Source organism: Suricata suricatta, chromosome 11 (genome assembly GCF_006229205.1).
Source record: "Suricata suricatta isolate VVHF042 chromosome 11, meerkat_22Aug2017_6uvM2_HiC, whole genome shotgun sequence".
NCBI classification, from domain to species: Eukaryota; Metazoa; Chordata; class Mammalia; order Carnivora; family Herpestidae; genus Suricata; species Suricata suricatta.
In genome coordinates this window covers 99822920-99892466 of record NC_043710.1, presented here as the reverse complement: position 1 = coordinate 99892466, position 69547 = coordinate 99822920, and the positions used below count along the sequence as shown (strand labels likewise).

The 69547-nt window shown below is 40.2% G+C and overlaps 2 protein-coding genes across 4 annotated transcripts in view; one reads left to right on the top strand and one right to left on the bottom strand.

The window, feature by feature from the left end:
• The first annotated feature begins 14673 nt into the window (after positions 1-14673).
• On the top strand, positions 14674-51166 carry C11H11orf65 (chromosome 11 C11orf65 homolog). Of its 3 annotated transcripts, XM_029914785.1 has the most exons (9): positions 14674-14754; positions 24366-24458; positions 30512-30565; positions 30695-30895; positions 32568-32698; positions 40300-40470; positions 48349-48404; positions 49369-49437; positions 50764-51166. In XM_029914785.1, the coding sequence occupies exons 1-9, from the start codon at positions 14674-14676 to the stop codon at positions 50913-50915; spliced, it is 1008 nt and encodes a 335-aa protein (XP_029770645.1). In that variant the 3' UTR covers positions 50916-51166. The 3 variants fall into 3 exon arrangements, with proteins under 3 accessions (XP_029770645.1, XP_029770647.1, XP_029770646.1); XM_029914787.1 differs by lacking the exon at positions 24366-24458; XM_029914786.1 differs by lacking the exon at positions 49369-49437.
• Positions 51167-64892: 13726 nt separating this feature from the next.
• The window catches only part of ATM (ATM serine/threonine kinase), a 114457-nt gene continuing 109802 nt past the window's right edge, over positions 64893-69547 (bottom strand). The window contains 2 exon segments of the mRNA XM_029915683.1: positions 64893-65694; positions 65784-65920. Coding sequence (XP_029771543.1) covers positions 65511-65694; positions 65784-65920 — 321 coding nt within the window. The 3' untranslated portion in view covers positions 64893-65510.

The window sequence follows — 69547 nt, the reverse complement described above, 5'->3', positions numbered from 1 at the left end:
TATTACTTCCTACACTGCATGCAAATCCACAACGAACCTAACACTTCCAGGCTTCATTAGAAGTAGCAACAACCTCTGCAGTTGGCCCGTGGGGTCCTGGCCAGCTGGCTCTCAGTGGAGGATTGCAATACCGTGAGCTGTAACTGTGGCACTTAAACTCTCTGCGGCAGTAACTCAGCCTGAAGGATTGCGGGCGCGGAGCTTGCACGTTTGCTGAGCGGGCGCCGCCTCTGAGTGTGCGGTGGGGAGGCTTAGGGCAAAGGCGTCTCTCAGTGGAAGGGTGTGTCGTACTGGAAAGGGGGGCTGATAGGAAAACATCACAACTCTAGGGTTCTCTGACTTTGGGAGAGGGATTTTATTGCGCAGTTTTAAAGCAATTTGACAAGGCTACAGTCCCCACTGACTCAGTTAAACCCTAATAATCTAGGTGTTGCCCTGAAGGCATTTGTAGAAATGATTAACACTCATGATTGTAAACTCTAAGTAAGGAGATTATCCTAAATAATCTGGGTGGGCCTGACTCAAGCAGTTGAAAGGTCTCAAGGGGAGAACTCAGGCTTCCCTGAAGAAGAAGAAATTCTAGGGTTGGGGGATGAGCAAAATGGGTGAAGGGGAGAGGGAGATACGGGCTTCCAGTTAGGGAACGAGTCAGTCACAGGAATAACAGGCACAGCCAGGGGTTCTAGTCAGTGAGGCTGCACTAGCGTGTGGTGCCAGACGGCAGGCACGGTTGTGGTGAGCCTAGCTAATGTACAGGGAAGTGCGATCGCTCTGTGCGCACTGGAAACTTGGTGTTAACTGTACTCATGTAAAATATTTTTTAATGTTTTTAAATTTAATTTTGAGAGAGAGAGACAGAGCGTGAGCAGGGGAGGGTCCAGAGAGGGAGGGAGACACAGGATCTGAAGTAGGCTCCAGGCTCAGAGCTGTCAGCACAGAGCCCGATATGGGGCTCGAACTCAAACCGTGAGATCATGACCTAAGCTGAATTCGGAGACCTAAGTAACTGAGCCACCCAGGTGTCCTTCGTCACTGTTTAAAAACCAGCTCACAAAATTCTTGATAATTTAAATTTTGGTTCCACTCAGCCAGTATAAGCTGTGGCGCGCCATCCACACCAGTAGTTTCAGGTTCATTTCCCACCTGTGGCTCCTGGTACCTCTCTCACCTTCCGTCCCTTCCCCCACTTCTACCTCTTCTCAAAGCACCAACAGTACTGCTTAGTTGCTTTCAGCCACTTGAACGTACCAAGTTCCTTATCTCAGGGTGTTTTTTATCTTCTGTGCCTACAACAATCTCCTGCAACTGTCCTGTCTCTTTGCATCATGAAAATTAATGTCTTCTTAATAGAGGGGCCTTCCCTGACCACTTGTGCCCACAGAGCCCTGATCATTCTTTATCCCACTGCTCTGTCTTCACTGCACATGCATTTCCTTGAGTTTTTACCTCCATATTTTAAATAACATGTTATTCTACTTATTCTTGATTTCTTTTAAGATTTTATTTTTAAGTAATCTCTATACCCAACATGAGGTTCAGACTCCCAACCCTGAGATCTAGAATCTCATGCTCTACTGACTGAGCCAGCCAGGCACCCCTGTTCTTGGGGTTTTTTATTTATTTTTTTAGTTTCTTTATTTTTGAGAGAAGGCAGGAGGGGCAGTGATAGGGACAGAGGATCCAAAGTGGGCTCTGTGCTAACAGCAGAGGGCCTGATGCAGGGCTCGAACTCAGAAACCATGAGATTGTGACCTGAGCCAAAGTTGGATGCTTAACTGACTGAGCCACCCAGGCACCCCCTTGATGCCTTTTAGACTTGGTTATTATTTGGTAACTTCCTGTTACAAACCTCTTACACCAACACACATATTTACGCATACTTATCCTCTCTCTTCCATAATAATAAGTAGGATTTAGAAATTTTAATTGCATACAATATAATGTTGAGTTATTCCAAAGTAACTAAACATCCATGGCCAGCCTGCTTTGGATACAGGAGCCAGTCACCAATCACGTTATATCCAAATTCATATTATCATGGGTGGTATTATCATGGGGTATTACTGTTGTAATGCTAGTAGAGTTAATAACTAATATTTACATAGTTATGGTTATATAACGACTCACGACTGAACCAGAGTAACTTAGTTTTTAAACTTAGTTTCCTTTTGCCACCCTTTGGATTGATACTTGAGAAAACACAAGACAGATGATGTTCTCTGGTGTCACCCTCCAACAGCCACCTGTCACACTTAAAATTCTCACTTTCCAGAATGCAAGGCCTTGTAGGACCTGTGATCCCGCTCCTCTGCTTTTATCTCCTACCTCTTCTCTGTATGTGACTGTGGTCACACTGGCTTCCATCCTGTCCTACCTTCCTGTTTTCATTGCCTCCGCTCATGCTGTCCCGTCTGCCTACGGAGTTCGTGGGGTGTGTGAATGGCCCCCTCCGTTTCATTCAGCTTTGCTCTCAAAACCGTAACAAATTAACATGTAGAACTTTTAGCCTTCTTCGTCATTTGTTGTGTAATATACTTCAATAAATATTTATTCAAAAGTTTTTTTAATAGCTGCATGATATGAATGAAATGTTAAAATCTGCCTCGAATTCCCAACAGCCTCCCTCCTAAACCCCATCGAAACAAGGGGACTGAAGTAACAGGAAGAACTCAAGCAAGATTAAGATTCAATATGTAAAGAAATATATATTGATATGTATATTGATACATCACACACCACTTGTAAGGGTCATAGACATATAGATATGTATATAGATCAGGTACTGATGTAAAGATAACAGTTTCTAGAATGTTAGGCAGACACTATTTTAAAATTTTTTTGTAACATTTATTTATTTTTGAGAGCATGTGCTTGCTCATGAGTGGAAGAGGGACAGAAAAGAGAAAGAGAGAGAAAGAGAGAAAGAATCTGAAGTAAGCTTCAGGCTCCGAGCTGTCAGCACAGAGCCCAGTGCGGGGCTCGAACTCAGGAACCCGGAGATCATTACGAGCCATGAGATCATCACGGACTGTGAGATAATGACCTGAGCCGAAGTCAGACATTTAACACACTGAGCCACCCAGGCACCCCTGTGAGACCCCATATTTTACAGATAAGGAAACTGAAGCTCAAATAAACTCTGTGAGATTGGTGTTGTGAGACCCCTTGTTTTACAGACGAGGAAGCCGAAGCTGGAGCCAGTTAAATAACTTACACGAGATCACACAACTAAGTAGGAAGTGGAATTTTTTTCTTTAAAAAAAAAAACCCCAGTTTATCTTACTTTAGACCCACAGACTTCACCTATAGCCTCCTGCCTCCTATACTATTAAAACTATTTGAAGAGAAAGAAATTCAGACACTGTTTTCCACAGTGCACTTTGTCCCTACTTAAAAAAAAAGTCACTTTTTAAAACACAATATATACGTTTATGAAGAAAGAATCTCCACTTTTAAGCTTATAAAAAAAGAAAAAATAACAGAAAATATATGATTTTTCTTTAATTTTTCCTATAAATGGCATATCCTTTAGAGAATTTTTTGTTTGGTCTTTGTCTCTTTAAATACAGTGCACATATTAGTTGATGTCTGTTATGTATTTAAATACTTCAGAGGGTTGGGATTTATAAATTTTATAGATTTCACATTTCACAAGTAAGTAGCAGTTCAAAATTTTAAAATTTTGAGTAACATTTGTTCCCTTAGGTTAGACTATGATAAAGCACCTCAGAACCACATTGCTGTTATAAAGGTAGTGAATAACATTATTTATACTGTGAAGTAATAATACCAGAGATTAAGTAAAACCCAATGTTCTCCCTGTGTTCGGTGCCCTGCTTTTTTTTTCTTTATATTTGACGATTGCAGCATTGTGCCCTTTACAATGTAAGCTCACAGAATTGTGACACTTTTGAAAGTGCTATTGGAGTTAATTTACTGCAGCGCTTGAATTTCCCAGTTAATGAACCTGGAAGCCTAAAGATGTTGAGCTGTTTGTCTCCAGTTTTGTTAAGTAGGAGTGTGAACGGAAGCTAAATGACACCTGTCTTTCAGCTCAGTAGTCCTCCTTCTGTGGTTATGGGGATGAAAAGCGCCAGAACAGTGGCTTGCTTAGAAAGCTTATGCATGTATAGCTTGTATTTCCCTTCTCTATGTTTGCCAAAAACATAGAGAATTGTAAATAATTTATACAGCCTAGGCAAACAAAATTATTGCGCTACACTTTTCTGAGAACATTGGAGTACTATTGGAACAGTTTCATAGGGTTTTTTTGTTTTTATTTTTTTTCTTTTATAGTTTATTGTCAAGTTGGTTTCCATATAACACCCAGTGCTCATCCCGACAAGTGCCCTCCTCCATGCCCATCACCGCCCTTCCCCTCTCCTACTCCCCCATCAGCCCTCAGCTTGTTCTCAGTATTCAAGAGTCTCTCATGGTTTGCTTCCCTCCCTCTCTCCAACTATTTTTTCCCCCTTCCCTTCCCCCATGGTCCTCTGTTAAGTTTCCCCTATTTCACTTATGAGTGAAACATATAGTATCTGTCCTTCTCTGCCTGACTCATTTCACTAAGCATGACACCCTGGAGTTCCATCCACATTGCTTCGAATAGCCAGATTTCATTCTTTATCATGGCCATGTAATATTCCATTGTATATATAAACCACATCTTTTTGATCCATAAATCAGGTGATGGACATTTGGGTTCTTTCCATGATTTGGCTATTGTTGAAAGTGCTGCTATGAACATACGCATCAGCACTCCTGTATCCCTTGGGTAAATCCCTAGCAGTGCTATTGCTGGGTCATAGGGAAGTTCTATTGTTAATTTTTTGAGGAACCTCCACACTGTTTTCCAGAGTGGCTGCACCAGTTTACATTCCCACCACCAGTGTAAGAGAGTGCCCATTTCTCCATATCCTTGCCAGCATAGTCTCCTGATTTGTTCATTTTAGCCCCTCTGACTGGCGTGAGGTGGTATCTCAGTGTGGTTTTGATTTGTGTTTCCCTGATGATGAGTGATGTTGAGCATCATTTTATGTGTCTATTGGCCATCTGGATATCCTCTTTAGAGAAGTGTCTCTTCATGTCGTCTGCCCATTTCTTCACTGGATTATTGGTTTTTTGGGTGTGGACTTTGGTGAATTCATTATAGATTTTGGATACCAGCCCTTTATCCAATATGTCATTTGCAACTATCTTTTCCCATTCTATTGGTTGCTTGTTCATTTTCTTGATTGTTTCCTTTGCAATGCAGAAGCTTTTTATCTTGATGAGGTCACAATAGTTCATTTTTGCTCTATTCCTTGCCTTTGGGGATGTGTCGAGTAGGAAATTGCTGTGGTTGAGGTCAAGGAGGTTGTTTCCTGCTTTTTCCTCTAGGGTTTTTTTTTTTTATGTTTGTTTATTTTTGAGACAGAGAGAGACAGAGTGCGAACAAGGAAGGGGCAGAGAGAGAGACACACAGAATCTGAAACAGGCTCCAGGCTCTGAGCTGTCAAAACAGAACCTGATGCGGGGCTCAAACCCATGAACCATGAGATCATGACCTGAGCCGAATTCAGACGCTTAACCGACTGAGCCACCCAGGCGCCCCTCTCCTCTAGAGTTTTGATATTTTCCTGTCTCACATTTAGGTCCTGCATCCATTTTGAGTTTATTTTTGTGTATGGTGGAAAAAAGTGGTCTAGTTTCATTCTTTTGCATGTTGCTGTCCAATTTTCCCAGCACCACCTATTAAAGAGGCTGTCCTTTTTCCATTGGACACTCTTTCCTGCTTTGTCGAAGATTAGTTGGCCATACATTTCTGGGTCTAATTCTGGGTTCTCTAGTTATATTCCATTGGTTTATGTGTCTGTTTTTGTGCCATACCATACTGTCTTGATGATTACAGCTTTGTAGTAGAGGCAAAAGTCTGGGATTGCGATGCCTCCCGTTTCGGTTTTCTTCTTCAATATTTCTTTGGCTATTCTGGGTCTTTTCTGGTTCCATATGAACTTTAGGATTGTTTGTGCTAGCTTTGAAAAGAATGCTGGTGCGATTTTGATTGGGATTACATTGAATGTGTAGATTGCTTTGGGTAGTAATGACATTTTAGCAATATTTATTCTTCCAATCCATGAGCGTGGAATGTTTTTCCATTTCTTTGTGTCTTCTTCAGTGTCTTTCATAAGTTTTCTATAGTTTTCATCATACAGATCTTTTACATCTTTGGTTAGGTTTATTCCTAGGTATTTTATGGATTTTTTTTGTATAGCTGTGAATGATATCAGTTTCTTGATTTCTCTTTCTGTTGCTTCATTATTGGTGTATAAAAATGCAACCAATTTCTATAAGTTGATTTTGTAGCCTGCAACTTTGCTAAATTCATAGATCAGTTCTAGAAGGCTTCTGGTGGAGTCTGTCGGGTTGTCCATGTAGAGTATCATGTCATCTGCAAACAGTGAAAGTTTGACCTCTTCTTTGCCAATTCTGATGCTTTTTATTTCCTTTTGTTGTCTGATTGCTGATGCTAGGACTTCCAGCACTATGTTAAACAGCAGTGGTGAGAGTGGACACCCCTGTCGTGTTCCTGATCTCTGGGGAAAGCTCTCAGTTTTTCCCTATTGAGGATGATATTAGCTGTGCGCTTTCCATTAATGGCTTTTATGATGCTTAAGTAAGTTCCTTCTATCCCGACTTTCTCAAGGGTCTTTATTTAGAAAGAATGCTGTATTTTGTCAAATGCTTTTTCTGCATCTATTGACAGAATCATATGGTTTTAATCTTTTCTTTTGTTAATATGATGTATCACATTAATTGATTTGCAAATATCGAACCAGCCCTGTAACCCAGGAATGAGTCCCACTTAGTCATGTTGGATAATTTTTTTCATATACTGTTGAATTAGATTTGCTTGTTAAATATTTTTGCATCTGTATTTATCAAGGATATTGGCCTGTAGTTCTCTTTTTTTTGCTCGGTCTCTGTCTGGTTTGGGAATCAGATGATGCTGGCTTTGTAGAATGAGTCCAGATGTTTTCCTTCTATTTCTATTTTTTTAAATAGCTTGAGAAGAATGGGTATTAACTCTGCTTTAAATGTCTAGTGGAATTCCCCAGGGAAGCCATCTGGCCTAGGGCTCTTATCCGTTGGGAGATTTTTGATAACTGATTCAATTTCTTCACTGGTTATGGGTCAGAATAGTTTTATTATTTGACCTAATGACTCATTCAGTTTTGAATGACATCCTTTTTAAGGTAATAAATCCTTAAAAGGATTGAGCTTACTATGGCTTTATTTTAGGTATGGTAAAATATGCATCTTAATAAGTGCATGATCTAGTAATACTAAATACATTCATAATGTTGTGCAGCCATCACCACCATCAGTCTCCATAAGTATTTTCATGCTGTAAAACAAACACCATACTCATTAAACGATAAGTACCCTTTACCCTTTCTTTTTTTTTTAAATAATTTTTTAATGTTTTATTTATTCTTAATACAGAGAGAGACAGATCACGAGAGGAGGTGGGGCAGAGAGAGAAGGAGACACAGAACCAGAAGCAGGCTCCAGGCTCTGAGCTAGCTGTCAGCACAGAGCCTGACGCGGGGCTTGAACCCATGAACGTGAGATCTGACCTGAGCCGAAGTCAGAGGCTTAACCGCCTGAGCCACCCAGGCGCCCCACCCCTTTACCCTTTCTATGCAACTGGCAACCACCATTTAGTTACTGTCTCTATGATTTTGACCCTTGTAAATATCTCATAGGTAAAATCATACAGCATTTGTCTTTTTATGACTGGTTCCAATTAGCATAATATCCTCAAGGTTTACCTTGTGGTTGCATACGTCAGATTTCCATTCTTTTAATGGCCAAATAATATTCCATTGAATGTGAATACATTTTGTTTGTTCATCCATTAGGGGACCCTCAGGTTGCTCTGTGTTTAGGTGTTGTGAATAAAGCTGTTATGAACCTAGGTGGACAAGTAGCTCTTTGAGACCCCATTTTTAATTCTTATAGGTATATGCCCACAAATGAAATTGCTAGATCATATGGCAGATTTATTTTTAGTCTTTTGAAGAATTGCCATATCCTTTTCCATAGTGGCTGCACCATTTTATCTTCCTGTCAATAGTGTACAAAAGTGCCTATTTCTCCACACCTTTGCCAACATTTCTTATTTTCTGGTTTGTTTGGTTTTTCTTTTTGTTTTTTGATAAGCACTATCCTAATGGGTATCAGGCAGTATCTCATTATAGTTTTTCTGTCTATTTCCCTAATTATTAGTGATATTGAGCATGTTTTTGTGTGATTATTGGCTGTTTATTTATGATATTTGGAAAAATATGTATATTGTCCATTTATTAATCAGGTTGTTTGGTCTTTTGTTGTTGGGAGTTCTCTATTCTGGATATTAAACCCATATCAGGTACATGGTTTGGAAATATCTTCTCCTACTCTGAGTTGCCTTTCTATTCTGTTGATAGTGTCTTTGGCATAGAATTTTGATGCATAGAATTTTATTTTTTCATGGAGTCTCATTTGTCTATTTTTACTTTTGTTGCTTATTCCTTTACTGTCATATCTAGGAAGTCATCACCAAACTTGATGTTGTAGGGCTTTTGCCCTGTATTTTCCTAAGCATTTTATGGCTTGGGTCTTATACTTAAGACTTTGATCCATTTTGAGTTAATTTTTGTGTATGGTGCTAGAAAAGAGTGTAACTCTATTCTTGTGCACGTGAGTATCCAATTTTCTCAACACTATATGTTGAGATTGTTCTTCCCCCATTGAATGGTTTTGGCACCTGTCAAAAATCATTTGGCATGTATAAATAAGTGTTTGTTTCTGGGGTGTCTATTCAGTTGTGTGCTTGGCTTTAAGCCAGCACCACATTGTTTTGAGTACTGCAGTTGGGTAGTAAGTTTTGAAATTAGCAAGTGTGAGCCCTCCAGCTTCTTTCTTTTTCAAGCTTGTTTTGGCTGGTCTGGAACCTTTGAGACTCCATCTAAATTTTGAAATGGGCTTTTGTCTTCTGAAAAAAAAAAAAAGTCATTACGATTTTGTTAGCAATTGCATTCAATCTATAGATCGCTTTGCATAGTATTGACATCTTAATATTGTCTTCCAATACATGAACATGAGATGATATTTACATTTATTTTTGTCTCTTTAATTTCATTCAACAATGTTTTGTAGCTTTCATTGTACAAGTCTTTCACCTCCTTGATGAAATTAATTCCTAAATATTTTATTCTATTTGATGCCTATATATATATATGATTGTTTTTGTAATTTCTTTTTCAAATCATTCCTCATTATTGTAGAGAAATGCAACTGATTTATGTGGTGACTTCATATTCTGCTACTTTGCTGAATTCATTTCTTAGTTCTGAAGGTTTTTTGTGGAACAATTAGATTTTATACTTTTACGATCATATTGTCCAGAATGGATAGTTTTATTTCTTCCTTTCCCATTTGAGTGCCTTTTCTTTATTTTTCTTGCCTAATTGCTCAGGCTGAAACTTCCAGTACTATGTTGAAAAAAAGTGGTGAATGTAGACACCCTTGTTGTTTCTATAACCAGGTGTTACAGAAAAATTTTTCAGTCTTTTCACTACTGAGTATCAGGTTCATTGTGGGATTTCCATAAATGGTTTTTATTATGTTGAGTCAGTTTCCTTCTATTCCTAGTTAATTGAGGGGTTTCATGAATGGGGGTTGGATTTTGTCAAGTGCTTTTTTTTTTTTTTGCATCAATTGAGATGATTGTGATCTGTTAAAGTAGTGTATTACATTGGTATTTGTATATTCAATCACCCTTGCATTCCAGAAATACAATTTGTTTATGGTGTATAATCTGTTTAATATGCTGTTAAGTTTTGTTTGGTAGTATTTTGTTGAGGATTTTTATATCAGTGATCTTAGGAATATTGTTGTGTGGTTTTCTTGCAGTGTCTTTGTCTAGCTTTGGTATTAGGGTAATGCTGGCCTCATAGAACAAGTTAGAAAGTGTTCCCTTCTCTTCAGTTTTATGAAAAAGTTTGATAAGGAGTGGTAGTAGCTCCTTAAATGTTTGGTATAATTAACAGTGAAGCCATCAGGTCCAGGGCTTTTATTTGTTGGGAGATTTTTTATTACTGATTCAATCTCCTTATTCTAGTTATAGGTTTAGTCAGGTGTTCTATGTCTTTGGGATTTAGTCTTGGTAGGTTTTGTATTTTTAGCAACTTGTCAGTTTCATCAGGGTTATCAAACAGTACTACAAACTATGACTAGGTGTTCATAGTACTGTTCTGTTCCTTTTATTTCTGCAGAATCGATAATGATGTCCTCACTCTCATTTCTGAATTACTAGAAGTAATTTTCCTCTCTGTCCATTTAGCTAAAGGTTTGCTAATTTTGCTGATCTTTTCCAAGAATCAGTTTTGGTTTCATTGATTTACTCTATTGTTTTTCTGTTTTCTGTTTCTTTTTATCTCTTGTTCTAATCTTTCTTTAGCTAGTTTTGGATTTAGTTTATTCTTCTTTTACTAGTTGTGTAAGTTTTAGTTAGATCATTGATTTGAGATCTTTATTGTTTTTTAATGTGCATATAGCTCTAAGCTTCCCTCTTAACACTAATTTAACTGCTTTCTGTGAGTTTTGGTATGTTGTATTTTAGTTTTCATTTTCCCATTTAATTTCTTCTTTGATCCACTGGTTGTTAAGGCATATGTTGTTTAAATTCCACAAATGTGTAAAATTTCCATGTTTACCTGTTATTGATTTATAACTTCAAAAGAAATAGATTTCTTTTGACATACATTGAACATAATATGTTGAGGCCTAATACATGGTCTGTCTTGGAAAACATCCATTGTGCACTTGAGAAGAATGGGAATGCTGCTGTTATTCAGTTGAATGTTCTGTTTTTGTTAGATCACATTGATTTGTTGTGTTTTTTTCAAGTCCTCTGTTTCCTTATTATCTTCTGTCCAGTTGTTCTCTCATTATTGAGAGTGGGGTATTGAAGTCTCCAACAGTTATGGAAAAGCTATATGTATATACAAACATATATATAACAGTATACATTTATACAGATATGGCTATTACAGAAAAGCTATATATTTAGACATATATCTATGATATATAAATGTCTAGTTTTCCCTTCAATTCTGTTATTTTTGGTTCATATATTTTGCTGGTCTTTTACTAGATACACAAATGTTTATAATTGTTATATTTTCTTGTTGCATTGAACCTTTTGTTAATGTATAATATCCTTTGTCTATTATAAACATTTTTGATTTAAAGTCTATTTTGTCTGATTTTAAGATAGCCACCTCTCCTCTCTTTTTGGTTACTATGTGCATGGAATATCTTTTTCAGTCTTTTCACTTTCAATCTATTTGTGTCTTTGAATCCAAAGTGAGTCTATTTTAGATGAGCATATAGTTAGATTTTGTGTATTTATCTGTTCTGCAAATCTGTGTATTTGGAGTAGAGAGTTTAAACCATTTACATTTAAAGTAATTACTGGTAAGGAAGACCTCACTTTGTCATTTTTCTATTTGTTTTCTGTATAATTTATGATTTTTCTGTTTATCATTTTCTGCATTATTGTCTTCTTTTGTGTTCAATTGATTTGTTTATGGTGAAACATTTAAATTCATTTCTCATTTCCTTTTGTGTATAATCTATAGCTGTTTCCTTTGTGGTTACCATGGAGATTATATGTAACATCCTAAAATGAAAGCACTCCATTGTGAATTTATGCCAGTTTAACTTCAGTAACATTCAAAAACTCCTCTTTTACACCTCTATCGCAACTCCTTTCAATTGTTGATATCACAAAGTTACACCTTTATACATCATATACCCCAAAACATAACATAAACATTATTTTAAAAATATTTGTCCCTTAAATTACATAGAAAACAGCATGTGAAATTACAAACCAAACCCAGTTACAATAATACTCCTTTTTAGACTAATAATTTTTAAAATATATTGTTCTCTTAAATCATGTAGAAAACAAAATATTTAGTTACAAACCATTATTACAATAATACTGGCTTTTATAACTACCCATGTATGTACCTATATTGAAATTTCTGTTCTACATACAATTTTGAGTCACTGCCAAGTGTCCTTTCATTTTTCCCTGCAGGACTCTCTTGAGCATGTCTTGCAGGGCACATCTAGTGGCAGAGAACTATTGCAGCTTTTGTTCATCTTGGAATGTCTTAATTTCTCCCTTATTCTTGGAAGACAGTTTTGTTAGGCACAGGGTTCTTGGCTGATAGGTTTTTCTTCACTGAGAAGTTTGAATATATCGGCCCACTGCCTTCTGACTTCCAAAGTTTCTGATGAGAAATCTGTTAACATGTTAAAAAAAATACCTTATATGTGATGACTCACTTCTCTCTTGCTGTCTTTTAAGAGTTTTTCTTTGGCTTTTGAAAGTTTAATTATAATGTATCTTGGTGAGAATATATCTTTAGTTCCTCTTGATTGGAGTTTGTTGAGCTGCAATGTTTATGTTTTTCATGAAATTTGGCGTTTTTCAGCCATTATTTCTTGAGATATTCTCTCCTCCCTTTTCTCTTTCTCTTTTTCTTCTGGGACTCCCACGACATGCATGCTGGTCTGCTTGCTGGTGTACCAGAGGTCTCTTCGGCTCTACTCACTTTTCTTCAATCTTTTTTCTTTCTGTTTCTCAGACTTGACAATTTCCATTGTTAATCTTCAAGTTATCTTGAAGAATCAGGGCTGATTAGTTTCTTCCGCCTGCCCAATTCTACCTTTGAATCCCATTACTGAATTGTTCATTTCAGTTATTCTACTTTTCAGTTTCAGAGTTTGTTTGATATCTTTTTTGTTTTTGTCTCTTTATTGATATTTCCATATTGTGCATCATTTCATGAATTTCTCTACTTCTTCCTTTAGTTTTTTGAGCACATTGAGACATTTGTGTTCGGGTCTTTGTCCAGTAGAGCTGCCATAAGGTCTTTTTTAAGGTCACTTTTTGTTGATAGGTTTATTTCCTTTGAATGACACATAATTTTGTGTTTATTTGTATGCCTTACAATCTTTTATTGAAAACTGGACTTTTGAGTTTAATAATGCAAGAACTCTGGAAATCAGATTCTCTCCCTTCCCCAGAGTGGGGTGTGTGTGTGTGTGTGTGTGTGTGTGTGTGTGTGTTATAGACTACAAGGATTGGTCAAGGATAAATCTGAATTGTGAACTTAAGGTCTTCTCAGTTCTTTTGTGAGTCCATACCTTTCTGGGAATGACTGGCCACTCCTCATTATCTCATCATGTGTAATTGTTTTTGAAAGTCCTCGTTTTTAATATCTGGTTCCCAAAAGGGGAACGGAAACCAACGGAGAGGGAAGGAAAAACCCTTTAAATTCCCTGGAAGTTGCCAGATGGGAAGGGCTTGCAATGACGGTTTGGGGTGGAGGTGTGACACCACAGGCTGCCTGTGCCTGCCTGTTTGCACCTCTGTGATCAGAAGCAGCAACAGGGATCTCCTGGATCGGAGGACAGAGTCCTTTGTCTCCACCCTGGCTCCCACAAGCTGTGTGCAAGCTGCTCCAAGAACACGGACGCAGCTGCCTGCTGCTGGCACTGCTGTGAAGGGATGAGTGGCTGCTACTGGGCCAAGAGCAGGTGACCCGAGTGACCACAGTTTATCCCCCACGCCTTCCCCTGGAAGTTGCAAGCCTTCAGTAGACACAGGAGTTCGGAAATAGTTACGTTAGATTCTGCCAGTGCGCTTGTCTAGATGCGGAGACAAATTCCTGGTGTTTCCTAGTCCGCTTTCTTCCCAGGATCCTCTCTGTCTACTGCAGCTTTCTAAAGGACTCAGACTATAATGGCTTTCTGACTTCCCTATTACTTATTTCTTCACAGTATTAATAAAACTTGTGGGTAGAACTGGTGATTTTGTTTTGTCTTAATAGTCAGGCTTCATCTCTTCTTCTGACAATTTAATGCATGATTGACTAATGAGTCAGCATATTTACAAAGAAGGAAAAATTCTATAATCATCTCTAATTCTAGGTTAGGGGCCTGGGTAAATTTGTGGATGAAACTCTGTCACTGAATATGTTGAGTAAGAACAGTTTATTTGAAGTCATTGATTGGGGGCACTGAAAGGTCATAGGTTTTCAACACCAGCTGCCTTGGGCTTAATACTGGCTTCCTTCATCACTAATGGGCCATAGGCCTGAAGTGCAGTCTCTACGTCTAGCACAGCATACTGGTAAAATCTGCTACACCAGATTGTTAAATTAGAACTGGGAGGCTCTGTTGGTTAAGTGTCCAACTTCGGCTCAGGTCATGTTCTCACAGTTTGTGAGTTTGAGCCCCACATGACGGTCTATGCTGACAGTATGGAGCCTCCTTGAAATTATCTGTATCCCCCTCTCTCTCTGCCCTTCCCCTGCTCTCTCTCTCTCAAAAATAAATAAATGTTGTTTTAAATAATTAAATAAAAGAAAAAATAACATTGGAACATATAAGGCAATCACTAGGTCACAGTTTTTATTTTTTATTATAATTATTTTGATACCAAATCTCATCTTTATTTCCTTTATTCAGCTTTCTATTTAAGTTTCCTTGAGTTCTAATGAGCTTCAGAGTGGAGTTTATAAAGAAATTTTAGATATACCCTCTTTGCTAATTTTAGGACTTCAAATGCCTTGGATGCAGGAATCAGAATTTACAAAGAAGGACAAAGCTGCCAGAGTCATTCAGGAGGCCTGGAAATGTTTTCTTGTGAGTTTATTTCGTTGTTTTTGTAATCTTACTGTGATATAATTTATATGTCATAAGGTTCACCTGTTGAAAGTGTAAAATTCAATTGTTTTTAGTATATTTACAGATTGGTGTACCACCGTTTGCTTTAAAAGCACCCATTTTTTAGAATTTCAGAAAGTTAACATTAATTAATCATCTCATTAGCCTCACAAATCCTTACTGAGCTCTGATCAGGGCCAGGCATTCTGAAAATAATTGTGATCACTGAAAGTATCAATAGTAGGATCCTTTGGTTTTTACCTCTAAAACTATTTATTGACTCAGGAATCAGGTTTCTGAGCGAGTGTTAGGGATACATTCATTCACTCATTAAAAATGTATGGAGTACATGACTCTTCAAGACTTAAAGTTTGATAATAATCTGAATTAATGTACTTATTTATCCTGCTTTTGTCTGGCTAGAGCTGGTCTCATTGGTGAAGGGAATATTCCAAATTGACCTAACCTGGTTGGATGAGAGCCAGTAACTAAAATGACTTCACTCTTCTGTGTTTATAGTAATGCTGTCTGTGCCGGATAATTTTGTGTGAAATGCTATGGCTCTGTTTCTGACACACACGATTTGTTAATCAAGTCTTACAACATAGCTTCCATCATGTGTTGCTTTTGCCTCTTTCAAGCCATAAAATCCATAACTATTGATCTCCAATACTAAACTAAAATTTTTCTTTAAAAAATTTTTAATGCTTTTTTTGAGAGAGAGAGAGGGAGAGGGAGAGAGAGGGAGGGAGGGAGAGGGAGAAAGTGTGAGCAGGGGAAGGGCAAATTGAGAGGGAGACACAAAATTTGAAGCAGGCTCCAGGCTCTGAGCTGTCAGCACAGAGCCTGACACAGGGCTTGAACTCACAAACTATGACATCATGACCTGAACCAAAGTCAGACATTTAACCGATTGAGCCACTCAGGCGCCCCAGAAATTTTTCTTTAAAAATCTATTCCTGGGACGCCTGGTTGGCTCAGTCACTTGAGTGTCCGACCTCGGCTCAGGTCATGATCTCACAATTTGTGGGTTCGAGCCCCGCGTTGGGCTCTGTGCTGACCACTAGCTCAGAGCCTGGAACCTGCTTCAGATTCAGTGTCTTTTTCTCTCCCTACCCTTCCCCTCTTCATGCTCTGTCTCTCAAAAATAAATAAAACATTTAAAAAAAATTTTTTTAAGTTTGTTTAAATCTATTCATTTGATGATTTCTACCAGCGTACTTGTATCTAGGCTTAAGCTTTTTGCCGTTTGTAACTTCCTTTATCCCACATCCAAATCCAATCAGCCACTTACCTTACATTCCTAGCACCGTGTAAGGCATTTACAATACACCCTTGCCCTTACGGAGTTTCAGTAGAGAAGCCCCGTATATAGACAAGTGTGTGCGTGTATGTATGTGTATTATAACTCAGTATTTAAGTGAGGAGACAAAAGTTTTCACTCTTGGTTCCTACAGAACGCCCGTGAAATGACAATATACATAAGGCTAACCCATACCAGAGAGAAGGGAGTTCATGAGCAGATGAGTTTGATCTCATTTTTGGACAACCAAAAGTAGATGGTAGCCTCCCGTGGGACAGAACCGTGTAGAAGCCTTGCCTAGACACACTTCCCCAGGGATGCAGGGAGAGAGCCAGTTTGTCACCAGAGCCCTAGCAAGGGTACACTTAGAGTTAGCAGTTGGAAAGAGCTGGAAGGAGAATGACTATAGACACAGGGCCAGTTGTGCCATTTGCTTCCACTGTCACTTCAGGCCCCGGAGCTGCAGGCGCATGATATTCACCAGGAGTCGGAAACTGTGCTGGTAGGTGGGTGTCTACTGTTAGGAGAAAGAATGCTGAAGGTTATCTCTTTTTAAAAAGTTAAACTGTTTGGAAAAGCTAATTCTGTTGTGGGTTTGGCACTCCCCAGTAAAAGCCTCTTGATTTTAATATTAGAAAGACATGCGGCTTGATTGCTGGCCACCTACCCACACCCCTCCAAGAAAGTCTGTTGGTTAACTCATTCCACCCACGTCACACAGCTCCCCGGCGATCTTCCTGTTCATGGTGAGGAAATGGGAAAATAGGAGACTTACAGAAATGCCCAGGATACTCAGACTGGTTCCCATGAACAAGTGACACAGACCTGTATTCTTAAGTATTAATGCACAACAAAGGATTGACCGGTATTTAAGGAAAATCAATGATGTTTTAAAAAAAGAGAGAATGAGGGGGGGAAATGAAGGAAATAAAAATGGTGATTGGGGGGGCCTGGGTGGCTCAGTCGGTTAAGCGTGTGACTTTGGCTCAGGTCATCATCTCACGGTTTCTGAGTTCAAGTCCCGTGTCAGGCTCTGTGCTCATTCTCAGAGCCTGCTTGGGATTCTGTCTCCCTCTCTTTCTGCCCCTCTCCTGCTCTCTCTCCCTCTAAAAATAAATAAAATCATTAAAATTTTTTTAATGTTTTAATATTCATTTTTGAGAGACAGAGAGAGAGAGAGAAAGTGAGCGAGCAAACATGAATGGGGGAGGGGCGGAGGGAGAAGGAGACACAGAATCTGAAGTTCAGGCTCCAGGCTCTGAACTGTCAGCACAGAGCCCGAAACAGGGCTTGAACCCATGAACTGTGAGATCATGATCTGAGCTGAGGTCAGACACTTAATCAACTGAACCACCCAGGTACCCCTAAAATATTTTTCTTAAAATGGTGATCAATTTAGGTAAGATCTGCATGTTGAATTGATGCAAGGGGGTTGTATTTGGAGATAAGATGGTGCCCCATGCAATAGAAGGTGTGACAGAGCGGTTGGATTTAAAAAGTGGTTAGAGGGGCGCCTGGGTGGCTCAGTTGGTTAAGCCTCCGACTTCGGCTCAGGTCAGATCTCACATTAGTGGGTTCAAGCCCCGCGTCAGGCTCTGTGCTGACAGCCAGCTCAGAGCCTGGAGCCTGCTTCCAGTTCTGTGTCTCCTTCTCTCTCTGCCCCTCCCCCTCTCATGCTCTGTCTCTCTCTGTATTAAAAATAAATAAAACATTAAAAAAAATTTTAAAAAGTGGTTAGAAACTGAAAAAAAAAGCAACTATGAAAACCATGGTTCAAATATATGGATAATTTAAATACTCCTAAGACTCAAGAGAAAACATTAGATCTTAAATCCAGATATATTGTGCTTCAGGTGCCTCAGAGGACTTCTAAATACGGATGCTTAAATTTAACACATTACTTGGTCCTATAAATTAGTAATTTGCATAGTCAAACTACTGTAAATGAAGGTATTTTCTTTCATGTGAATATTTTAAGTCAATAATATATGGACTTCCTTCAGTAAAATAATATAGAAGAACTTACAAATTAAAGCACATCTTTTACCCCCTCCTACTCTTCTCTACCCTCATACTCTAAAGAGAACCACTTTGAACAATTTTTTGTTTTAGGTCTTCTAGTAGTTATTTCTATTTCTTCATAATATGTTTGTATAATTATTTTTTATTTACCAACTCAAGTGACCTGTTGATTTCCCGAAAAGGTAACTGAGCGCTTATGCACAGCCCTGCCTATCTCCCCTGCCAGTACCGTACGTGATGACTTTTTAGTTCCTCTCTTCGTTACCTTAAGTTTTTTTAAGTTAATTTATTTATTTTGAGAGAGCGAGCGTGAGTAAGAGGCAGAGAGCAGGGGAGGGGCAGAGAGAATCCCAAGCAGACTCGGAGCTGTCAGCACAGAGCAGGATATGGGGCTCTGACTTACAAACCGAGAGATTATGACCTGAGTCAAATCAAGAGTCGGGTGCCTAGCCGACTGAGCCACCCAGGCGCCCCTGTTACCTTATTTCTTTCAAGAATATTTAGGGGTGCTTGAGTGGCTCAGTCAGGCAAGTGGTGGACTTCGACTCTGGTCAGGATCTCGCGGTTCACCAGTTCGAGCCCTGTTGTGGAGTTCTGTGCTGACAGCTCAGAGCCTGCAGCCTGTCTCAGATTCTGTGTTAACATCTCTCTCTGCCTCTCCCCTGCTCACACTCTGTCTCTGTCTCTCTTTCAAAAATAAAATAACATTAAAAAAATTTTTTAAAGAACATTTCTACCTGAGGCACCTGGGTGGCTCAGTTGGTTAAGCGACCAACTTCAGCTCAGGTCACGATCTCAGGGTTCATGAATTCAAGCCCCAAGTTGGGTTCTGTGCTGACTGCTCAGAGCCTGGAGCCTGCTTCAGGTTCCGTGTCTCCCCCTCTCTCAAAAATAAACAAACATTAAAAAAAAGAATATTTAAACCTTGGTTTCTGTTCTATCATGTTAGGATTGTGTGACGCCTGTGTATGACGAGGATATTAACATCCCAAATCTCCTACCTTTTTTTAATTTTAAAAACCTATCCTCCCAATCTTCAAACCCCCAAATCCTATTGCATCTACTAGTACACTGTCAGTATCCACTTGGAGGAGTTTCTCGTATATCCTGGGCACAAGTCCTTTATTAAATACATGTGTGGCAGGTATTTTCTGCAGGCATTGCATTCTTAAAGGTGGTTTTTTGATAATGAGTCTTTCATTTTACTTAAGTCCAATTTAATCATTTGTTCTTTACAGTTAGTTCTTTCTATGTCCTGTTCAAGAAATGTCTGCCTAGGGGCTCCTGGGTGGCTCAGTTGGTTGAATGTCTGATTTCAGCTTGGGTCATAATCTCAGGGTTTATGGGTTCAAGCCCAGCATTGGGCTGTCTCAGTGCACATCCCACTTTTGATCCTCTGTCCTCTCTCTTTGCCCCTCCCCTGCTTGTGTGCACGTTCTCTCTCTCTCCCCTCCTTTCTCCCCCTCTCTCTCCCTCTGTCTCTCTCACTCTCTCCCTCCATCTCTCAAAAGTAAATATTAAAATATGAAAAAGAAATGTTTACATAAAGAGATGACAATATAAAAACTTCCAGGGGTGCCTGGGTGGCTCACTGGGTTGAGTGTCCGGCTTCGGCTCAGGTCATGATCTCACACAGTTCATGGGTTCGAGCCTTGTGTCAGGCTCTGTGCTGAATGCTTGCTCAGAGCCTGGAGCCTGTCTTCAGATTCTGTGTCTCCTCCTTTCTCTGCCCCTCCCCAGCTCACACTCTGTCTTACTCTGTCTTTCTCTGCCCCTCCCCAGCTCACACTCTGTCACACTCTGTCAAAAATAAATAAGTGTTAAAAAAATTTTTTTAAATAATATCAAAACTTTCCCAGTGGGAAAAGCTCCCAAGGCAGACATCCAGCTCAGCCAGCACAACATTGCATGTCAATTATATTGAAATAAATCTGGGGGGGGAAATGTTTAACCCAAAGCCAAGAGATATTTTCCTTATCCTTCTTCTAGATGCTTAGCTGCTTTTGTTGTAGATTGAGATCTACTATCATCTCAAATTAATGTTTGTGTGTGATTAGAGGTGTAGGCAAAGTTCATTTTTATCTTTCCAGATAGCAAAATGATTAAGTCCCATTTATTGAAAATACCATCCTTTCCATAGTAAATTGCAGTGGTGCCTTTGTCTAAATCATGTCGTCGTATATCTGAAGTGTTTCTGTGGTGTCTGGTCGGTTGCACTGGTTTGTCTCTATCTGGGCCAGTGCCCCATGGTCTTAGCACCTGGAGCTTATTCTTAAGTGTGGGCATCCGAGTCCTCCAGCTGTGATAGTCCTCATGATTTTCACACCTATTCTAGGGCTTTTGCATTTCCATGTAAATAGTAGAATCAATGTATTAATTTTTGCAAAAATATTTGTGGGGGTTACAGTTGAGATTGCATGAATCAGTAGATCACTTTGGGGGAGGACTCACATTTTACTACTCTAAGTTTTCATGAACGTGGTACATATCTTCATGTATTAGATCTTTAAAAATCTTTCTCCACAATGTTTTATAGTTTGCAGTGTAGAAGTCTTATGTATCTTTTATTTAACTTAAGGGTACTTGACGCTACTGTGAGTGGTATTGTTTTCAATTTTATTTTCTAATTGTTCATTTCTAGTTTATAAAAATATCGTTTATTTTTATCTGCTGACCTAGTACACACTTGTTATTTCTAATTGCTTTTTTGTAGACTCCTTTGGACTTCCCACCTAATCATGTCATCTCTGAATGGCATTCATTTTTTTCGTGTAAACTTTATATCTGTTACTTCTTTTTCTGTTTTGCACTGCAGCACAACATTGCACTTTATTACCTTCCCAAGAGAATCCCAAGCAGGCTCCACGCTGTCAGCACAGAGTCTGACATGGGGCTCGATCTCACAAACTATGAGATCATGACCTGAGCCTGAGCCAGAATCAAGGGTCAAACATTTAACTGGCTGAGCTACTCAGGCACCCCATTACCTTTCACTTCAAAATATTTTACAATTTCCATTGTGATTTTTTTGACCCATGGGTTTTTATTTTATTTTTTTTTAATGCTTTTTATTTATTTTTGAGAGACAGAGAGACAGCTGGAGCAGGGGAGGGTCAGAGATAGAGGGAGATACAGAATCTGAAACAGGCTCCAGGCTCTGAGCTAGCTGTCAGCACAGAGCCCAACATGGGGCTCGAACCCACGAACCGTGAGATCTGACCTGAGCTGAAGCCGGATGCTTAACCGACTGAGCCACCCAGGCGCCCCGACCCATGGGTTTTTTGAATTATGTTGTTTAATTACCAAATATTTAGTAGTTTTCTAGTTACCTTTCTATTATTGATTTCTGGTTTAATTCTGAGGCCAGTTATTTATATGATTTTAATAACTTGAAATTTGTTGAAACTTGCCTGTCCTAGAAAAAGTCTTTTCTGGTAAACATTCCATGTAAACCTGAGGGGGGGAAATGCATTCTGACATCATTTAGGTCCTACGGGCTAGCCATGGTGTTCAGATCCTGGGTGGTTGTGCTCGTCTGGGCGGCTAGGATGAACTACAGCAGACAGCGTGGATGACAAGCAGCAGAAATTATTGCTCACAGTGCTGGAAATAGGCTTCTTGTTCTGCCCTTAAATGTTTAATGTTTTTTGTTTTCTTCGGTTTTTCTTCTTTTATAGTTTTTTGTCAACTTGGTTTCCACATAACACCCAGTGCTCCTCCCCACAAGTGCCCTCCTCCATGCCCATCACCCCCGCTTCTCGTCTCCCCCCGCCCACCGCTTCAGCCCTCAGTTTGTTCTCAGTTTTCAAGAGTCTCTCATGGTTTTCCTCCCTTCCCCTCCCCCATGGTCCTCTGTTAAGTTTCTCCTGTTCCACTTATGAGTGAAAACATATGGTATTTGTCCTTCTCTGCCTGACTTATTTCACTTAGCATGACACCCTCGAGGTCCATCCACGTTGCTACAAATGGCCAGATTTCATTCTTTCTCATGGCCATGTAGTACTCCATTATATATAAAAATCACATCTTCTTGATATAAAGTTGATGGACATTTAGGCTCTTTCCATGATTTGACTATTGTTGAAAGTGCTGCTATAAACATTGGGGTACATGTGCCCCTATGCATCAGCACTTCTGTATCTCTTGGGTAAATTCCTAGCAGTGCAATTGCTGGGTCATAGGGGAGAATATATAAATTTTTTTTGTTCATTTCTTATTGAGATAGAGATAAACAGAGCATGAGTTGGGGGTGGGGGCAGAGAGAGAGACACACAGAATCCAAAGCAGGCTGAGCTGGATTCTAAGCTGTCAGCACAGAGCCCTACATGGGGCTTGAACCCACAAACCTTGAGATCATGACCTGAGCCGAACTCGGACACTTAACCGACTGAGCCACCCAGGCGCCCCCATCCTTAAATATTTAAAGATCACTTGTTCTGTAACCTGTCCATCAAGTCCCGATCTTCAGGTCCACCGTAGCAAGTTAGCCCCTGTGTTGCCTGCATAGGTTTTCCTCTTGCTTCATCACCAGTGAGGAAGACTAGGCTGTCAACACCTCTCACCCCCTCCTCTGAGCTCGCTCACTCACTTTTGCTGAGTCCTTACTAGCAGAACGGGAGCAGGTGAGAAGCTGTGGTTCTGCATTTCCAGCATCTCCTAACTGTGTCTAGTGTGTGCCGCAGTCTACCACACAGGCCAGCAGCCCTCCCCCACCTTTCTCCTCGTCTGCTCCATGCTGACTGGGGCCGGAGCGGGGTGGTGGGAGCCATCTGACCATCCACAGCAGGGCCACCCTCTCTGTCTCAGGGACGGGGGGTGCGCGGTTAGGTGGGAGCCGGGAAGCCCAAGCAGAAGCGAGAGAGCAGTAGGCTGGTCAGTGGACACCACGTCCGCTACCCGGACCAGAAGGCCGTCCTCACCCCACCGTGGCTGCCTCCCCTCCCTGTCCCCTCCTCCTCCCTCCTGTCCCGACCCTCTGATGGCTTTCTTTAGTGATATTACTTGGATTGCTTTCTCTTTATTTTTTGCATATGTATTAATAGTTTTTAATTTGTGGTTACCAATAGGTTTATAGGTAACATCTTAGGCACATAGAGGTTTATATTATGTTGATGATCGCTTAAGTTTGAACATATTCTAAAAGCACTAAATTTTTACTCCCCATCCCCCAATGTATCACCATAAACTTTTCTTGATACTCAACTTGGGGTTAGACCTACAGGAAATGATGTCTTCCTTTCAGAAAGAGTACTGTTTGTTTTCGTGTGGGCTACACCATCTCCACAGGCAGTGACGGGGGGGCTTCAAACTGTCTTGTGGTGCTGTGGGTTACTTTTGTTTGAATTTACTTGATTTAACTAAGCACACTGGGGTGGGGGGCGAGTTTACTAAGAGTTATTAAGGGTTTTTTGGGGGGGAGGTAGGTTATGAGGAGAGTGTTACCAAATAAATAATTGTCTGAGATAGAATTGTTTGGAGAGGCACCTGGGTGGCTCAGTCAGTTAAGCATCTGACTTCAACTAAGGCCGTGATCTCTTGGTTCATGAGTTCACATCCCACATTGGGCTCTGTGTTGACAGCTCAGAGCCTGGATCATTCTTTGGATTCTTTGTTTCCCTCCTTCTCTGCCCGTCCCCCACTCATGCTGTCTCTCTCTCAAAAATAAATCTTTAAAAATAGAAGAATTGTTTGGAGTTGTTTGACCAAATATGTCCTAACATGAATAGTAGATAGGCTTGTAAATCAACAGAATTACTACAAGAATGAGGTTTCTGTAACGGTAATAATAAGATAATAATTTTTAGTGCTTTCTTGTGCCAGAAGTTGTTCTGAGTGCTTTACGGATGTTCACTATGAACTCCATGCCGTAGCTGTATGAGATACCACTGTCATTCCCATGTCTTAGATGCCAGACCAAGGAGGGAATTGAAGCGGCTTGTCCAGAGTCACATGGTGAGTGGGTACTAACCGTTTGAACCCAGATACTATGATGCCCTGTTCCGTGTTCTTAACTAGTGGGCCGTATGTTACCTTCCTCCTACATGACTCTGGAGCAAGCAGAAGCGACTCAACCAATGTCCTGGGTATTTTCGTTATAGTTGCTATTGATGCACTGCCAGAGTATAGGGTCAAATATTTCTGAAATCTAGTTTACATACATAAATCTATTACATGGTTTTTACTCCTTTTGCCCTAATTGGGAGAAAGCGAATCAGAAGCAGAGAATCCAGTTTTGACCATAAAATCTTATGTATTCGAACTTTAGAATGTCACTATCTTCCAACACTTCAAAAGCCTGATTGTTCTGAGAGGACGAGGAGAGCCACGTCAGATAATGAGGTACATCAATCCTAAAGAGGTGAGGACGCTATTTATTCATGCAGCATCTGTGTTTTCCCTTCGAGATGTGTGGCTGCTTTATAAATGTGCTTGTGTTTGTTTCTTTTAAAACACTGTTTCATTGAAGCGTCACACATAATGATGGAAAAGTTGATGAAACATAAGTGTGTATAAATCGGTGGATCGTCACAAACAGCCCCTTGTCTGGCCGTCACCCAGAGCAGTGTCTCATCCTTGAGACCACTGCCTCCCGGGCTCTGCACGTCTCCGCCGCGTCCCTGGTCCCTAGCGGCAACCGCCGTTCTCAAGTGTAGTTTCTTTTCTTTTTTTTTTTTTTTGTTTTCTCTGTTTTGAGCTGTATGTGAATAGAATCCGTTGTTCATTCAGCATTGTGTTTGTGTAGCTGAATTGTATTCATTTTATTTAAAACAATGATAATTATTTCATTTTATGTATATATACTACTGTTTATTCATTCTATAGTTGATTGACATTTTTTCTCCCAGTTTGAGTCTGTATAAAGATTGCTTTTGGGAACATTCTTATTCATCTGCCCCGGTGCATATGTACAAGAATTTCTTTTGGTTTCTGCTCCACCTAGAAATGGAGTTTCTGGGTAGCAGGATCTGCTGATTATGTACAGTTTGTGTTAACCGTCATCAGTCTCTCGGGGTTCTTGGTGCTCTACACCCTCACCAGTGCTTCCTATCATCAGTGATTTAATTTGCCTTTCCCTGACGACTAGTGGAGTTGAACATCTCTGTGAGGAGTTCACCTTCTGGTTAAAATCCTGTGTGCTCTTCCAGCCCTGACCAGACACAGTCACAGGGACCTTACCCAACAGGCCCCACATGAGAAAGCTGTCCCCTTGTCACAATCAGACTTGTCCTGCAGCCTCTGAAGGAAGCTCAGCCTGGGCCCTTGGACACAACCCCCCACCCCAGACGTATTTAAGTGTCTAGTCCCAGCACCTTCATTTTTAGTTCTCTATGTCTGAGGCTTTGGGCCGAGGTGTTCAGGCACCTCTGCGGAGACCTCTTTATAGGGGAAACCTTGAAGACACTTTCCCCACTCTGACCCAGTCCGCTCGGACTCTCCTCCCCACACATACACACCTCACAGTCCCTAAAATTGCAGGAGCCTTTTGTTCAGGACTCTGCGCTGACCCACCTGACTCTCTGTCACTGCACTGTTCTGTGGGGGTAGGGCAGGGAGTGGGATGGAACAGGTGGATCGGTGCCTCCTCCGGCTGTAGACGCTCTAACTCTTGCTTATTACCACGCAGTCAGTGGTTCAAAGTTTTCTTTCCCTTTGTGCTTGTTTCCTTAATTGGCTACTCTGACACCCAGCATCTCAGCTACTGTTCTCCCAGATCAGCTGAATTCCTGGCATAGTTTTTGGTGTCTTTTATGTGTATTTTGTCTCTTATTCTTTTCTTACTGGTTTAAAGCAAGCAGTTCTTGATATAGTACTCATAAAAGTCATTTGTCAGTTCATTTTCCATTCTATGATTTGACTTGTCACTCTTATGATGGCCTTCACTGTGTGCTTTTTATCGTGAAAAATGTGAAACATATACTAAAGTAGAAAGAATAAAGTAGCAGACTACATGTTCCCATCACCTAGCTTGAACAATTAGCAATTCACGGCCAGCCTTGCTTCATCTGTATTTCCACCCTCTTTCCCCAATCCCTAGGTTAAGATTTTGAAATAACAATGTTTTTGGTTAACAGAGTTCTTATTTAAAAAAGTTTTTAATGTTTGTTTATTTTTGAGAGAGAGGCAGAGTGTGAGTAGGGGGTGGGGGTCAGAGAGAGGGAGACACAGAATCTGAAGCAGGCTCCAGACTCTGAGCTGTTGGCACAGAGCCCAACACAGGGCTTCAACCCACAAACCTCGAGATCATGACCTGAGATCAAGTTGCACGCTTAACCAACTGAGCCACTCAGGTGCCCCCAGAGTAGTTGATTTTAATGTACTTAAGATTATCAATGCTTTTGTGTATAGTTGGTGCTTTTTATAAGCTTCGCCAATCCTGAAATCATGAAAATATTCTCCTGTATTATATAAACTTTATTGATTTTCCTTTCATATTTAGATATGCAGTCTGCTTGGGATTGATATTTTGTGTATGGTGTAGGGTAGAGGCCCCTTTCATATGCTTCCATATAGAAGCATTTCTATATTATTATAGAAGCATTTCTATTATTAAAAAGATAATCCTTTCTCCTCTGCCTCCACTGCTCTGCCAGCCATCTTTATCATAAATCAAGTAACCATTTAGGTAGGAATCTGTTTGTGAGTTCTCCATCCTCTTCCATGGTCTTTTTTTTTTTTAACGTTTATTTTTGAGAGAGAGAAACACAGAGCATGAGTCGGGGAGGGTCAGAGAGAGAGGAAGACACAGAATCTGAAGCAGGCTCCAGGCTCTGAGCTGTCAGCACAGAGTCCAATGTGGGACTCGAACTCATGAACTGTGAGATTATGACCTGAGCTGAAGTCGGCTGCTTAACTGACTGAGCCAACCAGGCGCCCGCGTGGTCTATTTTTCTACCCTTGTTATAATTCCTTTAGGTTTATAACAAGTGTATTATATGGTAGAGAAGTACTCCCATTTTGTAGTTCTTCAAGAAGACACTTCCAGGCTCTTCTTGGATGCTTTGTATTTCCATGTAAATTTTATTATTTTTTTAAGTTTATTTTTAAGAGAGACAGAGAGATGGTGAGCTAGGGAGGGGCAGAGAGAGAGAGGGAGAGAGAATCCTAAGCAGGCTATGCACTGTCAGCATAGAGCCCATGAACCCTGAGATCATGATCTGAGCCAAAATATAGAGTGGGATGCTTCACTGGCTGAGGCACCTAAAACCAGGCATCCTCGTGTTTTGGGTACTTAGAATAATAGTGATCTCGTAGAATGTGTTAGGAAGTGTTTTTTGGAAGAGGTTGCAAAGAATTGATTTTTTTCTCCCTTAAATGTTTGGTAGAGTTCACCATTGAACTCATTGAGGCTTGGTGCTTTCTTTTTTGAAAGGTTAATTATTATTCAATTTCCTTAATAGGTGTTAGTCTCTTCAGATTTTCTGTTTCCCTTTGTGTGAGTTTTATCAGGTTATGTCTTTCAAGGAATTGAACCATTTATCAAATCTGTGGGAATAGAGTTTTTCATAATATTTGTTAATTATCCTGTTAGTGTCCATGGAATCAGTAGTGATGGCTCCTTTTCTGATATTAGTCATTTGTGTCTTCTATTTTTTCCTTCTTAGTTTTCTTGGCCAGAGCTTATTGGTTTTATTGATCTTTTTAAAGAACTAGCTTTTAATTTCTTTGATTTTTCTCCGTTGATTTTGTTTCAATTTCATTGATTTCTGTTTTTTTATTCTTGACTCCTGCTTACTTTTCAGTTTGTTTTCCTAGTTTCTTAAGATGGAAGCTTAGATTATTAATTTCAAGTCTTGTTTTCAAATATATGTAGTTAGTGCTATAAAATTTCTGCTAGGCACTGTTTTCAATGAGTTTCACAACATTTGATAAGCTGTATTTTCATTTTCATTTAGTTTTAAATATTTTAAAATTCTCTTGAGACTTCTTATTTGATCCACTTGTTATTTAGAAGTGTGTTGTTCAGTTTCCAACTTCTGGGATTTTCAGACTATCCTTCTGTTACTGATTTCTAGTTTAATTACATTGGGGTCGCAAAGCATGTTTTATATGATTTCTGTTATTTTACAGTTGTTAAGGTGTGCTTTGTGGTCCATAATGTGTTCTATGTTGGTAAATAAAAGTTCTCTGTAAGGTTGAGAAGAATGTATATTTGCTATTGTTGGATGAAGTATTGTAGGAATCTAGATCCAGTTAATTGAAAGTGTTCATTTTCATAATAGATTTAATGATATTCTGTCTGCTGAATACATCAATTAATGATAAAGAGGTGTCAAATTCCCCAAACTTTAATAGTGGATTTTTTTAGTTTCCTTGCAGTTCTGTCGGTTTTGCCTTACATATTTTGATACTGTGTTGTTAGGTATATATACTTTATGGATTTTTGTGTCTCCTCAGAGAATTGGCCGCTTTTTCACCATGTAATCCTCTTCTTTATCCCTGATGATTTTTCTTCCTCTGAATTCAGCTTTCTCTGAAATTAATATAGCTTGTCAGTTTTCGTTTACTCAATGTTAGTTAATATGCTATATCTTTATCCATTACTTTGCTTTTACACTATCTGTGTCTTTGTATCTTAAATGGTTTTCTTACAGACAACATATAGTTGGGTCTTTTTTTTTTTTTAATCTATTCTGTTAGCCTCTGCCATTTAACTTCTGTATTTAGACCATTGATATTTAGAATGGTGATTGATTGATATCAAATTAATGTTTTCTATTTCTTGCCCTTGTTCTTTGTTTCTTTTTTTCTAGTGCACCTTTTTCTGTCTTCTCTGGTTTTGATCGAGCATTTTATGTGATTGCATTTTCTTTCCTCTCAGCATACCATTATACCTCTTTTTTTTTTTTTAACTAATTTTTGGTTCCCTAGAATTTGCACTGAGTATCTACAACTAATCTAAGTCCATTTTAAATAACACTATTCCACCATATGAAATTCCCCATAAGCTTAGGAGACAGAGTCATGCTCAAGGGAAGGAAACTGACTCATTCACATTTGAATTTGTAGATGGTAGAAGGATAAAGAATTAAGCTCAAATCTTCTCAAAGTATCCTTGAATTTCCCATAGGCTTTCATAGTTGAAGAGATAGAGACTTGCCAGGACCACATCTGAGAAGTAGGGAAAAACCAGAAGTGCACAAACCAGACATAGCTTACTAAAACTGCATCCAGGCTTGACCCAGCTAAATATGTTATTGGATTGACATGATTAGCACCTCACCCTGACTAAAATAGGAAGGAAAAAAATCCATGAAGCTGTATACTTAAGATTTGCCTACTTTAGTGGAAATAAAAGTATATATATAATGAATTTTGTTTAAAAAGTATATACAGTTGACTCCTGAATAACATTGGGATAGGGACAGTGACCCCCTCCCCCACATGCAGTCAAGAATCCATGTGTGACTGTGACTCTCCAAAAACTCAGCTACAAATAGCCTACTGTTGACCTGAAGCCTTACTAATAACAAAGTCAATTAATATATATTTTGTATGTTATATGTATTAAACACTGTATTCATACAATAAGGTAAGCTAGAGAAAATAACGTGTTTTTAAGAAGGTCATAAGGAGAAGAAAATACATTTACAGTGGTATACATTAAAAAAATCCACATATATGTGGACCCGTCCAGTTCAAACCCATGTTGTTCAAGGGTCAAGGGTCACCTGTATAAATTTTATAAATATAAGTTTAAGATCTTGTTATAAAACATATTTTTCATGATTGAACTATGACCCTACATATGTATGTATGTATATGCTTTTTAGTCAGGAGAAAATTATGCAAAACTTAAAGTAGTCTTTCAGGCTTTATAGACTGAACAATTTAGGATAACATGTATTTTCTCATCAACCAGTATTATCAGGAAGTAAGCTTGAACTGTTTTCTGTTAGAGGACCCAAAATTGTTTTCTCTATGTTCCATTTGGTGCAGGGCATAAAAATTTAGAAGACCACTTCTATACAATTTTTGCAAAATTTAAACATGGATATTTGATTTAAGAAAAGCTACTTAGGAAAAGTCATCTTCTGTTAAACTCACATTAGCCAATCATATTTTTTTCTCTGAATTTGCCTGTAAGATGATATTTAATATGTAAATCATACATTTGAGAACTTACTTAAAATTTCTGTTTTTGAAATAACAAATCAGTTGGCTTTTATACTTATATGTTCCACAGAAAGGAAACATAGTTTGGGATCATTTTTCTAGTTATGAAAGCTGTTTTACTTATTGGATGCCCATTAGAAATTAAATCCTAAAATATATTTTAATTTTAAAATAATTATTTGAGGTTTATTTACTTATTTCATAAATAATCAATAATCAGCACTGTTTTACCATGATAGAGTGAGAAGTAGTGAATTGATAACACAGAATGTTGAGGAGGAATATATTTTTTTATAGGCAGAGCTGCTAGACGCCGCTGCGGGCATTCACATACGATTCCGACTAGGTGGCGTAAGTATGGGTGAATTCCTATTTGGTAATTCTAGAGCACATATATATGAAATTTAAAAGATGTAAAATTTAAAAACAAATCATTTTGTGATCAGATTACAGTGGTCTTTTGAACTTTTCCATATACAGGTTAAATTTCCACCTGATATATACTATAAAATTTTCACTCATAGACATGTTGAAGATCTGTGTGCTAATAGCCCCAGAGATTATACAAAATGTCCAGCAAAATATACATCCCATCTTAAAAGTGATAATCTTCAGGAAGAGGATCATAGTGGCTGGTACCATCGTATAGAGAGCAATGGCTGGAGGCCTGTCTCTGATACAGTAAGAAAACAAAAATGTTAATAATTTTAAATCTTATATATTTAGTAACTCTTCTGTCCTTTTGAAAGTTAATTTTATGATAATAAACCTTGATAATTTAACTGATAAAAACTGATTATGTTAACTAGTCTCAGAGGTTACTAATGGTACTTCAAGATTAACAATATCCTTTTTTTTCTTTACATTTACTTATACTTTTAGTAATCAGCTTTGATCTAGGCCATCCTTAGATACTGTTTGGTACTCAGCAGTTTAGTATCTTTATAACAAAGCAAATTTGAAAATGTTTTTGACTCTGTTAATCCTTGGGCTAGCGGTAGGAATTCTTTTTAATATTTTTTTATTGTGAGAGAGAGGAAGAGAGAGAGAGAGAGAAAGAACAAGCATGAGAAGGGGAGGGGCAGAGAGGGGGAGAGAAGATCCCAACCAGGCTCCACGCTGTCAGCACAGAGCCCAACATGGTCCGATCCCACGAACTGTGAGATCATGACCTGAGCCGAAATCAGGGATCAATTACTTAATTGGCTGAACCACCTAGGCACCCCTATAGGTGGGAATTTTTGAGAAGATGACATTGTCTCTATAGAGCCTGTAACAACAGATACTGATGGAAAATCATTTGGATTGTCATGGTGTTTGGAACTTTAACACGTCCTCATATTAATTGAATAGAATGATTTTAAATATACATTTTTCTTAATAGGTATATGTGATTTAGGGACTTTTCCATAGGAACTTCTTTTTATGGAGATAATTTCTACCTAAGGGGGTTTGTAAGCTTTATAGGTTAACGTGGTCAGGTTCTATAGGTCTGGCTGTCTGTTTATATGGCCTCATATCTTCATTCAAATTTTCCATCTCTGGTATGCAGATTTTGGAAAGTAGCGTAGTAAACATATTAAGTATGAAAAATGAAAATGATCAAGGGGTGAATTCATGCATTTATTCAACAAATTTTATTGCATACCTACCATATGTCAAACATTGTACTAGATGCTAAGATACAATGATAGATAAAATTGTCCCTTCTCTCAAGTAGTTTGCCTTTTAATTTTGGAGAGACTTAAGTAAAAAGAGTTTTTCAGTACAGTGCAGTAAATATGTGCTTTAATAGAGACAAATACATAGTGCTGTGGGAGATAGAAAATTCTCCTCCTTCTTATTAATGGGTGGCGAGGGAGAGGGAATGAATTGGAAATAGGAAAATAGGCAACCAGTTAGGGTAGCGTGTCACACAGGGAAACCACAAACTCTTGGGACGTGATGATGAAGCTTCCCTGTCCCTGGAGGGTGGCTGTCCTCCTTGAGAATCAGAGTCTTCAAAGTCAGCAGCGCTGAGAGTAGGTGAGTTGGTTCTTATGAATAGAGAGTTTGTTCTTAGGAAAAACAAATACACTATTCGAGTATGTCTATTCATTTACCTGTTCAACAAATAGTTATTAAGTACCTCAGAATGCTAGTGTTTTGTTAGTCTTTCTGTGACAGGTGCCTCTTAAAGCTCAGTGTGCTGTTCACCCATGGCATAATAAGAAATACCTTAGAGGAGGTGTATTCTGTCCTCTGTTTCTCTTGGCATATTCCCACTGAACATGCAAAACGTCTTGACTGTAGTCAAATTCCCTTGCAATCTGTATTTTAACACTTGGTATATTTATTTTCCATTTCTCAATAGTTTTGGGTGTCTCCTGAAAATGTAGAGGTGGGAGACAAAAAAGAAAGCGAATTCCATTTCTCTAAACTGAAGAGAAGGCAAGATATGGAAAAGAAAAGAAAAATTAGAAAAATAGAATGGATGAGGAAAATGTAAGTTGATGAAATAGACTTACTAAATATATACTGTTTTAAGTTCTTTTTTAAAAATGGTATCACTATGAAAAGGACTGCATGTTATTTTTTTTGAAAAAAGTAAGATTATGGCTATGTTTTTAAAAATATTTAGAAAGCAAATATTTAAGAAATGCCTGCTATCTGCCAAGACACTGTTAATATCTGAGATATAAATGGGAAAAGACAGGTTGTCTTTGATCTCAAGGAAACTACAGTCTATTGAAATATCAGATATGAAAATAAGGATTTACTCTTATATTTCAGGTAACTTGTGTTTGGCCCTCCCGATCCACTCTGCACTCTTCTCAGCCCTTCTTTCTACCCTCAGACTCTGACCTGTATGGGTTACCCTAAAAACCATTCTGTCTAAAAATGTTTAAAACCAGCCCCAAAATGAGATTGTTTACAAATTTACTTCACTGCGTACCCAGAACAAATCCCCACAGTACTTAAAGGAATACAAAAACCTCAGTATCCCAAATCGTATAACATTCACAATGTCTACCACATAGCAGTCAATTACCAGGCAGGCAAAGAAATAGGAAAATAGATTCCACTTAAGAAGAAAACATAATTAGTAGCAACAGATACACCAAAATATCTTTAGAAACTGAAGGTGAAAGAAAAACTTTCAGACAAATGAAAGCTGTGTTCTCTCATCATGAGCAGACCAGCACTACAAGAAGTGTTTTCTGGCAGGAAAAAAATTGTCCTAGGTAGAAATATGGGTCCATCAAGAAGACCTAAAGTAGTAATTATGTAAGTAAATATAAACAACTTTTATTCTTATTGTTTAAATCTGTTTAAAAGGTAATTAACTATTAAACTATACACTTAAAAATAGATGATAAATTTTATGTTACATGTTTTTTACTACAGTTTTTAAGAGATAGGTATTAAAGTTGTAAAGGAATGAATTAATATTGATATTACCAGTCAATCTCTACTTAAAACTTTGATTTGACAATTATACTCCTTTTCTCTTATATTGAAAGTCTTCATTTCAAACAAAATATACTTATTTTTTTTCTCTTAGGGATTTCATATGTTCTCATGCTACTGTAAATGGTATTTTTTTAATTCAATTTCCCATTGCCTCTTGCTAGAATATGGCAGTACAGTTGGTTTCTGTATCTCACAACCTTGATAAACTCACTTATTAATTCCAGTAGCTTTTTTGTAGGTGCCTTAGGATTGTGTACTTAGTCAATCATGTCAACTGTGAATAAAGACTCTTTTAGATCTTTTCCAATTTCAGTGTCTTCCTCCTCCCGCTGTCTTGCTTTACTGAGTTCCTAGTCCACACAGTGCAGTGTTATACAAAGGGTGAGAACACACATCCTTGCCTTGTTCCTCACCTTAGACAGAACACATTCAGTCTCTGACCACTGAGTACAGTGTTAGCTGTAGGATTTTTGTAGATTTCTGTCATCAGGTTGAGGAGGTTCTCTTCTATTCCTGGTTTGGTACGAGTGTTCATAATGGATGGTTGTTGGATTTTTGATTTTTGTAGTAGTTTCTTTGCATCTATTGAGATGGACATATCCAGGTTTCTTTGTAAGTCTGTTAGTGTGATAAATTCCAATGATTGATTTTTAAATGTTAAGCCAACCATGTATTCCCTGGATAAACTCCATTTGTTTATGATGTCATTTACTATCCTGTATCTATGTTCTTCAGAGATACTGATTGTTATTTTCTTATAATATCTTTTTTGATAAGTCTTAGCTCTTGGGTAAGACTTCATAGATATTTTTGGGACATAGTCCCTCTTATTTCTGGAATACTGTGTAGAATTTATACTCTATTAAATGCTTCATGGAATTCACTAGGAAATCCATCTGGGCCTGAAGTTTTCTTTCTGGGATTTCTGTCAACTAAAAGGTCAATTTAATAGCTAGACCTACTTATGTTATTTTTGTCTTTTTGAGTGAGTTTTGGTTTATGACTTTTTTTTTCCTTTTTTTAATGTTTTATTTATTTTTGATACAGAGAGAGACAGAGCATGAGCGGGGAGGGGCAGAGAGAGAAGGAGACACAGAACCGGAAGCAGGCTCTAGGCTCTGAGCTGTCAGCACAAAGCCCAACACAGGGCTCGAACCCACAAACGTGAGATCTGACCTGAGCCGAAGTCGGAGGCTTAGCCGACTGAGCCACCCAGGCACCCCTGGTTTATGACTTTCAATGAATTTTTCTTTCACTGAATTTTTCAAATGTGTGTGCATTAAATTATTCATAATATATCTATATTGTTTTAATGCCTATAAGATTGGTAGTAGTATCCTGCTAGGATCATGACCTGAGCCAAAATTGAGTCAGCTGCTCAACTGACTGAGCCACCCAGGTGCCCCAACAGAGCGCGGCAGAGTTGTTGAGGAACTCTGTGGTGGCTGTTTTTACAGACTGGAGATGACAGTGGGGAACGGGGTAATGGGATTGGTTTCCTTAGCTCACCACAATAGTGGAATTTTAAAGTGGGAGCGGCCAGCTGGTGATCACGATTGCAGCTCAGTTCCTTTATTACAGCAAACAGCACAGCCCCGGCCCCCCACCCCATGCTGCTATTGACCTGACCCATGTTCTGTCTCATCTCAACGGGTAGACAACAAGAGAAGCAGTTGGCATTTGCATGGAAAGAAGACGCTGTGCCTTTCCATCTTACTCTCAGAGCTGTGTCAGCTCTCCTGCTGTTTTCCCTCAGGGCTTGCACATGTCCGTCCCCACAGACCATCGTGCCTCTCCCTTACAGTGGTGACCTTACACTAATCAGATGCAGTGGGCAGAAAATAACTCCGCAGATGATTTAGTAGGACAGATGCATGCCAGAAGGAGAGAGATACATTTTGAAAAATGTTAAGGGTTTGTCACATCACTAAAGGTTATGGATATTTTGAGATATCCTTTCTAAAGTGAGAGACAAGTTGCAGTGCCTTATACTGTCCACCTTGAAGGCACCAGCACTTAGAGGGGCTCCCTGGATTTAGGCATAATGCTCCGACCCATTTTCAAGGCAACCTCATGAGGCTACCTGGCTCCAGTGGGACCTGGTGTTCTTACAAACATGATAGCAGGTCCACGGTGTGGTCGAGCTGCCCTACCACTTGGCCTTGATGGCCAAGCAGTCCCAGCAGTATTGGAAGTGTCTGACAGACTCAACTTGTGTATGGAGTCTCTCAAGAGTTGTCGTAAGAGGATCTCAGCGCAGAGGGTTTAGGAAAAATGTAGTGCCCTCTTCTGCCAACAACCACAACATCTGAGAATCAGTTCTGGTGCTGCTACCGGGCCCTGGTGGAGACTGGATACTTGGCAGTAGGATTCCGAGTGCCCTGTGATTATGAACTGACCTAGCTGTTGTCTAATCCAGCGAACCATAGAACTGAGAGTGAACACCAGCCTCTCAGCACACAGTAGACGTGGCACAGATGAGAGTGGGTCTGAGAAGGTCAGCAGGGCTCTGGTAAGCAGGTGCTCGGGTTCCTTCACACTGCTTATGCTTCATTGGCTCTGCATCATCCCCATGCCCTTGGCTTCATAGGGAGTCCCCTGGGACCTGCTAACAGAGAGAGTAGGTCTCATTCCCCATGGATCTGCAGAGGATTCTGGCAACACCCAAGTATGGACAGTCACTAGATTATAACCCCTCAGTAGGCCCAGAAAATGGCCAAAGGGTATCCTCCCAGTGAGCAGAGATGGCTTTCTACTTCCCATAGGAAGGGGAACTAGCTTGAGACCGAGATCTTATTGACTGTGGGCAGCAGCAGTAGCTTCTCAGATGATTTGGGTACTTGGAGTTAAATTGGAAAGTGGTGATTGGGGTAGTGGACAGGCGTCCTGAGGTTGGGCATACTTGTGTCCTTGTGAGAGCCCTCCAAAGGGCTGATGAGGCCGAAAGCTCTCAGTATTCAGATGGACAGGAGGGCCCATCCTGCAGATGTTGGTTTTTTCACCTGGCCACCTCAGTAGTTGCTCACTGGAGCCGGGGACAAAGTGGCCGTGGGTACCGGGATGGAGGCTGCAGATGACTCTTAAACATGGTCTTTTCCTCACGGAGGCTGTTCTGTCGCCATGGCTAAGTGTACAGCAGAGGCCACTGCTTTGCCTCCAGCAGTGGGATGTGCTGGCTGCCTGGCGGCAGGCTATGCCCTTGGACCCTTCCCACGGAGAGGTGGCTCCCTTTGTGTTCACAGTGATAAACAGATAATCTGGACGTGGATCTTCTTTCTCAGCTTGTATTACTTCTGTCAGCAGTGCCATTTACTACAGATGCCTTACCCATCATCATTTTATTCCATACAACATTGCCTCTGACTGGGGAGCCCATCAGCAGCAATAGGCCGAGAACAACAAAGTACACGCACCATATGCGCCATCGCTTCGAAGCAGTGCCTCTGACAGATGGCAGTGTGATCTGCCGACGATCAGGCCCGGCACCCACAGAGACGCCTGGTAATAAGTTGCTGCACATGAACACGAATCTGCTTTGTCTCTTTTTTCCTTTCCTCTGTTTATTTACTCTTGAAAGCGTCCTCATCCATAACTGAGCTCTGTTTTTCTCATTACATGGACATTTCCATCTCAAAGTCAACAGGTCTTAAGCTGCATTTCTTATATTTCTCATCATCAAAGTTGTCTTTTCAGTACTTCTCTCAGCCTCAGTTTATGACCCCGTCATTTATTTAGCCAGTTGTCGAAGGCAGGAAAGTAGGTTAGGCTTGACTTCTTCCCGTTCATAAGCCCCCGTGTGTAACCTGTCATAATGTCCCATTACTTCCTCTTCCAAAGAATCTCCCAGAACGCATTTTTCACCTTCCTTGCAGCAGCTTCTCATTCTTCTCCTCCCTCCCGAATCTGCAGAGTCCTTCTGATTGGTCTCTTTGTTTCTACTCATCTCCCCATCTCTGTGTAAATGCTGAAGTGATGTGTCCACAACACAAAACACCTCCTTACTGGAGACTTTGAGGGGCTCACCCATACCTACGCCTCACATCTCACGTGATGCTCTTCTCCAGCTCAGTTACACGGCAACAAGATGCATCTTTTGAAACTTGGCTCACATATCTCCTGAAGCCTCCCCTGTCTTAGCTAGGCACAGGTACTTTTTTAGGGTGCCCTCGTAGGTGTCTTACTCAGTTGTCACACTTTTGCAAATCTCTGTGTATTTGCTGCCTTCAGTAGGAGCTCCTAAAGAACAGCTTCCTTAGACACAGTAGATGCTTGCTGAATAAGTGTTGCTTGTTGAATGAGCGAGTGAGTCAGTGAATCCTTATAATTGGATGTTGTAATGTTTCCTTTTTGTAAGGTTGCAGGGCTTGAAGAAGAAGGGTTCATGGGATTGAGCCCTGCATTGGGCTCTGTGCTGACAGCATGGAGCCTCTTTGGAATTCTCTCTTCCCCTCTCTTTCTTTCCCTCCTTGCTGGTATGTGTGCACTCTGTTTCTCTCCCTCCCACTCTCTCTCTCAAAACAAATAAATATAAAAAAAAAAAAACCACTTCAATTCTTACTAGGCCTTTTGCATTTTAACCTCTTTCCCTGTTGGTATATTCAGAAAAACATTTTTATGTTTTTTCTCTTTAAATTTTCTATTGTGGAAAGAATAGATCATTTAAAAATGGACATATTGCAACATTACCTATAAAGCTAAAGTTTATATTTGTTTTAAATACCACTCATTTATTATAAGGCAAGTTATGATTATTATAAGGTAGTCTTCATTTCTGGTCACTGTTTAAAATTGTATTCTACTTGCTAGTCTATTGTTTGATTACTGTTATAGCTCACTTTAAATAGTGACTAATAGTTGAAGAGTTTAAAACAGAATTAAATTACTGGAATAAGTATTGTAATTCTTTTTAAAACCAATCACCTTTCTATATATCCCTGGTGACAGCAAAAATAGATAGCTGTTGTAAATCACTGTTGTCAAAGAAAAAACAAATATCACCCAGGTTTCCAAATCTAATCTCAAGTGCACATTTGCAAAGGTAAAATGTGGAGGAACTCTTAAAAAATGCACTCACCCTTCGCCTTCCAAAAGTTTCTGACTTCTAAATGCGTTTTTGTTGTGACATGAGCATTAGTTCATAAACCTGGGCCATCCGTTGGGTACCATCATTCATTCATTCATTCATTCATTTGGTACATAGTTTTTTTTGAGTGCCTATTATGTTCAGGGAATTTGGGCAGAAGACGGCAAAGGAATCCCACCTCTGAACACAGTGCTTTGCAAATGGCGGTGGTGGAAAAATTGAGAATTCATACTTTCTTAGATTTGTGCTCTTCCTAACGAATAAAAATCGAGAGGCGTGTTCCTGCTTTTATGAAACTAGATCTCATGGGTCATTATCTCTTTAAAGTTTGAGAAAGCAGACACTTCATGAGGGGAGAGACATATCTTGTCACTGCCCTATCCCTTGCTATCCAGGAATTGGTAAGTCTTCTTTTATTGAGTGCTTACTCTGTGCCAGTCATTGTTCCAAATGCTTTATAGGGACTTAGGCTTCTAAACCTCTCAAAAATGCTAAGAAGAATAGTGTTGTGATTACCATTTTAAAGTATTCTGAAGCCCAGAAAGGCTAGGTTATTTGGCAAAAGTCATAGAGCTGGTAAATCACAGAAGCAAGACTCAAAGCCATAGTTGGGGGTCAGAGTCCTACCTAGCTCCAGGCTACGACCATGCCACTCCCAAATCAATGTTGAATTAATAAATGAAGACAATTTCAGAGTAAGGTAACTTTAAAAATGAAATACCAATGTAGATCTTAAAATGAAAAACCAAAGAAAAAATGCTATTTCCTAATATTCTTTGTGAGGAATGCTAACTCACACACTCAGCTCACGTTTTGTGGATGCATTCATTTATGTGCTCAGACTACCATAAGACAGAACCATGCTATCCAAGAAGTCTGGACTTGGAGTCAGATTCAAACACTGGCTCTGACGTCTGTATTTACTATGTACATGATCTTGAACAATTTAACTTCTCCAGCTCTCAATTTCCTCATCCACAAAATGGGGATAAAAATAGCTGTCACAAATGGCTGTGTCTTTTTAAAGTGAATTAAATACAATAATGTACGAAAAGTACCTGACACAAAAAAAGATGTCTCCCCTTTGCCTCTCCCTCCCTTTCTCTTTCCTGTTCCCCTCTCCTTTCCTCTTCTTACCCACCACTAGCCACGTGACTTCATAAAAGTCAGTCAACTCTTCCAGGACTTAATTTCTCTCCTATAAGACCAAAGGACTAGTTATTTGGTCTCCAAGATCCTTTGACTCTATAATCCTATGATTCAGCAATTAAATAACTTGGTTTTTATTGTATCATAACAGCCTGATGTACTGAGGGGTGGGTTTTGAAATGAGGCTTCACCGTTTAGTGTTGTTGATTAAGTTGCTTTTTTATTTTTCCCCCAAAAGATCCCATCACACAACCTGATCTGAATGTGTTTGAGTTAAATAGGGTGAAAACTTGGTTTAAATATGTAAATAGTTTTACAGTAACAACATGTATATTAACTGCATCTATTAGAAATCACCTCTTTGACAAGGTTCGTATCTCCTTTCCCCTCCCCTGTTTAGGTACGATGCAGGAAACCTGAAGGCTAGGTCAACAAATGCTAAAACTCTAGGTTTAATTCACACAGCAACGAAGGGGCTGATGAGAGCTGTGGAAGTCGGTGGAATAGATTCAGTGATGGAATGGGAGGTGGATGAAGTGCTGAACTGGACAAACGCACTCAACTTTGACGAGTAAGTACCTGCTGCTTGTACTGGGGAGTGGGGCAGGCCTGTGTGGTTTTGTTTCCCACTCCTGGGTCGAATCTGGGCCACAAACATAATATTTATTTTTTAAAAAAGTATTTTTTGCTTAGAATAAAGAAGATTTGAAGGATGTAAAAAAGATGATGTAAAGGTAGAAAAAAAAATAGACCCAGGTGTTCTTTTTTTTTAATGTTTATTCTTGAGAGAGAGAGTGTGTGTGTGAGACGGGGAGGTGGAGAGAGAGAGAGAGAGAGGGACAGAAGACCCAAAGCAGGCTCTGCACTAACTGCAGAAAGCCTGGCGCGGGGCTCAAATTCACAAACCACGAGATCGTGACCTGAATCAGTCAGACGCTGAACCAACTGAGCCACCCAGGTGCCCCGAGGTGTCCTTTATTTTTAAATTGAAGTGTAGTCACCTTACAATGTTATAGGAGTTTTAGGCCTGTAACATAGTGATTCAATGATTGTATCGCTCAGTACTCACCGCAAGAAGTGCAGTCCCCATCTGTCACAGACAGCTTTACTGCGGCGGTGTCGCCTGCATCCCTGATGCTGTGCTTGCCGTCTCTGTGACTTCTTCGCTTTGTAACTGGACGTTTGCACCTCATGATCCCCTTGATCTATTTCACCCGTCCTGCCACCCACCTCCCCTTTGACAACCAGCAGTTCTGTTTTTTGTTTGTTTGTTTCGTTTCTTAGATACACAAAGTGAAATCTTGTTTTTCTCTGACTTATTTCACCTAGCACTATACCTTCTAGGTTCATCCATATTTTCACATATGTCAAGAGCTCATTTTTATGGCTGAGTAATATTTCACTGTGTGTGTGTGTGTGTGTGTGTGTGTGTACACCACATCTTTATGCATTCATCCATCAGTGGACATTTGGGTTGCTTCCATATTGTGGCTACTGTAAATAATGCTGTAATAAACATATACATATTTTCAATTATATATATATTTTTTCTTTTGGTAAATACCCAGCATGAAATTACTGGATCAAATGGTATTTCTATTTTTAACTTTTTAGGAACAGCCATACTGTTTTCCACAATGGTGCACCAATCTACGTTCCCATTAATGGTGCATGAAGGTTTCCTTTTCTCCACATCCTCACCACCAGTTACTGTTTCTTGTCATTTTGGTTCTAGCCACAAGTAGAAGGTGATATCTCATTGTGGTTTTAATTTACATTTGCCTAATGATTAGTGATGTTGAACATCTTCTCATACGTTTGTTGGCCACCTTATGTCTTCTTTGGGAAAAAAAGTTTATTCATATGTCTTCTGCGTTTAAAAAAATTTTTTTAATGTTTTATTTATTTTTGAGACAGAGAGAGACAGAGCATGAGAGGGGGAGGGGCAGAGAGCGAAGGAGACACAGAACTGGAAGCAGGCTCCAGGCTCTGAGCTAGCTGTCAGCACAGAGCCCCACGTGGGGCTCAAAACCAGGAACATGAGATCTGACCTGAGCCGAAGTCGGAGGCTTAGCCGACTGAGCCACCCAGGCGCCCCATCTTCTGCCATTTTTAATTTGTGGGAAGCAGCAGCAAGGAGCCAGTAGGGAGAGCGCGATTGAGCAAAAGTTCTCGTGCCCTTACAACCCTTGCAGCTGCCCCTAATTTCTCTAGGATTAGATTACTTGAGTTAAAAAGTTAATTGTACAAATGACTTTCATGCTTCTGGAGTTGGAATGTTGGTTGTGCTTCAGGCTTTGGCAACCTTCCGGGATTGTGTACAGCTGTGACTGTCTGTATACAACTACTTGCTTCTGAGGAATAAAGTGGCAATATGGGCACCGCTCAGGTTGCTTCTCCCCTTCCCATCCTTTGACTCTCTCTCTTCTTTTCCTCATTCCTTATCCTCCCGTCCTTGCTTCTGTGCACCCGTGCGCACACAACATTAATTCTTTGTTTTTTGTGTGTTTGTTGAGTAAGCTCTTAATACATTTTGGATATTAATTACTTATTAGGTATTTCCTCTGTAAATATCTCCCATTCAGTAGGTTGCCTTTTTGTTGTTTACAGTTTACTTTGCTGTGTAAAAACTTTTTATTTTGGTGTGATCCCAATAGTTCATTTTTGGTTTTGTTTTTTTTGCCTGAAGAGACATACCTAGAAAAATGTTGCTAAGGCCAATATCAAGAAGTAACTGCCTACATTTTTTTTTCCGAGGAGATTTATGGTTTTAAGTCTCACATTTAGGTCTGTAATCATTTTGAGTTTATTTTTCTGTGCAGTTTGAGAAAGAGGCCCAGCTTCATTCTTTTGCATGTAGCTGTCCAGTTTTCCCAGCACTATTTATTGACAAGAATATCATATATTTTTTCCTCTTTTGTCATAGATTACTTAATCAGATAAGCATGAGTTTATTTCTGGCTCTGTATCCTATACCATTGATTTATGTGTCTGTTTTTGTGCCAATACCATGCTGTTTTAATTATTGTAGTTTTGTGTAGTGTACTTTGAAATCTGGGATTATACCTCCAGCTTTGTTCTTTGTCAAGATTGCTTTGGCTGTTCGGGGTCTTTTGTGGTTCCATATGAATTGTAGGATTATATGTTCTAGTTCTGTGAATAATGCTGTTGGTATTTTGATAGGGATTGCAATTAAATATGTAGATTGCTTTGGGTAGTATGAATATTTTAATAACATTAATCTTCTGAAGTGTGAACATGGTATATCTTTCTGTTTGTGTTGTTTTCATTTTCTTTTATCTGTGTCTTACAGTTTTCAGAGTATGGGTCTTTCACCTCCTTGGTTACGTTTATTCCTAGGTGTCTTTTTCTTTTTGGTGCAATTGTACATGGGATTCTTTTCCTAATTTCTCTTTCTGCTACTTCATTAGTGCCTAGAAATGCAACAGATTTTTATATTATAGTAATTTTGCATTCTGCAAATTTGCTAGTTTCACTTATGAGTTCTAATAGTTTTTTGATGGAATCTTTCAGGTTTTCTATATGTAGTATCATGTCAACTGCAAATAGTGACAATTTTACTTTTTCCTTACCAATTTAGATGCCTTTTACTTCTTGTCTGGTTGCTGCGGCTAGGACTTGCAGTACTATGTTGAATAAAAGTGGTGAGAGTGGACGTTCTTGCCTTGTTCCTGATTCTGGAAGAAAGACTCTCTGTTTTTCACCATTGTTAGCTATGGGGTTCTCATATTAGCCTTTATTATTATTGAGGTGTGTTCCCTCTAAATGCACTTGGTTGAGAGTTAGGGGTGTTTTTTTTTCCATCATGAATGATGTTGTGTTTTGTCAAATGGTTTTTTTCCATCTTTTGAGAGGATCATATGTTTATTCTCCTTCTTCTTTTTAACATGATGTTATCTTGATTTACAACTACTGAGCTACTCTTGCATCCCTAGACTAAATCCCACTTGATTGTAATGAATTATCCTTTCAAAGTATTATCGAATTCAGTTTGTTAATACTTTGTTGAAGATTTTTACCTGTGTGTCATCAGGTAAATTAGCCCATAGTTTTGTTTTGTTTTGTGTTTCTGTCATGTCTTACTGGTTTTGGTATCAAGGTAATGCTAGCCTCACAGAATGAACTTGGAAGTTTTCCTTTCTCTTCTGTTGTTTGGAACAGTTTGAGAATAGATTTAACTCTTCTTTAACTGTTTGGTAGGGGCACCTGGGTGGCTCAGTCAGTTAAGCATGTGACTTCAGCTCAGGTCATGATCTCATGGTTTGTGGGTTCAAGCCCTGTATCAGGCTCTGTGCTGACAGCTCAGAGCCTGGCGACTGCTTCAGTTTCTGTGTCTCCCTCTCTCTCTGCCCCTCCCCTGCTGACATTCTGTCTCTCTCTCTTTCTCTCTCTCTCTCTCTCTCTCTGAAAAATAAATAAATATTAAAAACATTAATGTTTGGTAGATTTCACATGTAAAGCCATCTATCTAGTCATGGACTTTTGTTTGTTGGGAGTTTTTTGATTACCACTTCAATCTCATTACTAGTAATTGATGTGTTCAAAGTTTTCTCTTTCCTCCTCATTCAATTTTAGAACATTGTCTGTTTCTAGGAATTTATCCATTTCTTCCAGATTGTCCAATTTGTTGGCATATAATTTTACATAATTTTCTTTTATAATCTTTTGTGTTTTGGGTGTCTGCTATAATTTCTGATTATATATCTGATTTTATTCCCCTTTTTTTTCTTGATGAGTCTAAAGGTTTATCAATTTTGTTGATCTTTTCAAAGAACTATCTCTTGGTTTCATTGATCCTTTCTCTTTTTCTTTTAGTCTCTATGTTACTTAGTTCCTCTCTAATCTTTATCATTTTCTCCTTCTACTAGCTTTGGGTTTAGTTCTTTTTTTAGTTCCTTAGGTGTACGTTTCAGTTGGTTGAGATTTTTTTTGTTTCTTGAGGGAGGCCTGTATTATTATAAACTTCTCTCTTAGAACTGCTTTTGCTGGATCCCTCTGATTTTGGACTGTTGTGCTTTCATTTTCATTTGTTTCCAGGTTTTTATTTCCTCTGATTTCTTGGTTGACCCATTGGTTGTTTAGTAGTATGCTGTTAGGTTCCTTGTGTTTGTGAATTTTTTCAGTTTTTTTGTTTTAAAGTATTTCTAGTTTCATACTGTTGTGGTCAGAAAAGATGCTTGATGGAGCTCCTGGGTGGCTCAGTCAGTGTCTTTTGATGGGCATGCCTAGTCTATTTTCATTTAAAGTACTTATGATGGGTAAACACTCATTGCCATTTGGTTAATTATTTTCTGGGTGTTTTTGTAGTTCTTTTCTGTTCCTTTCCTATTCTCTAGCTTTCTCCCCTTGTGTGGTTTGATGGGTTTCTTTAGTGCTGTGCTACAGTATTCTAACTTTTCCCATTGAGCCCTGGAAACAAAAGTTTCCCAGGAATCCAGCATGATTATTTGCAAATATTAACATTACTGAGCTCAAGCTACTGATAATCTCTGGCAAGACCAAACTTCCTCTCCTTATGGCAAAGACCTCCCTTCCTAATGGCAGATGTTAGGTATAAATACCTTTTCCACGGTGTATTTCTGGTATCCACAGTCTGCTCTGTATTAGATCTCTACAGGCATTTAGAGAGTTGCAGCTGTCTTAATGACACCTTGTTTGTTGAGAATTTCAAAGTCTGACATTTTTCTCTTCAGGAAAATTGGTGGCCACTAAAACCTACAGAGAGTTTTCAATAGTCAGACCATTAGAATGACGTAAATGTGTTGAACATTGACTTCGAATGGTACAAGCCAGTTTCCTCCCCAAAGGGGAAGCTTGTGTCCCAGCCCCTGCTATGACAAATGTTCCTCCACTGGGAACAGTCGTGTGCATCTTCTGATGCACATCACAACCTACCACCTGAGCATGTTACTGTTATTTCTTTGAAGAATAGGCAAAGCCAGCGTAACTCTTGGACTCCGGGACGCTGAGGAGTGCTGTTGCCCTGCTGTGGCATCCAGAGAAAGGTTGCTGCAGGCACGTAGAGTGTCACGCAGTTCTGGCATTAGCATCCTTGAGTCACCCACAGGGTGGCCGCTGTGACTGTTGCTCTCATTTATCCTGCTGCATTGCAGGGTCATATTCTCTATCAAGAGGGATGTTCCTCTTCCAGGGTCTTCAGATTTTTCAGAACTGCAAGTGAATTTTGACGTAGCCTGTTAACTGATCAGCTGCCGAATTAGCTTAGTCTCCTGATAGTCTGTGAACCCTGTTGGTGAAAGCTCTTTGCCCGTGCATTATGGGTCGTCTCTGTGTCTGAAACTGCTCCTTCGATATCTAAGAAGTGTAGTTATGTGGCCTTTCTAGCCAGGGACTTTTCCTGAGCCATTAAGATGTTAAATGTATCCTTCTCCTGGGTGCCTGGGTGGTTCAGCTGGTTAAGCGTCCAACTTCAGCTCGGGTCATGATCTCACAGTTCATGAGTTCAAGCCCCGCATTAGGCTCTGTGCTGACGGTGTGGAGCCTGGAGCCTGCTTTGGATTCTGTGTCTCCCTCTCTGTCTTCCTATCCCCTGCTCACACTCTCTCAAAAATAAAGAAAAAATTTTTTAAAATGTATACTTCTAAGAAATTCACTCTAGATTCCACATATACTTTATTCTGTTAAAAAAAAATTCCAAAAATATCTTAGTGGGAAAGACAGATGAGCTCAGTGATGTACGCAGCACAATAATGCTCTCATTAGATTGTTGCTTCTGTTTGTAAAACTTAGATTGGTTACAGCTGGTGTGTTCATTATGAGAAAAAAATTTGTATCAATTTTTATCAATTAAATAAATTCATGTCCTGATCTCAGGTAGAGCAGGGTTATATTGATCAGCTTTAAAGATGTTTGTGCACCAGACTGTTAGGTGGTAGAATAGAATTGATTGAAGGTCCTTTATCTTGGTTCCTTGAAAGTGGAGTGAAAACTTGGACCTGAGCCCAAGGAAGCAGGATGATTGCCCTTCAACACCGGATAGTGCTTCTATCCGAACAACCACTGAGGACAGAATTGGCCTCTGTTTTTTTATTTATTTATTTTGAAGGAGAGACAGCAAGAGTGGGGTGGGGGGGGGGGAGAGAAAGAGAAAAGGAAAGGGAAAGAAGAAAACAAAAAAGAGAAAGAGAATCCCAAGCAGGGGCTTAAACTCACGAAACTGTGAGATCATGACCTGAGCTGAAACCAGGAGTCAGAAGCTCAACAGCTGAGCCCCCCAGGCTCCCTGAATTTGCCTGAATTTAAGGTGAAGCCAGATTGAATTGTCTACCAAGACATCCGTGAGGGAGTTTCCACTGCCTGCTGTTTTGCGGCATCTTTTTCATGTGACAATAACCCAGGAGCGTCCCATTTAAGGCTATAAAGTTCTTGGAGCAACAACAGGTACCAGTAACACGAAGGAGACAATTCACACACAATACTTTGTTTTAATTAAATACCCTTGGATAATATATACCTTCCTATAACAACAACAACAAAACTGCGGAAACACACAATTAGCAAAAGTGAAAAAATTCACATGGAATATCTAAATACTTGAAAAATCACAGAGTTTTCTGAATTACATGATTCAGAATTCTCATTTTTTTCTCTGCCAGGTCCCTTTTCATCACCTTTTGGGACCAATTCCATCTTTGATTTCTTGGGTGCACTCACCTCCTTACCTGATTTCAAGGAGGCTTGGGAAAGGGGAGTGCAGAGCCTAAGATGAACTCGTGTAAGTCCCAGGAGACCTGCCTCTTTAAAGGCATCTTTACCTCCTCATTTAGCTCGTCCTGTAGCCTGATCCCTCCCTGTTCCACCTCGTCTTGGGCTGCCTCGTCTCCCTGGTTAGGGAACAGATGTGGCAGCCCCGAGGTCATGCTTGATTTAAGTGTCATCTCTTACATTTACTGGGCACCGTTGCTCCAGGAAGATCATAATGCACTCACTCTTCATTTCCGTTGACATGTCGGAGACTGTGAGTCTGGCAATCCAGAACCAAGGAAAAAGTTTGCTGCTGTTCTCCCCTTTTTCTCTCCCAGAGAATTTTCTGTTCATACCTTTAATTTAGAAGTCACTAAGGTCTCACTCTGTATGCCCTAAACCGAGGACATGGTCTTGAGAGAAGGCAGCAGGGTAAAATGAGAGGAGGTGCGGTGGAAAGAGATCAAAGGGCACGGACATGGTAGGTGGTAGGCGCCGCTTTTATTCCCCCTCCAACTCTTGTTCTGGGGGTCGCCTTAGGTACATGAGAGCTAGTTGGAGATGGAAGAGTCATGAGAATCACACATTTGGCCCTGTGAATTAGCATCAACCCAAGATTTCGTAGAGAAAGTGGAGTTTTATAAATAGTCTAACATGTACTAATGGATCAGTTTATTACTAATACAGTGATTTGATTTAATGAATGCCCATATAATGTGCTCAGGTATATTGCCACCTGGAAGGAAATTGCTACAAGCAACTCTTCAGCTAACTTCAAAAGTAGGTGATTTTGAGGGTTGCTGGAGGGGAGGGGGGGATGGGCTAGATGGGTGATGGCCATGGAGGAGGGCACTTTTTGGGATGAGCACCGTGTGTCATACGTAAGAGATGAATCACCGGGTTCTACTCCTGAATCCAAGACTACACTGGGTGTTAAGTAACTTGAATATAAATTTTTTTAAGTAGGTGATTTTTAGCAATACTTGATGGGAAATTCTTGTGAATGAAATGATACATTCTACACACAGACACACTTCTAAGCACCTAGCATTTCAGCACCCTGCACTGTGGAGGGACACCGATGAATTTGCCAAGTCATTTTTACCTTTATGTGTCAGATTGTTTTCTGGGAATTGAAGAAAATTTTCTGTTTTATTTAGGTTGGATAAAATGGTTTAAAAAAATGAATCCTCCTTTTAAAAAGTTGCTTCTCTAATGATTTCCATAATTATTTTTAATGAGCAAACTTCAACTTCATTTGGCAAAATAAATGCCTCAGAATGTTCGGAATGTCCTTTCGGTTCTCTGCCACCATTGTGCTGCCAGGGGTGCGTGTCGAGGAGGCATGTTCTCATGTCCTAGAAACACCAGTAGTCCTAACTTAGCTAATGCCTAATTCCGGTTGTTGGACATCCTGAGGGCGTGGGTTCTGTCCTGCGACGCCAGGGGGAGGCGGTGCGGCGGGGAGCTTACCCTGGTGGGTGCATCAGGCTGCCTGGTTTTGATTTCCGGCCCTCCTGTTCACTGGCTGTGCGGTCCTGCGAGGTTACCAGCTCAGTTTCCCCATCTGTAAAATGAGAGAACAGTAGTAGCTCTTAGACTGTTGAGATAGAAGAGATAGAAGATACAAGAGATCCCACACGTGCAGAGCTTAGAATAGCGCCGCCCCCCCCCCAAGACCGCAGGTAATTCGCTCTCCCTAAGTGCCACCTCCATTCGCCCTCACCTACCCACTTACTTCCACGTCATGGCCGCCCCCACGGTCTCAGCATCCTTCATCCACTGCAGGCTTCTCCCAGCCGCCTCCAAACTGGTAAGCAGCCGGGTGCCCCCCACACAATAGATAATGATTTTACATATTTAAATCAGTACAGTTAAAGCATTTGTTTAATAAACTCTTGTTTAGCAGTTACTCTGTGGAAGTGCTGTCTGAAAGCGCTTTATAGAATTAACTCATTTAATTTCAGAACAAGTTAGTGAGACAAGGATCAGGTTACGGATGAACAAATAGAGGTACAAAGTGACTTGCCCAAGGTCACCCAGTCAGTTCCTGGGAGGGCTGGGATTTGAACTGAGGAAGGCTAGCTTCAGAAACCACACTCCGTAACAATGAGGGCCTTCTGCTGCTTCTCCTAATTCTCCACTGCACTTGCAATAAAATCCGAACGTTGTCATGGTCTTCTGGCTCTGCCTCTGGCCACACTTTCACTCTTGTCATGTCCTATTGTCCCCCTTCACTCACAAACCTGCATCACCATCCTCTTGCCTGTTCCTCAGAAATGCCCCGTGGTTTCCACTTAAGGGGTTTCCTGGAGTTGATGGCCATCTAGAGAACAGCTGTAAGTGACTGCACGGACTTGACTGCAGGGATTTGTCTCTTTGATACTAAAGCCCAATCTGTAGCACATAGTAGGTTGTCAGTGGCAGAGGAAAGAATATAAAGGCATGACTAGTACAAAAGCTGAGGGAGAGAACGTAAATACTGAGTTAAACAGATTACTTTGAGAAGAAGGAAAGTGATAGCATGGTCTTTGGAAAGGACATAGAATCAAGTGGTGGAGATTTGCATTATGAGAGCAGTCAGTGGAAGAGGACGCGTTGAGGTTGGCATGAGAGAAGAGGAGAGAATGTGCGCCGTTTCACCAAGACGCATGAGGAAATCAAATCCAGAGAAGGTCTGGAACCTTTTCTCTCCAACTGTTAGCTAATAGTTAATCATGGAGCACAAGCTAAATGCCAAACGAACTAAATGCTATTTTTTTACGTGCACCATCCCACTTAATTCTCACAATTATGAGGTATATATGTGCTATTGTTATCCCTATTTTATAGTTGGGGACATTGAGAGGTTAAGGAACTTGCCCCAAATGACACAGCTACTTAATCAGGGCTCAGACCTCAAACCCAGGTCCTGCAGAACCTTCTGTAGAGACGGACCACTATAGTAGTGAAGAGTAGGATGAACTGAGACCTTCAAGACATTATGGTTTCAGTTGAGTAGCATAGAAAGGTGTGTGCTCTAAGCGGGATAGGCAGGAATGCAGAAGGGACCTTACTTACCTGCTCTATAGTGAGCAGTATATTGAACGAGTCTACACCTTTTCATATGTGACATCTTCCTAACATTTGTCATTTCTAGGTTTCCCATTTGAGTCAACACAGAAACAAGGATACGACTATACAGATATATCAGAGGAGAAACTGGGAATCCCAGAAGATACTTTAGATGGAAGTTTTGATAAAATACCTAATTTTACTAGACCAACACCTGATCTCACTTATGACGTATAAAGTGGTCCGCTTTTTCTGAGCGGTAGCCCTTCCCACCCTGACTCCATCAGTTACCATCACGAGATCGTTACCCGGACTGGAACGACTTGTGTATTCTTGGCGCAGAACCTAACTCAAGGAGCTAAAGAAGCCTAAAGAGAAATAGTACATCAGACTCAGTACAGTGGTCATGAAAATGTAGAAATTATTCCTTGTATTAGAAGAAACTGCGGTAATCTAACAATCACACGTAAATAAATACATTTAGGTGCCAAAAAAAACCTTTGGATTTTCTTCTTTACTTGAAGCATTCTCTGTGTGTTCATGTCAGATAGGGCTCTCTTTCCATTTAAACAAGGAAAGGGGCTCCTGGGTGGGGCTCAGTCTGTTAAACGTCCGACTTTGGCTCAGGTCATGATCTCACAGAGAGTTGGTCAGTGAGTTCAAGCCCCACATCCAACTCCGTGCTGACAGCTCAGAGCCTGGAGCCTGCTTTGGATTCTGTGTCTCCCTCTCCCAATCACGCTCTGTCTCTCTCTCTGCCTCTCAAAAATGAAACTCTTAAAAATCTTTTTAAAATAAATAATAAAAAAGGGAAAAGGGCAGCATAACAAGTTCTCCTTTTATCGGGACAGCAAAAGCCCTACCAGAAGCTGCAGCGTTAGTCACCGGAGGCCTCCTTGAAGTGAAACTAGGTCACGAGGCACCCTTAGCTAAAGAAGCTAGAAAAGCAAAAATCTGTCTTTGAGTTTCCATGGGGGAGGAGTGGAGGAGTGGAGGTAACGGGTGGGCCTCTTACACCCTCCTGCTCAGAATTGTGTGTTCCCATAAGCGTCCTTTGCTACTGGCCCTCGTCACACTGATCACACTGGGTCTTTGTTTTATTATTTTTTATTTTAGAGAGCATGTGTACAAGTTGGGTAGAAGGACAGAGAGAGAGAGAAAATTCCAAATAGGTTCCAGGCTCAGCACAAAGCTGTACATGGGGCTTGATCCCAGGACCCTGGGATCATGACCTGAACTGAAATCAAGAGTCAAGTGCTCAACCAACTCTTGATTTCAGTCAGGTCATGATGTCATGGTTCATGAGAACGAGCCCAGTGTGGGGCTCTGTGCTGAGAGCTTGCTTGGGATTCTCTCTCTGCTCCTCACACACTCATGCCCACGCCCTTTCTCTCTCTCTCCAAATAAATAAACATTAAAAAAAATCTGTCCATAACCCTAATAGACTAAGTATTAAGAAACACAGCATTCAGAGGATCTACTGTGTATCTAAGAAGAAAATCGATTTCGTGAGCTTTAATTTACATCTATCCACTTTGAGTATTCAGTTTGAGTTTTGACACCTGTATACATTCATGTAAACTTCACATTTAAGATAGATAGTATTTCCATCACCCCCAAGATTATGCATCTGCAGTCCGTCTACTCGTTCACCTTGAGCCCCTGGAAACCACTGATCTTTCGATCACTACAGTTCTGCATTTGCTAGAATGTCATGTAAATGGAATTATTCTGTATGTAGCCTTTCTTGGTTCAGCATAATGCTTTTGAGATTCATCCTTGTCGCTCATATCAGTAGTTCATTCCTTTCTTGATGCCTGGTGTTTCACTGTGTGGCTTTACCACAGTTTGTTTCTCCATTCACCGGTTGGTGGACATTTGGTTGTTTCCAGTTTGGGATCATTATGAAGAAGGTGCTATAAATATTCATGCAGAGTCTTGGTTTTCATTTCTCTTGGGAAATACCTGCGAGGGCAATTGGTAAGGGAAGCTCTATTTTATAAGAACCTGTTTTTTTTTCTTTTTTCATATTTATTATTGGAGTATAATTGACATAGTGTTATATTAGTTTCAGGGACACAAGATACTGATTTGACAATTCTATTGATGTATATAGAATACTCACCAATGCCTACAGCTACTGTGTGGTACTTGTCATATCCTTATTTATTTTATAACTGGAAGTTTGTGCCTCTTAATCTCCATCTATTTTGATCACCCCCCCATCCCCTACCATCCACCTCCCTTCTGGCAACCACCAATTTGTTTTCTGTATTTAAAGTGTTTATATTTTGTTTTGTTTTTAGATTTCACATATAAGTGAAATTATATAGTGTTTGCCTTTGACTTATTTCAATTAGTATATAATACCTCAAGGGCCATGCATGTTGTCACAAATGGCAAGATTTCACTTTTTTTTTTATGTCCAGGTAATATTCCAGTATGTGCGGGCACCTGGGGGGCTCAGTAAGTTAAGCGCCGACTCTTGATTTTGGCTCAGGTCATGATCTTGCAGTTGGTGGGATCGAGCCCCGCATTGGGCTTTGTGCTGCTTAGGATTCTCTTCCTCTCTCTCTCTCTGCCCTTCCCCCACTCATGTGTGCGCACGTGCGCGCACACACACACACTCTCTCTCTCAAAATAAGCAAATAAACTTAAAAATTCCAGTATGTGTGTGTGTATCCTATCTCGCTATTATAAATAGTGCCGCAATAAAAATAGGACTGCATAGATCTTTTCAAATTAATGATGTTTTCATTTCCTTTGAGTAAATAGTAGTAGAATTACAGGATCATATGATAATTCTTTTTTTATTTTTTTGAGGAACCTCCACACCATACTCCTCAGTGGATGCACCGATTAACATTCCCTCTAAGAATGCCTGAGCGTTCCCTTTTCTCCACATCCTTGTCAGCATATTATTTCTTGTCTTTTTTGATTTTAGCTATTCTGATATGTCTAAGGTGGTATCTCATTGTGGTTTTGATTTTCATTTCCCTGATGATGAGTGATGCTGGGTGTCTTTATATATGTCTATTGGCCATCTGTATGTGTTCCTTGGAAAAATATCTGTTAGGTGTTCTGTCCATTTTTAAATCAGATTATTTAGTGTTTTGGTGTTGAGTTGTTTAAGTTCTTTATATATTTTAGATATTAACCTGTTATCAGATACATCATTTGCAAAATATCTTCTCCCATTCATTTGGTTGCCATTTTATTTTGTTGAGAGTTTCCTTTGCTTTGCTTTTTATTTTGCTAAAAGTCTTAGGAGTTTATTCTTGCTTTTGTTTCCTTTGCCTGAGGAGACGTATTCATAAATACATTGCCAACACTTATGTCTTAGAGATTACTACCTATGTTTTTTTCTAGGAGAATCATGGTTTCAGATCTCACATATAGGTCTGTAATCCACTTGGAGGTTATTTTTGTGTGTGGTTTAAGAACGTGGTCATTTCATTATTTTGCATGTGGCTGTCCAGTTTCTCCAACACCATTTACTGGAGAGACTATCTTTTCCGTTTTATAATTCTCAGCTCCTTCGTCATAAATTAATTGGCCATATAAGCGTGGGTGTATTTCTGGGCTGTCCATCCTGCTCCATTGATCTATATGTTTATTTTTGTGCCACTACCAAACTATTTTGGTTACTACAGCTTTGTAGTATATTTTGGAATATGGGATTGTGATACTTCCAGCTTAGTTCTTTCTCAAGATTGCTTGGCTTTTCAGGGTCCTTTGTGGTCCCATACAAATTTTAGGATTGTATGTTCTGGTTCTGTGGAAAATGCTATTGGTATTTTGGTAGGGGTTGCAATGAATCTGTAGACTGCTCTGGGGCATATGGAATAATAATATTCCAATGCGCAGGTGTGGTGTATCTTTCCATTTGTTTGTGTTGTCCTCAGTTTCTCTCATCAGTGCCTTACAGTTTTCAGAGTACAGGTCATTCAGTCCCTTGGTTAGGTTTTTTCCTACATATTTAATTATATTTAGTGCAGTTGTGAAAGATTGATTTCTTAATTTCTCTTTCTGCTTCTTCATGATTAGCACATAGGAACACAACAAATTTCTGAAAGTAGATTTTGTGTCCTGGAAGATTCCCGAAATCATTTATGAGTTCTAATAGTTTTTTTGGCAAAGTCTGGTTTTCTATATATAGTATCATGTCATCTGCAAATAGTGACAGTTTACTCTTTCCTAACAATTTGGATACCTCTTATTTCTTTTTCTTGTCTGGTTGCTGCAGCTCGGACTTGCCAGCACTATGTTGAATAAAAGTGGTGAGAGTGGACATCCTTGTCTTGTTCCTGATCCTGGAAGAAAAACTCTCAGTTTTCTACCATTGAGGATGATGTTAGCTGTGGAGTGTTCATTTATGAACTTTAAAAGGTATGTTCCTACTATACCTATGTTGTTGAGAGTTTTTATTGCTAAAGACATTGTACTTTGCCAAAGGCTTTAAGTGTATAGTCTGAGAGGATCATACAGTTTCCGTCCTTCCTCTTGTTAGAGTTCTGTATCACATTAATTGAATTAGGAATGTTGAACACCCCCCGCCCTTGCATCTTGGAATAAATCCTACTTGATCGTGGTGAATGATCCTTTTAATGTCTTGTTGGATTTGGTTTGCTAATATTTTGTTGGTGATTTTTGCATCTGTGTTCATCAGAGATACTGGCCTATAGTTTTTTTGTGTAGTGTCTTTGTCTGGATTTGGTATCAGGTTAATTCTGGCCTCATAGAATGAATTTGGAAGTTTTCCTCTCTCCCTTTTTTTGGAATAGTTTCAGAAGAATGGTATTAATTCTTCGTTAAATGTTTGGCAGAATTCACATATGAAGCCATTTGACTATGGACTTTTGTTTGTTGGGATTTTTTTTTTAATTACAGATTCAATTTCATTACTGGTTGGTAATTGGTTTGTTCAGATTTTCTACCTTTTTTCTTTTTAATTTTGTTGTTGTTAATGTTTGTTTATTTTTGAGAGAAAGAGAGACAGAGCTTGAGCAGGGGATGAGCAGAGAGAGGGAGGGAGACACAGAACCCAAAGCAGGCTCTAGGCTCTGAGCTGTCAGCACTGAGCTAGACACGGGGCTCGAACCCACAAACTCTGAGATCATGACCTGAGCCAAAGTTAGACACTTAACCACCTGAGCCACCCAGGCGCCTCTCCTTCTTCCTGACTCAGAAGGTTGTATGGTTCTAGGAATTTATGCATTTTTTTCTAGGTTGTCCAGTTTGTTGGCATATATTTTCCATTATATTCTCTTACAGTTCTTTGGACTTCCTGTGATGTCAGTTATTATTTATCCTCCTTTATTTCTGATTTAACTTAAATTCTTTCTTTATTGATGAGTCTTACCAACGTTGATTATCTTTTCAAAGAACCAGTGTTTAGTTTGATTGATCCTTTCTGTTATTCTTTTAATCTCTATTTTATATATTTCCACTCTATCTTTTTTGTTTTCTGTCCACTAGCTTTGGGCTTATTTTGTTCTTATGTTTTTTAGTTCCTTTAGGTATAATGTTAGGTAGTTTGAGATTTTTCTTGATCTTGATTTAGGCCTGTATCATTTATAAACTTCCTTCTTAGAACTGTTTTCACTGTGTCTCAAAGGTTTTTGACCATTGTATTTTCATTTTTATTTGTGTCCATGTATTTTTTATTTCCTCTTCATTTGTTGACTTATTGGCTGTTTAGTGGCATATTGTTTAGCCTCCACGTTTTTGTCGGGTGTTTTTGTTTTCTTGTAAGTGATTTCTAGTTTTATACTATTGTGGGCAGAGAAGATGCTTGATATGACTTCAGTCTTCTTAAATTTATTGACTTGTTTTGTGGCCTTACATGTGATCTATCTTAGACAATATTCCATGTACACTTGAAAATATCATGTATTCTGCTGTGTTTGGATGGAATGCTCTATATACATCGTTAGGTCCATCTGGTCTAATGTGTTACTTAAAGCCAGTGTTTCCTTGTTGGTTTTCTATCTGGGTGATCTCTTCATAGATTCGATAGGGTGTTTTTTTCCTTTATGTCCATTACTATTTGCTTTATAGGTGCTTCTGTGTTGGGTGTATAGATCTTTACAGTTGCTGAATCGTGTTGTTGGATTGATTCCTTCTAACTTTATGTAATGCCTTTCTTTGTCTCTTGCTAAAGTCTTTGTTTTAAAATTTATCTTGTCTATGAGTGCCTGGGTGGCTCAGTTGGTTAGGCGGCCAACTTCTGCTCAGGTCAAGATCTAATGATTCATGGGTTCGAGCCAACGTCAGGCTCTGTGCTGACAGTTCAGAGCCTGGAACCTGCTTCCAATTCTGTGTGTCTCTCTCTGCTCCTCCGCTGCTCGCTCGCTCTCTCTCTCTCAAAAGTAAATAAACATTTAAAAAATGTTTAATTTATCTTGTCTGGTGTAAGTATTGCTACCACAACTTTTGTTCCACTTCTATTCCATAGAATATTTTTTTCCATTCCTTCACTTTTAGTCTATATGTGTCTCTAGGTTTGAAGTGATCCCATGTGGACAATATATAGATGGGTCTTGTTTTTTTGTAGGGGTGTGTTCTGGTTTTTTTTATCCATTTTGTCACCCTGTGTCTTTTGATTGGAACATTTAGTCCATTTACCTTTCAAGTAACTATTGATAAGTATTGCCACTTTATTGATTGTATTCTGGTTTTTAGTTCTCTGTTCTTTTTGTTCTCTTGCTCTGTTTCCTTGTGGTTTAATGGCCTTCTTTAGTGTATACGTTGATAACTCTTAATTTTTTGCATATCTATTAGAGTTTTTTTATTGTGGTTACCATGGGTTTCATATATAACATCCGATGTGTATAACTGTCTATATTATTGATGGTCACTTAAGTTCAAACACACCATTAAAGTGCTCAATTTTTACTCCTTCTTCCACGTTTTAGGTCTGTAGTGTCATATTTTACATCTTATTTTTTGTTTCCTTCCACTAATTTTTATAGGCGTAATTGATTTTACTAGTTTTGTGGGGTTTTAAAATTTCTTTTTTAACATTTATTTATCATTGAGAGAGAGAAACAGCGCATGATCATGGGAGGAACAGAGAGAAGGAGAGACACAGAATCTGAAGCAGGCTCCAGGCTCTGAGCTGTGAGCACAGAGCCCGACACGGGGCTTAAACTCACAAACAGTGAGAAGGTGACCTGAGCCGAAGTCGGATGCTCAACCAACTGAGCCCCCCAGGCACCCCTATTTTTGTGTTTTTCCTCCATACTGGCTTTGTAAGTGATTAGTCTGTCATTACTGTATGTTTGCTTTTTCCTGTAACATTTTTCCTCTCATAATTTTCTTTCAGCCTTTTCTTTCAACTTAAAGAATTCCCATGAACATTTCTTAAAAGAGTGGTTTAGTGTGATGCACTTATTTCTGGGAAACTAAAGATCTCTCCTACCCTCCCTCCTGATGACCTTGCTGGGTAAGGCGTTCTTGGTCGTGGGTTTTTCCCTTTCAGCACTTGCGATCCGTCCTGCCGCTCCCACCGGCCTGCAGAAGTGTGGCTGAAAACCCGGCTGATAGCCTTCCGGGGTTTCTCCTGCATGTAGCTGCTGCCTTTGATCTTGCTGCCTTTGACCTTGCTGCCTTTAAGACTCTCTTTATCAGTATCTTTTGCCCTTTTAATTATTATGTGTCTTGGTGTGGACCTCTTGGGGTTCACCTGTGCCTCCTGAGCCTGGATGTCTGTTTGCCTCCCCCAATTAGGGAAATTTTCAGCTAATATTTCTTCAAATAAGTTTTTGTCCCCTTCTGTCTCTCTGTTTCTCCTTCTGGGACCCTTTTTTTTTTTTTTAATGTTTTATCTATTTTTGATACAGAGAGGGACAGGGCATGAGCAGAGGAGGGCCAGAGAGAGAGGGAGACACAATTCAAAGCAGGCACCAGGCTCTGAGCTGTCAGCACAGAGCCCGACGCGGGGTTTGAACCCACGAATATGAGATCATGACCTGAGCCAAAGGCAGAGGCTTAACCGACTCAGCCACCAAGATGATCCATGGGATCCCTTTAATGTGAATGTTATGCTTGGTGATATCCCAGAAGTCCTCTAACCTATTCTCATTTTTCTATTATTCTGTTCTCTTGTGCTGTTCAGCTTGGTTGCTTTCCATCGCCCTGTCTTCCGGGTCACCAATCCGTTCTGCCGCTTCTGATCTGCTATTGATTCCCTCTAGTGCATATTTTTCCTTTCAGTTAACTAATCCTTCAGCCCTGACTGGTTCCTTTTTCGATTTTCTGGTTCTTGGTTGAAGTTCTCACGGAGTTCATCCACTGTACACAAGTCCACAGAGTATCTTTATGACCATTACTTTGAATTCCTTATCAAGTATATTGCTTATCTTGGTTTTATTTAGCTGTCTTACTGTGATTGTATGTTGGTTGTTAATTTGGGGCATATTCCTCTGCCTCCTCATTTTGTCTCGGTGTTTGCTTCTCTGTGTTCGGTAGGTCACCTCTGTGCCCTGGTCTTGGAAGTAGTAGCCTTGGGTAGAAGAGGTCCCGAGGTGCCCTTTGGCACAGTCGCCCACAGGCCCCAGACTTCCCCGGTGCGGGCTGCAGGCGTGTTCATGTTGTGGCCGAGGCACCAGCGCCTCCGGCCTGCGGCCTGCGGGAGGGAGCCGCCCTGCCTGCAGTGGGAGCAGTGTTTGTGGGAGCCCCGCTGTGCCCCCGCAGGCTCCCTGGGGGGCAGGTGTGGCGTGGCAGGTACCTCACTGCCACAGCTGCAGGTGCACGGCGGCCAGGCTTGCTCCGGCACAGCCAGCTGAAGGCAGTCACCAGGCACGTGTGTGTGCGCTTATCTCCCTCACCCCCCAGGCCCGGAGTCACTGCGACAGGGTGCGGTCCTGGCCGGGGCTGCCCGCTGTCTGGCACAGGTAGGGTGGGGTGGGCTGTAGGGGAACGAGGGGCAGGGCATGCTCGCCCAGTCAGGTGGATGGAGACTTAGCCTTGGGGCTGCAGGCTGCTGGCTCTCTAGGCTGGGGCGGGGGGAGAAAAAGGATGCCGCAAGCGCTTTTCTTCCGGGAGAAATCCCCTCCAGATCCCTGCTGCTTGGCACGCTGTCCTTCACCCATAACCCAGGGACTTTTCAAACTTTCTCCAGTGCTGTGTCTTAGGCAGAGTTATTTAGTGTGCGGGCTCTTTAAGAGCGAGGGCTCCATTTCCTGTTGCCTTCGTGCTCTTCTGGAGTAAAGCCTGCTGATCATTACAACTTTTGAAGTTAAGATCCCCCGGTTTTTGTTTTGTTATGTTTTTTGAGAATACTATCTTTTCCCTATTAAATTTCCTTGGAGCCTTTGCTGAAAATCAGTTACTCATATACAAGGGTCTATTTCTGGATTCCTTTTCCTGCTCCATTGATCTGTACGCCTTCTCTTTATGGCAATACCACCTTGTATTGTTTCTGTGGCATTAGTGTTAAGTCTTTTTCTAATTTGTTTAACATTGATTCATTTTTGAGAGAGAAATAAAGTGTGAATGGGGGAGGGGCAGAGAGAGAGGGAGACAGAATCTGAAGCAGGCTCCAGGCTCTGAGCTGCCAGCACAGAGCCCGATGTGGGGCTTGAACCCACAAACCATGAGATCATGACCTGAGCCGGTCAGACACTTAACTGACTGAACCACCCAGGGGCCCCTAGTGTAAGTCTTTCAAACTTACATTTCCTTTTCAAAACTGTTTGGCTTATTCAAGTTCCTTTGCATTTCCATTCAGATTTTATAATCCAATTGTCAAGTTATAAAAGAAAAAGAAAAAAGAAAAAGGCCTGCTTGTATTTTGATTGCGTTGCATTGATTCTGTGTATCCATTTGGGGATTGCTGTCTTAACAATATGGAGTCTCCCAGTTCATGAACGTAGCATGTCTCTCTGTATATTTAGGCCTTTGCTTTCTCATTGATGCTTTATGAATTTCAGTGTTCATGAACTTAACATATTTTATTAAACTTAGGCCCAACTATTTTATGTGTTTGATGGTATTGTTTTTAAATTTCAATTTTAAACTCTTCGTTGCTGGTGATAAAGGAAAATTTCACAGATAAATAATTACCTGATGTAACTGACTTTCATTTAGCAATTTCTGATTTGGGAAGAATCCAGCCTAGAAAACAAAAAGGAGCTTCTTAAAGCAAGAGGGTTTCATAGACCAAGGTGAAAAGGAAGTTGGGTATTTAACTGGTTAAGAGTCAAGTGAAGTCTTGGAGCTACTTGGAGTTACTTGGTTAAGTAACTTTTGCTGAGCAGGTAAGTGCTAATTGGTTGGCCTGGGCCACCTTTTTCTGGGAGAGCTGAGCATAGAAACTCAGTTAAGTTTCGGCTTGCTGATATGGGACTTAGAGTAAGTGACTTCATCTTGGGCCTAGTCTGGACACTTTTGACACAGATACATAGAAATATTGTTGATGGTTTGTATATTGGCCTTTATCATGTGATCTTGTTAAACTCACTAGTTCTAGAGCATCGGGGCACCTTTCAGTATATAGAATCCTGAGAATTTTCTACATAGACCATCACGTCATATGCAAATGGAAGATAATTGTACTTTATTTTCAAACTGTAGGTCTTTTCTGTCTCTTTGCTCTATGGCGTGGGTAAACTCCAGTACAGTGCTGACTAGAACTGGGTAAAAGTGCATCCTTGCTTTGTTCCTCATCTTAGGGGGAAAACATTTAGTCTTCCACCATTAAGTGTGATGTGAGCTGTGAGTTTTTCATAGATCTCCTTTATCAAGTTGAAAATGTTCACTTTATTCCTAGTTTGATGAGTTTTTATCATGAATGTTGGATTTTGTCACACGCCTTTTCTGCATCTCTTGACATAGTATGGTTTTGTTAGTTTGTTACACTGATATCAAATACTAAGCCAACTTGGTATTTCTGGAATAAAGTCATTTGGTCATGATGTACTATCTCTATCTCTCTTTTCTTTTCTTTCTTTTTTTTTTTTTTTTAACTGAAGGAGTTGGTTTGCTAATATTTGTATCATGTTCATGATATTGGTCTTCAATTTTCTTGTAACTTGTAATTTTTGATTTAAGAGTAATGCAGGACTCATAAAAGGGCTCTTCTTAATATCACAAAGTGTTGCTGTAGCACTGGTGGTGTTTTCTCTGTAAAAGTAGAGGGCATTGATTCATCAGGATTATTTTCATTATATTTTATTCTTTTCATGCAATGAATGTTTGAGAGGTATGAAATCCACACTGCAGTGACTTAAATTTGTAATCAGCTGACTGATTACCCATTTTTCTCTTACAATATTTCCAACTCTTATAATCGTGGATACCTAAAAAAGTTGTTTAAAAAATATTAAGTTTAGGGCACCTTGGTGGCTCAGTTGGTTGAGTGTCTGACTTCAGGTCAGGTCATGATCTTGCAATCTGTTGGTTCAAGCCCTGCATCAGGCTTTGCTGACAGTGTAGAGCCTGCTTTGGATTCTCTGTCTCCCTCTCTCTCTGCCCCTCCCCTGCTTGTGCTCTTTCTCAAAAATAAACACTTAAAAAGATTTTTTTTTGATATTAAGTTTAGCAATATTTGCAAAGATTTCTAAGTCTACAGTGAATATTCAAACACTACATATACCACTAGGGAACATTTGGGGGCAGTTTTCAAATAACCTAACATTAAAATCTACTAGCGAAGCTAACAACCCTACTCAGAATCTGGTTTCAAATTGATGGTTGGAGGAGATATTTTATTTCTAGAACTTTTTTTTCTTTCTTTTTTTTTTTTCTCCGCTCTAGGACGAGAGTGTTGGATTAGTGTGTGTGTCTGGTGTTTTGCAGCTCAGAGACCTACAGAGGGTGAGGGATTAGGGTGTGCAGCTGGTCTCCCGCAGTTCAGAGAGCTCTCCGGACACTAAAACCCCAGATCTCTGCTGGGGTGAGAACAGACAGACAGAGCAGCCATCCCCTGAGCTGAGGCAAGGAGGGGATTGGGGGCTCGAAATGCTCTTTAAATACATATGCAGTAGGTCCTTCTGTATTTATCTCTACCTTCACAACCATTTTCAGAAATACTACCGACACTTAAATGTTTGGGGTCTCCTCCAGGATAAGTAGGCTGCTTCTCAGCTTTTCTTATTGCGTGCTCAGGAAGCCACTTTCTTCAGGTCTACAGTTAGGGTTAGTGTTAGGTTAGTTTTAGGCACCAGAGTTAGGTGTTAAGTGCTAGATGATGTAGGGTATTAGGGAATATGCCTGGGATTTGTAGTTCAGAGACCTCCCCAAAGAATAAAGCCGCAGACAGCGGCTGGGGTCAGGGTTAGCGCTTGAGGTCCGTGCAGACGGAGGTGCAGGGCGCCCGGCTGGGTGTGGGCAGCAGGCTTCCCAGCTGGCGTGCATACAAGTTGCCTGGCTGCCCCAGACCACAAGCTCTTTGAGGTTCCAGTGTCTCTGCAGGAGCTAGCACGTGCGTGGCACACACGACACTCAACATCTGAGTCAGATAAGTGAGTCTTAGCATACATTTTCTTTTAGAAAAATTTATTCAAAAACAGGAGCAATGTAACAGGCTTCTGGTAACAGTGTAGTAAAGAAATACATTCAACGGTACTAAAACAAATCTACAGAAAATATAGGATTTCATTAAAGTGCAATTAAAATACTTGAAATGGCATGTATTTCTATATTTCAAGTCAGTATACTAGCTTTCTACTTTTTTAAAGAATTGCCTACTGTAAATAAGAAATCCAGAATTTTTCCTCTTTGCTTTTCTTTCCTTCATACCGTATTTCTAAGTGCATAGATTTTAAGCATATACCGTAAGGAGAGGAGAATGGGCCGGTGCCCTTCTCCCCTTTACTCTGGACACAACTGTTCAGTCTACAATCTATTAGCCTTTCTAGCAGCTTCTTGGTTTGCACTGAGCAACTGACTGGTGAAGCCTAGATTCTTCTTACTTGAAAGCTCCTAAAGTTAGAGATTGTCCATTTACACTTGTACCTTCAATTTACTCTATTCTGGTCTTGGACAAGTTACTTTCTTTCTCTCAACTTCACTCTCTAGCTGTAAACTGGGGTAACATCACGAATCTTCCGAGAGATGCCGCGTATATACGTGTCTGGTACTCAGCAAAAACACAGTGCATATAGTACTTAAAAAACCTCTTCATTTCCAGCCAGTGTTCCTGTCAGAATCTTTCAGAAGCTTAATTCTACCACCTGTGAATTATTCCTCCTACATTTGTTATCTGCAAATCTGGCAGACTTTACAAAGCTATTATATAGTAAGAATATGTGATACAGGATAGAAAACTTAGGGCATCCCTCCAGGCTGAAGCAAAGATTAGTGGTATTCAAAGCTCTGGGTATGCCTCCAGCAGCAAGAAGTAACAGTTCATTTACCTATACGGTCATCTAGCTGGTAATTTCTTAATCTACCCACAAAGATTCCCTTGATTCACTACACTGCTAAAACTTACTATATAACCAAATTATTCATTTAGGCAGTATATAAGAAAAAGATACAGTAAGATTAAGTTGGTGATTTGAAATGCAAAATAAGAATTTTAAATGAGTTCTCCAGAAACTTTTCTGGAAGGAACTGTTCTTAACCCTGGTCACTGAAGATGCCCGCAGAGAAAGCCCAGCTGAAACTCACCTTCCAAATCACAAGACACATGGATAAACAGTCCACCACATACGAGGTTCAACAGGCCCAGGCCCAGGAATGTGACTTAACGTAGAGCTACTAGAGAGACTACAGAATAGGGATGTGAGAAATGACTAGTGACAGAAAAAGAACCAACAAGTTAAAAATAAGTTGGCACCACAAAACCAGGACAGCCAGATCTGAAGCATGAGACATAGCTAGGAAATGAAAAGATTCTTGAAAAACAAAAACCCAAAACCCCATGAATCGTCTAAAAAGATTATACATAGTTGGTAAGAGAATTCATAAACCACAAGAGAGACACAAGTCATCAGAGAAAGAGAAAAGAGCACGGAAGGGTTTCAAAGACGAATAGAATGAGAAGGGCCAGTATATATTTTTAGAAATAGAAACGACAGTGTCTTTGAAATCTGTTCTCGATAATGTAACAACTTCACTATCCAGTAAAGCTGGATAGTGATCTTCCTACTGAAAACCCAAATATATTTCTTAAGTACTAATTTGCTTTCAACATTGCTTATATTTTTTGAATTAAGTTTATTTTTGAGAGAGAGAGAGCGCAAGCCGGGGGAGGGACAGAGAGGGAGACACAGAATCCGAAGCAGGCTCCAGGCTCTGAGCTGTCAGGACAGAGCCCAACACAGAGCTCAAACCCATGAGCTTTGTGATCATAACCCAGTGGAAGCAAACGCTTAACTGACTGAGCCACCCAGATGCCCCTCAACGTTGCTTATTTTAATGTAGCTTTACCATGATATACAAATGGTCACAATTTTAAAGTTTTTTTCTTCCATTTATAAATTATCAAATAACTTATTCATACATGATACCTGGGAAACAAGTTGTAATTAAAAGCTACCTCAAACCTAGCCGCTTACTTCCTGTAATTCACTGTCAGTTATGTCCCTGCCCTTGAGCGGAAGCGGAAGTCAGTGATTCTACTGCAGACGACACGAGTATGCACTCGGGAAGAACAAATGCATGTTCAGCGCAGAAGTAGAGCATGAATGACACTTCTAAAAGTGAGAGGAGAGGTTGTGGAGGCATCTTCAGGTGACCGAGGCAAGTGTTAAACATTTTTTTAAAAACACAGTAAACAGTTCATGGAGTTGTATGTTAATACCTATTCCAAGTGCGCGGCCGGGTCACAGATGAAGCCGCAAGGTCACGCCTACGGCTGAACTGCGGGGGAGGCGCGACCCCTCACACCCACGCCTTCCAGCCCGGGAAGAGCCGGCTGAGGTTCTTGGGGTCCATGGCCTGCTGTATGAGCAGGTTCACCTGCCCCCCGACGCTCAGCACCGTTCCTTCCTCCACCCCTTTCAGTTTCTCTTGGAGCCGCATCAGGACGCGTTCGGCCACTTTGTTCAAACTCTGGTCGATGTCACTAGGGACAAACACAGAGGCTGCGTGAGGCGGCGCAGGTTAAAGGGCCCCGGGAAGAGGAAGGTCTGGGCAGGCGACAGCAGGGCTCACCCGAGACCGCGTCTGCACTCCTGGTCGTCCGCGCTGGGAGTGGCGTGGAGCTCTGTGTCGTCCTCCGGCCTCTGCTGTAAATACAGAGCCTTCAAAGGATTCATGGTCCAGTCGAAGAGGGGGTCGTACAGGAGGACCTAGACAGACAGAACGATGTGCGTTTGGACGTGTATTCCAACAGAAGAACCCGTGTGACAAAGATCATGGAGGTCAGATACCGGGGGGGGGGGGGGGGGGGGGGGGGGGGGGGGGGGGGGGGGGGGGGGGGGGCCGGGGGGGAAGGGACGGGCCAGCCTGTGGTAGTCCCCTCCCCCTCCTAGGGAGGAGGCTGTGCCAGCACATTGGTCGGGGCGTCTCACCGGACTCCCAAGCCCATTCCTCTCCCGGCCTGGGGATGCCGACTCCCCCCACCTGGAAACTGAAGAGATCAGGCCTAGTCACTTTCCTCCCTCCTCTCTCTCCTCCTCACTTCTATGGTCCTGGGCAAGGGTGCCTGCTCTCTCCGCCCCCTCGGGCCTTAGCTCCTCCTTCTTGGGCCTCAGCTTCCCTCTGGTTGGATCGAGGCAGAGGTTAGGTGCGGGAGTTGGACTTCACCCCCAGCTCTGTCTCCCAATATTTTTATCAGGACTAAACCTAGCATTTTGATCTCTATCCTATTCTTAAAGCTTTTTCCTTTTCCCTCAAGAGGTTACAAATTCGACTGGAGAAAATAAAGGGTATATTGTATAGAAAACTCCTCAAAACCCTAGGTCTAGTACAGTCTGGAGATACATATATGGAGTAGAATTTGAAAACCAAAACAACTGGCATGGCCAGAACAAGGGGCATTAGGTCTTAAATTACAGTAAATGAGGTCATGAGGGATTTTTTACCTTGTGGAACAGCTAACTGTCCCTGCTCTTTATATGCACAGATTTTTGTTTAATATGCCTTAGCAAAAATGCTTACTGTACAGTCTTAGGAAGTGAAAACTCAGTTCCAAAGATGCGTGATCAGCAGAGTATCCCCCCCATTAGAGAACTGTACCATTTTACTGCTGCTGACTTTTTGCATTTTCTCAGTAGTGCTGTGGGCTGCGACTATAAATTGCCTTTAGCGTGACGTGTTCAATTCCAGGACATGCACTGAGTCAGCAAGACCCAAATCAGCTCATCCGTTTCATGCCTTCCATGCTGTTAAGCAACCCCCAGGGCCATTAAAAACCAGAGGGGGAATGACTCTGAATATATATGGTTTGTCCCTAAGTTCAAGTGTTCCTGTGTGACTTTAAGTTGGTCATTAACGTGCTCTAGAGTTGAGACATCCAACCTAGATTCACTCACAAAAGGGAGGCACGTTTTTAAGAATTCCAGTATAGTTAGCACACAGTGTAATACTAGTTTCAGGTGTACGATCCAGTAACTGAACACTTGCATACATCGTCCTGTGCTCATCACAAGTGCCCTCCTCAATCCCCATCACCTATTCCCCACCCCCCTCCCACTTCCCCTCTGGTGACCATCAGTGTGGTCTCTACAGTTAAGAGTACTTCTTGGTTTGGCTCTCTTTCTTTTCTCCCCTTTGCTCATTCGGTTCCTAAATTCCAAGTGGCATTTGTCTTTCTGGCTAAGAAATTTCACTTAGCATTATATGTTTTAGTTCCTTCCATGTTGTTGCAAAAGGCAAAATTTTTATTCTTTTTTAAAACCAAGTAATATTCCATTGTATATATACATCACTTCTTTATCCATTCCTACTGAGGGACACATGGGCTGTTTACATCATTTGGCTATTGTAAATAATGCTGCTATCAACATAGGGGTACATGTACCCCTCTGAATTAGTGTTTTTGTTTTTTGGAGTAAACACCCAGTAGTGTGATTGCTGGATCACAAGGCAGTTCTACTTGTAACTTTACGAGGAGCCTCTGTGGTTTTCCACAGTGGCTGTACCAGTTCGCACCCCCATCGATAGTGCAAGAGAGTTCCCCTTTCTCTGCATCCTTGCCACCATCTGTTGTTTCTTGTGTTGTTGATTTTCTGGCATTCTGACAGGTGTGAGGTTGATGTTTTATTGTGGCTTTGATTTGCATGTCCCTGATGATGAGTGATGTTGAGCATCTTTCATGTGTCTGTTGGCCATCTGGATGTCTTCTTTGGGAAAATGTCTATTCATGTCTTCTGTTCATTTTTTAATTGAATTATTTGGTGTTTCGGTGTTGAGTTTTATAAGCTCTTTATATATTTTGGATAGTAACCCTTTATCAGGTATGCCATTTGCAAATATCTTCTCCCATTCCATAGGCTGCCTTTTAGTTTTGTTGACTGTGTCCTTCACTGTGCAGAAGCTTTTCACTTTGACAAGGTTCCAATAGTTTTTTATCTTTGCATTTGTTTTCCTTAGGAGACATATCTATCTTCATGTCAAAGAAGCTACTGCCTGTGTTCTAAGATTTTTTATGGTTTCAGGTCTCACATTCAGGTCTTTAACCCCATTTTGAGTTTATTTTGTGTATGTAGGGTGTAAGAAAGTGGCCCAGTCTCTTTCTTCTGCATCTGGCTGTCCTGTTTTCCCAACACCATCTGTTGGAGAGACATTCTTTTGCCCATTTTATATTCTTTCCAGCTTTGTCAAAGAATTACCATATAATTGTGGGTTTATTTCTGGTTTTCTATTCTGTTCCGTTGACTTATGTGTCTACTGTTGTGCCAACACCACACTGTTTTGATTACTACTGCTATGTAATGGAACTTCCACCTCTGGAATTGTGAGGCCTCCGGCTTTGCTTTCCTTTTTCAAGACTGCTTAGGCTATTTGGGGTCTTTCGTGGTTCCATACAAATTTTAAGATTGTTTCTTCATCACCTCTGTGAAAAATGCTGGTGGTATTTTTGACAGAGACCACATTAAATGTGCAGATTACTTTGGGTTGTATAGATATTTTAACAACATCTGTTCTTTCCATCCATGAGCATGCAATGTCTTCCTATTTCTTTGGATCCTTTTCAATCTTTCATCAGTGGTTTATAGTTTTCTGAGTACACCTCTTTGGGTTAATTCCTAGGTGTATTACTTTTGATACAATTGTAAATGGGATTGTTTTCTTAGTTATGCTTTCTGCTGCTTCAGTATTCAGGTATAAAAACACAACAGATTTCTGCACATTGATTTTGTATCCTGCCACTTTACTGAATTCACTTATCCTCATTCTAGTCAGTTTTGGTGGGGTATATTGGGTTATTTTTGGCATCATGTCACCTGCAAATAGTGAAACTTTTACTTCTTCTTGACCAATTTGGAGGTCTTTTGTTTCTTTTTGTTGTGTGATTGCTGTGGCTAGGGCTTTTAGTCTCTGTTGAATGAAGGTGGGGAGAGTGGCCATCCTTGTTTTGTTCCTGATCTTAAGGGGAAAGCTCTTAGTTTCTCCCTACTGAATACAATGTTTGCTGGGGGTTTTTCATATTATGTTGAGGTATGTTTCCTCTAAACCTTCTTTGTTGAGGGTTTTTCTGATGAATGGATGCTGTACTGTGTCAAATGTTTTTTCTCTGTCTACTGACGTTATCATATGGTTTTTGTCTTCTCTCTTATATATGTGATCCATCATGTTGATTGATTTGGGAATACTGAACCTCGCCTGCTTACTGGGAATACAGCCTACTTGATCGTGGTGAGGTATTAACTCTTCTTTATTTTTTAAATTTATTGTCAAGTTGGCTAACATACAGTGTATACAGTGTGCTTTTTGGTGTTGGGGGGCAGATTCCCACTTACAGATTCATCGCT

Bases quoted from the DNA above. Each gene is read 5' to 3' on its own strand.
- C11H11orf65 (XM_029914785.1), top strand. From the start codon at position 14,674: ATGCCTTGGATGCAGGAATCAGAATTTACAAAGAAGGACAAAGCTGCC. The intron at 30,896-32,567 runs GTAAGAAAACAA...ATTTCTCAATAG, and splicing joins GGAGGCCTGTCTCTGATACA to TTTTGGGTGTCTCCTGAAAA. The intron at 48,405-49,368 runs GTAGGTGATTTT...ACTTACTTCCAC, and splicing joins CTCTTCAGCTAACTTCAAAA to GTCATGGCCGCCCCCACGGT.